At 41.4% G+C, this 72,089-nt stretch overlaps 2 protein-coding genes across 2 annotated transcripts; one reads left to right on the forward strand and one right to left on the reverse strand.

The window, feature by feature from the left end:
• Window positions 1–16,939: 16,939 nt before the first annotated feature.
• Window positions 16,940–17,344, reverse strand: TMEM100 (transmembrane protein 100; the record flags this gene model as incomplete). Its single annotated transcript, XM_080629341.1, has 1 exon — window positions 16,940–17,344. One exon carries the CDS (start codon window positions 17,342–17,344, stop codon window positions 16,940–16,942), a length of 405 nt encoding a protein of 134 aa, XP_080485467.1.
• Window positions 17,345–32,274: 14,930 nt separating this feature from the next.
• On the forward strand, window positions 32,275–40,676 carry PCTP (phosphatidylcholine transfer protein; the record flags this gene model as incomplete). The annotated part of the gene is made up of 6 exons (XM_080629385.1): window positions 32,275–32,421; window positions 34,903–35,020; window positions 38,804–38,883; window positions 39,202–39,373; window positions 40,055–40,122; window positions 40,611–40,676. The coding sequence occupies 6 exons, from the start codon at window positions 32,275–32,277 to the stop codon at window positions 40,674–40,676; spliced, it is 651 nt and encodes a 216-aa protein (XP_080485511.1).
• Between the last annotated feature and the right edge of the window lie 31,413 nt (window positions 40,677–72,089).

The following is a 72,089-nucleotide window of genomic DNA, read 5'->3' on the forward strand; positions in this document are numbered from 1 at the left end:
CAGACTTGTCAGCAGTTTTAGAAACCATTCTCAATCTGGCTGACTACATCTCTGCAAGAACACAGTGGTCATTCTTTTCCCTTCAAACACTTCAGGACCCAACACATTACTGAAACCAGAGAGCGCACTCCAGTCCTCCTCCCCCAGCTGCTCCAGTGTACATTACATTCAAAGAGGTTCACCACCTCCATTCCCAAGGCTGTCACTTTCTCTCAGTAGGTCACTCATTTTTGGTGTATTTATTTGCCCAGTGCTGGAATATCCCGTGCCTGCTGACATAAGTGATTGCACGGCAGCCGAGGCTCCTCTCCCCCACGCAGAGTGTGCTTAGGCTCTTTTGGGGTTTGCAGAGCCCAGACCTCACAGGCAGCTGGGCTCAGTTCTCTCAGTCGTCGATCAATCTTTCAGAGCAGTGGCTGACAAATTTGTTTTAACACAAGTGTCTGAAAAATTCTATTGCTCTTTAACAGCAAGAGTGAAGGGGTAAAAACCCCACCTTTTTCCTACAATGAGACCTAAATACCAGGTCTGTTTCAAATGACAGAAAACGTAAATGTTATGGTTACAGAATTGAGCATGCAAGTGCAAGAGGATACTGCCTTCTGCCTCGGAGAGAGGTTCCACTGTGCAGCTACAAAAACACACTGGGGAAGGTGAAGTCAATGCCAAGTCCTAATGACTTTCAGTAGCACTGAAGTACTCAGAATTCTACTCCTACAGCAATGGCCTCTTGGGAGAGTATCACACCCCTTCATCTTGGGCCCTTTGCGCTGAGCAAAACATCATTCCCAGGACTGCATCCAGTAATTTCTTTAATTTGCCAACAGCCTAAGCTGGAATACACCTTTAAAGAGAAATCAAATCTATAAAAGTTGTAGAGCAATAGAACAGCCTGCTTAATCCCATGTCTTCGGGGCAGAACATTCATTAAACAAGCTTGTAACGCGCTAATTCCGGGGAATATCTTTTTTCCAGAAGATCAGCATTACAATAGTGTCACTGAGTACTACCAGAAAAACAACCCAGTCATCTCTAAGTTCAGCAGTGTTCATGACGACATTCCTGTCCTGAGACTGCCACCAAGATGTTCTCATCCAAGCCAGTCATATGGAAATCATAGCTGCCAGAGCAGCTGTGTTTTTTGGAAGTGACTTCATATTTTTGGATGTTGTCTACCACATGGAATCTAACATCTTCAACAGCAAATAAAGCTCTTCCTTTCATCCCATGCCATATTTCCTCCATGTAATAAAGGTGGTAAATTATTTTTAACTCTACAATTACTTCTTTTGCTGCCTCTTTACAACACTATCTCTGTAAATGCCTTTGCAAGCTTGTGTTATTTCTAATACAAGTTTTGCTGAGACTTTACAGAAGACTGAAAGGATTCTTCCTCCCACTTGCCTCACATCTGTGCTGATGTGGATCTACTGACTCACTCCAAAATAGTCACTCTTGCAAGTAAGTTCCTTTCCCAAAACTACATGTTTCATAATGACAGTTCCACCACATGTCTGTCTGTCAAACCACAAGGACTGTTGGCTACCATCTTCAGGAGAGGTCCAGCCTGTATGGGACATGCCAGAACACACCCTTGGACCCTGGGCCATGGGAACCATCAGCTCAGAGAGCTCAGGGGTTGCCAACAGCCAACAGCTCTGCAGCCTCCTGTTAAAGTGATGGTTGACAACTCTTGCAAGGGGTAAGCAGAGGACTTGTTAGGCTGCATTGACATGGTAAAATGAAGGGCTGGGGTTCATCTTGTTCACCAGGAAGCAACTTTCCTTTTCATTAGGGCATCTTCATCCCCAGCCATTCCCCACAGGTGCAGCCCATTCAGAGGAAGCAACGTTGCTCCCCACACATTCAGGCAGACGAACTCAGCTAACGCCAGCCTGCTGAGTCACAGCACAGTTTCCACAAACATCAGCCAAGGCAAAAGCTAACTTCAGCTCCTCCTGCCCTGCTTTGCATGATAACCAAGTCCTTTCTCAGCCTTCCCTTCTTCAGTAAACAGTGCTCAAGCCCCACTACAAACAAGGCAGAGCTGTCCTTTTATCTGCTTGGGAACATACTTAACAAATAAAAACCAAACATTTCCATTTGAAATAACAACCATCTGCACATACTGCTGGAGTGTATCTGCTATTCTGTCGCACCAGTCAGCTGCTCACCGCTGGAAAACAGCTGGATCTCCCTAAGCGCCAAATGGACATGCCCCAAATGTAGCTAATGAAACACAGGGGATGCTGCTCTGAGACCCTGCAGTTAGGATCTGCCCCAGCTTTTCTTATTTGAGAAGTTGTGCAAGCAACTCCCAGATCCATTGGCGCATGGTTTCTATCAGTTCGGTTCCTGCAGGTCCAGGTGACTGTACTTACTCCCTACTGTTCCAGAAATTGATAAAAGAGCATTTTACTTCAGCATTTTGGAGCCAACTCCAGACACACACCAGGATGTTCAGCTCTTCCAGACTCGACCCATTTTTTGCCTTGTCCAGATCACTCAGGCTGATGGCAAATTGCAGATTTCAGAGAAGTGCCTGAGGATCCAGATGCTCAAAATGGTACCAGGTTCCTGAGGGGCTTTAGAAAAAGCTTCTTTGCTTTTTTAAATCCCTAAAGGCCTTATATGTATTTTAAAGTACCCTTGAAAGTGGGAGGAATCTGGGTCTAAATAATAAGGCATCAACACCTTCTCTCCAAACAGACCTAGAACATCAGTGTTTTCCCTCAAGATCTCCACTAAGCGCATTTGCTTTCCAGTTTCCTTACACAAAGAAGACCAATGTAAACCAGTCTTATTAAAAAAGATAAAGCTCTGCATGTAAGGATAGAAAGATGCAAAAGTGATTATACATACATTTAAAAACAATCCTACATTAAACACATTTTCTACCTAACTTAAAATGAAAGGCAGCAAGAGACTAAGTTCCTTACCAAAAGATAAACAACTCAGCAAGGTAAACAAAAGCATCTAAGAGAGCGTGGGTGATGAGCCTCAGACACGTTTTCTCCATAACTGCTTAAAGGTTGAGTGCCTGACCTCAGAAGCCTTGCTGGAGCCTCCCATTGCAACACTAGGTAATGATCTGATCACAACAGTGCTGGCCCACGCTAACTTCCAGGTTTCTTCTTACTTGAGAGGGTGCCCTACACAGTTGGCCAGAAGCTCCCTTGTGTGGGCTTATACGTCCCTCATCATTCTGTTCCACCCCATCAACCACGAAGTATTTTATGTAAAGCGGAACATTTCTCTTTAGCCTACACAGTAAGGGACTAAATTCAAGGTAACTGGACTAGCACAACAGCTGAGGAAAACCAGAACCACTGCAGCCAGGTCAGCCCAGAGCATTGAGACTGCTAATGCCCTTGGGGGCTGTAAAGAAGGACACCTACCTGATGGGTGCTGGAGCACTCAGCTTTCCAGAGGGAAGCAGCATCTGAGTCAGCTGGGATGCCCCAAATACAGACCCTCTAGCAAGCACCCACCTTAGACAGCAGCTCAGGGAACATTATGGGGTTGCCATAAGATGGTTCAGCCCTCCCACAGGCCTAACCCTGCAGTGCTTGTAGGAGAGTTATCCAGGTTGTTTTGTTTCCTTGGGTAAGACCTGTCTGGAATTGAAAATTTGCATATATATATATATAAATATATATGCAAGCTGTAGCTAGCTGGGAGGGAAGTAAGCAAGGAAGTAGTCAGGACTTGGGAATAGCAGGGTGTCTTTTAGTTATTTAAGGTATTAGCTGGGCCAATGGGTATGCTCTTCCTGTTTTAAATAGACACAATAAGATAAAGGTCAGCAGGGGAATTGGTTATATTTCTCTTTCCCACGTATAGGTATACTGCTATGGAGGATGTAATCCTGACAGAACACTTTAAAGATACACAATAATTTGGAGATCGTAGAAGTATCATATTGGCTCCATCAGCCAAAAGCATGCTGCATTATAGGCACTAATTCCAGTAGAAGCCAGAATTTGGGCATTCTGATACTCATACAGCAAAACTAAATCCTGCTATGCAGCTAAGGGATCCCACAGGAAAACTTACTTAGCATCAAAACTAACTACCCTGTATGCTTACCTTTATAAAGCATCACATTATGGGGAATACACATTTTCTAATCATCTTTCTTCTGCTTCAGTAGATAACAGAACTAACAATACCTCTCAAACTGCACCAAGAGGCTCAATAAATACCACCAAAAAAGGTGATTTCTTAATTTGTAATTAAACCCTTATTTTTTCAGTATACCAAACAATTACAGAAGCAACTCACAGGTATCACAGCCTTACAAACCTGCATATCCTATTGCGACCAGTAAGAGCCTTCAGCTTAGTGGGAATTCAGGCTGACTTGCAACCACATTTATAATGCCTTCTGGTGCATTAGAAACCAATTGAGATCACTGCCAGCTGTAAATAATTCAGTTAATCAGTTGCTAAAGCACAAAGAAAGTGATGCTGCTGGTTACAAAAGTACTTTTAAATATGATATCATTTTCTGAAGGGACAACATTAAAGGCTGGGTTTTATATAAACATATATATACACACACATACACTTTCGCACACAGGCATGTATATAAAATGCCCAAGAGATTTTGTTTCATGGAGAAAGGTAGAAGGACCTTTACACTGGGCAAAGTGGGTGTCGTGAGTGTTGTTTCCTTAGTTTTAAACATGAACTCTAAGACTGTCAATGCAAAATAGAGAGCCTGAGGTATTGAGCATGTTGTATCTTGTATCCAGGTTCCGCTTTACAGTTCCCTTATTGCCTCCAGAATCATTACACTGGAGAACATGCTGTTAACTCAGAAGAAGTCAGAACCCTGCTCTCAAGAGCTAAAGGAAAAACTATTACAAAAGTGAAAGCGTAAGGTGTGATGCTACTGCAATGTTCCTGAATACGAAACTTAAAGCAATTTGTTTGCTCTACTTTTGTTTTGGAAAGAGAGCAATGAAATATTACTCTTAGGATCCAAAATGCACAAGAGATCCATTCCCTCCCTTTATTGTAAACTATCCATCTTGCAAAATCTGTTTTGGTGGCCTATTTCTGGTCCAGAGATTTCGACATGTGTATGGCTGTCCTCCAAACCTTCCTTGAAAGACACAAAAAAAGACTGTATATTGTTTTAACTTAGAAAAAACATTCCCACTGTATGTAAATTCCTTCTCTGGTCTAGATCATAGTGACCATGAGTTGTGAAACCTTCATTGTACAAACCACTGTACATACCATGATGATGTGTGGTTTGAAAAACACCTTCTTTCACCCTTCTACTTGGCCAGTTGAACTAGCACTGAAGGGCAGAGGTACAAGAAGTCAAACAGTGCTTGCTTCAGGAGTTACATGCGTTAGATTAGGCTTGGTTCAACAGAACAGCAGCACCCTTGTTCAACCTTGAGCATCTCTGTATTCTTTGCTGAATTTGCAACAATAGCAGAAAATCATCCCAAAGTGCAGTCGTCACAGTGACTTTCATCTGAACAAAGTATTCAATGGCCTCCAAATAAAATACATAAACCAGGGAATAAGGGGATTTGATATTGAGTGTATCTGCTGTCGTTTGGATGCCTTCAAATAACACTAGTCTTTGGGCAGGCTGCTTTCTCAGCTCATTGTGATCCTACCAAGAACCTCGGGCATCTGAACATACAAAATGAGCGTCGAAGAGTGAGCTGGCTTTGTGATATAGCAATTTAAAGAATAATGGATCTCTAGTGACAAAGTCTCCACATTGTGCTATTATGTTAGCAATTATGGCAGAGGAAGTTTGTTTAGGATTTAGGCCCAGTGTTCCTTAAGCAAGGCTTGTAAACAGTGTGGAAGTTGACTTTCCTGTTGGTGATAGAGAGACTGACAGCTAACAGCAACCTTTTGTGTAGCAATGACAACTGAGATTATTTTGCAGTTTCACTGCAATGTGATTGGATTCTAATTGCACTGTGGCTCTGCTGGGGTTTTGCATTGCTTAACTGATGGCCCCAAACCAAATGACTGTCACTATGAGAGAAAAACCCTGAAACTGAATTCCCTGATGTTGGTTTAATATATTCTAGTGCAGTTTCATGCTTGTAGGAAATGGATCTTCTTTCTTTATCCACTTTGGATAAAACCCACAGAAAGAGTGGAAAGATCCGCTGGCAGGTTCTGTGGTGCAGGTATCTGACAGAGGCATCTACACTAAAAGATCCTCAAATTTGGCTGAAAGAAATTGTTTTCTGTTTTGATTTAGCGAATGGCACAAATTTCTTCCTTCAGTGCCATAAAACTGTCATGAAGATGAAACTCCTTTTATAATGAAAAAGTAGTTGTCAACAGAGAGACATCTGTGGGTACAACCTTGGTTTTATGGAGATCTGAAAGTTGTGTTATTATCACCAGTGAGACAAAGAAATCATCTGGTGGATTCAGAATAAAAGAAGTGCTGGAGTTTCTTTATATTGTATATTTTAATAGGTGTGTTGCTCAGGGCACATTTCTAAACTTGAGAATATTTTTAGATAATCTAATTAAGAGAAAAATAAAGCATAACAGGATGATTGCTTATATACACAAAGATAATATGCTGTTTAACTGACGAGATGTTAAACCCAATGAAATCACAAGCAAATAATGTCTGAGAAGATCAAATCAGAACTAATTTCATCCATTAGGAACAAGTGTCTAATGGGAAGTGTAGCTAATGAGCTCATCTAGGTAATGTTTCAATGTATCCAGAAACTTGAGCCACAAGCTTTGTATTTGGCAAACACTGTCAAAATGTTCCAATGTCATATGATAAGACTGAGTTACATAAACACAGCGTATGCATGAGAAAGTCCCCTATTTATGCTTCATGTATCAAATAAGAGGAGGGGAAACCTGACAGTATTTAAAAAGATCCTATTAAAAAGTAAAGACTTTTCTTTCTTTTCTCTGCAAGAAAGAGTGAATTTCGAGAAGATGGAGACAGGAGCTGAGCTCTCTTTTAGGACCTGCTATCAAGGTCTCCACTCAAAAACCAACCCAGCTTTTTATTTTCTCCCTTTCAAGCACCTAGGTATGCTCACTGACCTCATAAGAGGCTACTTTGTGGATGCACACGTTCATTTACGAACAGACTCAAAAATCCTCTAAAATGACCTAATGTTGTAGAATCCATTCTTCCTCCATTAGGACCCTTTCTCTGCAGTTGAAGGCCATTCATTAGCAGCTGCTAGCCATGCTACAAGCCCCTCTCTAATGAGTCATTCCATCATCACTTTAGGACACTTGTAATGCTCGACAGGATTTTAATATAAAACTTCCCAAGGCAGTTGTCAGCCAGCCATGAGTTCTGACCATGATACAATTCACATGTTCAGGAATGTAATTTCATGCTATGTGTGTTGCTGAACTGCAAGCTTTTAGCTCTGACTTCACGGTACTTAATCTCTTCCATGCCAAAAATTGCTTCAATAGCATCTTTTATGTTCAGCTGAATTGCTGCACGAGCCCAAGGGAAAACTTTGGTTCAAGGTGGATTTAAATTTTGCTGGAAACAAAAAAATCTAATCAGACCATTTAATACAATTTACACTGTTGGCCCTTCTGCCTGCGATGCGCAGGAGACGCCGAACAGCTCTGCCCACCTCACCCCATCAATGCCTGGCACACAGCATCTCTCTCTGCTGGAAATGTGGATTTCTTCTCCTCTCCTGCCTGTAATACTTGTCCTCCAGGGGGTTTTGAGTGATTTGCTTCCTGAACACCTTGCTGGTCTGCTGGAGCTGCTGGACCACTGGAGATACCTGCTCACTGCTGCGCCGTGCCCTACGCACCTACACGGACACTGTCCTACCCACAGAATAACCCTCCTACTACCAGTTTTAAGCTGGAAAGAAAGTGAAGAGTGAATTTGCAGGTTATCCTTCACATGGCTCATTCTCAGACTTGTCTGTGATTAAATGATCCCTCTGCACAGCTAGCCTGTCCCAAAGGAGCTAAAATGAGTGGCTTAATGAGATGGAAATAGAAGCTGTCCCCCACAGACGGTGTGTCAACATCAGGAGCTAACAGTGCCCAAGCCTGAACAGCCCTCCAACTCCTGGTAAAAACTGACAACTACTGTTTCTCTCCTTTGCTCCAAACCATTTTTCAATACAACTTCATGTCTGCTGTCTGGTGTTCAGGCTACAGCTTTCTGCAGCAGGAGCTGCCTTCCCAAATACCTAATATTCAGGGTATGATGCTAGGGAGACCTGAGATTTTCCTTCTTTCAAATGCCGAATCTGTGCAGATGATAACTCTCTCATAGCATTCTGCAGAGCGATGCCAGTCACATTTGCAGAGTTCCAGTGTTTAACAAAGCCTTCACTCTGGGGACAAGAGCATTGTCCAGCAAAGGAGGCGACGCAGACGTCAAATCTATATGCCAGATGTCGGTGTCGTAACTTGTACTGAGGCTCCTTTCTCTTTGTACACTTGGCCTCACTGCCTGCAACGTGCATTTCCCTGCTGGAAAGACCTCGCACACTTCTAACACTGGGAAAACGAAAATTGCCCAAAGGGAAAAAGTACAAAAGGTTTGCCTGTGGTACAGGAAACTGGAACTGCCAACAGTCTGCTTTGCTGGACTGAGGACATCGGCAGGACTAGGGTTTAGCAAGGTATCAGCAGTGTGTGCATGGAGAGAAACACAGAGAAAGAATTGTTGAAGTCAGGCTCTTTTCCCTCAAATCAACATGGAATACAGAAATAAAAATTTAGGGATGGGAGCTCTGTACAGTCTGGAAATTCAATCCACGAAAAATTCCAGGACTGTTCTCATTTTACTACCTTCCCAAATCAGGATGCAAATCTCAGTTTCTGGATTTTATCTATGCATGCATTAAGGTATACAGCTTTCACGTATGTGTATTATATTTCATTTCAGCAGATGAAGATGTTCTGTGCCATCTCTCCCTTTTTGATGTTTTTTAAAACAATGCAGTTGAAAATGAAACATGTTTAATGATTACAATTTCCTGGAAGAATAAATAAGCAACAAAATTCTTACATTTCTGTGAAAATTTGGAGTTAACCAGATCATCATATTCCAGTGGAAGACTATTCCCTTGGGAGTTTCAGACCAGCTGTAACTCCAGCATTTGGAAATCTTTCACCCTAGGAATATCAGAACCATGAAAACATGGGAGCTTGCTGTGACACTGTAGGGATGCCCATCAGTCGTGGGAACACAGCGGTGCTTAAGTCTTACTTTCTCATTCTCCTCCTCAATTTGAAATCCTCCAAACCTCTTAACTGACAGAATTACATACCTACGAATACACAGCAGCACAGTTTGTGTGCAGTGATAAAACAGACCAAACCCCAGTAGATGGCGCTCAAAAATATCCAAAATTGGTGTCCCCGCAGGAGGCCAACGGGACCTTGATGCTGTGCAAAGGGTGCCGTGCGGGCAGCCTTGCGGCGCTGGGGATCCGGAACAAGGTGCTGGGCTGGCGCTGCCATGCTCCAGCTGCTGTGATGCAGGTACTGAAATACCTTTGCCAAAGGAAGAAAAGTTTGCTTTATTGGCTGTTGGGTTTTTTTCTAATTTTAAAAAGGCAAATGAAGGTATTGATCTGATTATATGTAATCACTCATCTTGTAAGAGCTGAAACATTAGCAATAACTTGACCATCTTCAAACCTCATTTGCTTCAAGCCTGGATTTCATTAAGTCTAAGCTGTACCAGTTTTGTTCCAGATCAGGCAACGACTGCCCCAGTCATTGGATTTTCTTATGAAAAATACTTCCAGGAAAATGGCTAAGAGATCAGAATGTTTCTTTACAAATTTGTTTTACAAGCCAGAGTGATGACTGAAAAGCTGTTTGCTTGGGTGACAGCAAAGGTCGTTCTTTCAAGCACCATCAGCTGGTAGGCAAAGAATGACATTGTCTCTGTCTAGCTAAAACCAAAACAGAAGTGGCAACTCAGATGGTCATGCATGACATACCCCATTGATTCCAGGAGACTAAGCCAATTCCCATGAACAGTGTATCTGCCTCCAGCACTCTTAACTAAGTGGCTCTTGAGTTACATGATGTGAAGTACAGTGGGATTTCAGCTCTTCCATTACATGGAAGATGAGGAAAAATGATCATAGTTTGATTCAGAGGCACAGACATCTCACCACATGAAGCCAAAGCGAGCTTGTGGGATCAGAGATTTCTTACCCATAAAGCTGCAAAGGGAGCAGGGAGGTGGTGAGCACTGGCTTACAAACAAACTTTCATTCCAGCTCCAGCCCCAACATGCCTGGCCCTTCCAGCAATTATTCTGGCTCTCAGCCATCAGCCCTGGGAAGAAGCTTCCTTTGGGGGAGTGCATTTTTATGCTGCAGGCATTAAAAGTGTACTTATCTCAGGCTATCTGTCCCTACATCTAGTCAAAGTAGCATATGTGTGTGTGTCTACATGATCTTTTCTCTTTTTTTACCAATCCAGAACAGCTCAAGATATTAAAACAAATGGGCTAGTGACTTTGGGTTTCAAAATAGGATGTCCTTCAGGAGAGCACAGCTACCTCTGCAGCTTTGAGATGAGAAGCAAGAGGACTAATATTCCAGATTAATACTCTGAGTACCTCAGAGAAGAATTGCCATATGAGAACCTAAACAGATTTTGCCACATGTGGTCTGGCAGAGGGGTGAGTGGGAATAAGAAGTCTTTCTATCCTCCTCCTTGCACTCTGCCAGTGCCTATGAAGGATTTTGGAACACCAGCTACCCAGATTGACAGGGGGCTACTGAGGTGATCTTGGAGAATGCACACTTCGGTTTGCACCATGTCATAAACTGAACCCAAGTCTCATTTAAGGGATGATTTGGGCTCCCCTAACTCACCATTTAATCTCCCAAGAGTTTGTCCTGCTAAATACTGAAGAGAACTACCTTTCCCAGAGACAACAGTGCAGAATCAGGAGAAAGCTAGCTGCCAACCACTCAAACTCCTGTTCCCACCCAGTGCATTTCCCCCCTGAAGTGGTGAAAGTTGTTCAATGAAGCTTTTGTGTTCTTTTGGGGAATCTCAGCTAATTCACGTGCAGGCCTACTTTTGTACTTTTGTTTCTTTGTTAAGCAGCCATTGTACCATCCTCAACACAGACAGAATGCAGGGGAGAGAACAAAGAGCAGCCGCCAACAAGAATGTGACACCATCTCTTCCCATGCAGCTCTGTTGCTGCAGCTCAGGGCGGCTGGATGTTATTTTAGTGGCTCTGCATCCCACCCATGCGTTTCTGTGGGCCCTGTGGCTGTGACGCCTTGAGAGCGCGAAGCTTATTCATGTTCAGGAATGGGAGGGTCAGGGCCATCGACACACACCAGCATCCTGCTGCCTATTATTTCCTGCCAGTGCTGGCGTCGCACCAAGCCCTAACATGACAGGTGGATGGAGTTCACAAGGAAATAATGTCATGGGCCAGTTTTCCAGGAAAGCTGTTAACTCTATTCACAAACTCAGGCCTTCAGATTGAAAGGGAACGTGGCTGAGAAGAGGTGGTGAAGGGCTGCTCTGGTGTTACTGATTTTCTTTAACAGATGATTCACTGACATCTCTTGCTGCAGTACAGAAATCTTTACCTCTATGTAATGCCTACCTCTTCTAGAGTAGACTGTGGCTGAACGCTTTCTAACTTCCAAAAGCATGGGGGCACTGCCTCTGCAAATCCCAAACGGCCACTTGATTTCAGTCAGATTGCAAAGGATGTAAGAAATTAAACTCCTGCCTTTCACTGAGCTAACTGGTTCCTGGGAAAGAAAAAAGAAGAAGAAATATGAGGTGAGATCTAACACTGATCTTAACCTGGAGACTTCAGATATTTTATAGGAAGAAAACTGAGGATACAGGCAAGGATGTATCAGAAACAAGACTTACATATTTATATAACTGTCTTTCAACAAGGTACTTGTGTAAAGCTCTGCTATCCCTCCATGACTTTATGCAGTGTCCATTTGCTGTTCTGTCCTTTGTGTTCTCTTTCCTCTTTTCCTCTGTTTTTAAAGTTTAATACATTTTTCTCTTAGTCTGCAAAGCACAGAAAGTGAAGAAGTGAAGCAATCAACACAAAAATAAGTGTTTTTCAAAAATACCATATTTGCCACAAATGCAAATTTTTGGGTGCAGGAGTTAGGACAATAGGACTCTGTCTGCTCTCCTCTGTCATGTTAATAGTGACATCAACAACCTGAATAAAAGCCAAATATTCAAGTTGATTCTGCAGTTTAAGACCACTGTTCTCCCGTATGGTTTAGTCTGTAAGATTTAGTCTACACATAGAACTTTTCCAGGATTTATATAATGTTTCACATCATACAGTGCAATTCTTGGTATGTAATGTATTTTACATATCAAAGCCCTTTGTAATTGACAAAGATTTATACTGATATAGCTAAAAATTCCTATACCTTAAAGGCATCAGAGGTATTGGAAATACATATACAAAAAGATGGCTGCCAATATTGTTCTGTTCTTCTTATTTCAGAGCCCATTATAAAAACAAATCAGGTGAAACCTGCTAATAATATGCAACAACTTCCACATCAGATTAAAGGAGCATTAGCCCTGGACTTTGGCTCCAGATAAGCAAAGCTGAGGCAAGAATACGGGATATTCCAGAGGGCTTGTTCCTGGCCTGACCCTTCCGGATCCTGGTGAAACTCTCAAGCCTTTCTTCATTCCGTATTCTGAGCCCAGTTCCTGTTCTGTTGAGCTGCAGTTATGTACATTCGTTGTTTGGTAACAGGAGCTCTCCCGAGTGTCCAAGGCAGAGGAACATTAACTCTTGACACAAGTCCATGAATCTACCCTTTCTTTCTCTCTATGTTCTTGGCAAATTCTGGTATTAGACCCTTGGTCACATACAAATCACAACACGTTAGTGACTGCGGAATCGTAAATTGGGCGTTTTGACTTGAACAAATACTGACCATTGTCATCCTATAAACGGGTTATTATTTTAAATACTGCCCCGGGCTATAACAGGCTTTGTGTACAATAGCAATACAGGGTGTAGTTACAGACACAATTTCCTGTGCTTAGGGTTTGAAATTATTATTTAAGATCACCGTAATGTTTGCCCAGTGCACCAGCGCAATTCCCCTATTAGATAATTTTCTATCCTTGTGAGGGCAATTTTGCTTGTGCAATGCTGCCAGAGCTTTCAGGAAGGGAGAGACAAGCGATTGTGACAATAAAATTTGCATCAGCTCCCACCCAACCTCTCCCAGAACTGAAATACCATTTGTCGCATTCAAAGTGTTTTCGCATCAGAAGGGAAGGTGTTTCTGAGCTGGAAAGTCATTGTGATCTCCCCAGGGTTGCATCCTCCAGGCTGACTTCTGCCGCTCAGGTTCCCATGAGAAACACCAAACAGCGGTTGTGGAGTTCCATATGGCTTTGTAGCAAAGACTTGGTGGGTTGCCTGGCCCGGCACGCAGGCATGAAACCCCAAATCAATCCAGTCATGGGGTTCAGAAGCTGAAGCTGAAATTTTGCTGTTTTGCAGTTTGAGGGGGCTGACCCTTGTAAAAAGCATTGCAGATGTGGCCTTCTAAAAAACATTTCAGATCTAACAAAATTACCAGTTTCTGGAAAAATGAAGGTGCCAAACCTGCCACCCTGTACTCATGTAACACCTCCCTCAGAACAATTTGGGGTTTAAGGGCTAAGAAGAAGGTATTGTTCCTATGTTGAAACCAGCACCAGGGGCACAGGGAGAGAGGATAGTAATGAAAAAGTCTGTAATATGTAGATGTGCTGGAATGAAAAACATAGACTATAAGACTTGTGTTGGATGTCATCATTGGTCATTCAGAAAAGATGCCACTGCTACTTAAGATTGTCCCAAAATCAATGCACACAAATCATGGTGGTGAAGTCCGTGGCCTGTTTCTAAGGCCTTGTGGCAATTCAGTGATGAAACGTGAAAGCATCTTCAACAGCATAAGGTCTCTGACTAAACTGTTCACAACTTCTGCCTTGCTCCTGCAGGACGCCAAGACCAAGTCCTGGGATTTTTCCCCATAAAGTTACTATTTTGCTTCTCTGAGTAAAGGACAAACAAGAGTGGATTCCTGCACAGACTTCACTCACTGACTGATACGGAGAGGCTTGTGCATGTATGTTGTACCACTGGGATAGAGCTGATGCTGCTGAGCTCAGCAGTTTGTGCTGTGGCAGCCCTGTATTACCTACAGGCCTCTCAACCTGTCTGCTAGCTGGTATTCTGGGACCATGCAGTAGCTGAAACTTTGCTTGCTAGGGCATCACACCTAGAGTCAGCACAATGCTGGCTGTCACTGCTTACATGCTGCTTAATGCCTAGATGCCCACACTTAGCAAGGCAGAGGGTGGTGCAGGCACTCTGCTGTGTCCTTGTATGTTCAGGGCAAATACAAAACAGAGTAAAGGGAAATCTCTAGCAGTATCAGAGCAACTCTGACTCATATATACTTTTCCTGAAAAAAAATGTACCACAAAACCCATTGCCTCTGTTCCACTGTGTTTGGCCTTTTGACTTGGAGCACAGCCTCACCTTGCACCTCTGCTTCCCTTCCTCACGCCGCATGCAAGCTCGCCTCTATCGCAGCAATGGCGAAGGGAGGACCCGCGTATGGGAAAGACTTCTGCAGAGGACAACAGACTGTGAATGATGAGGCTGAGCTGCTTCACGTGTGTAGTGGAAATCACTGCATCTCTACAGTCCCTGCAATTCTCTCCTTGGCAGCCTGCAAAATTCCACTGATAGAAAACAGAAACGGGGAGGGGGAAGAAAGAGTCAGAAAAACTATTGTGTTCCTAGGGGGGAGAGAAATAAATAGCCCTATTTAGCTTATCCAGCTTTGCTGATGTCAATCACTTTTCTCATTTTAAACAGGAAAGACACCACTTTAGTTCCACCTGTTCCATTATTTATCATGCTATGCATTTCCCATGAATTGTCACTCATGCAAAACCTGTACATCGTAAGAGGACACCCTAACATTTTTAATGACCTTAAGCAAAGTGATTGACATTAGACACCGGTGTCAGATGTTCTGGTGACGCAACATGTTCTCCTAGCAGCAGGAAAGCTTCCTGCCATGATTAAGTTAGGGCCATGGAAGTGCTAAAATGTGTTGTCAGCTTTCCTCTGATGCAAGTGATTTTATTATAGCGTCTGGTAACCACGGAGTGTGGCAACGCAAATACTGACTCCAAACATCCCCTCTCATACATATAGCTTGCTCTATTTAAAACATGAAGTGCACTGCACAAATCCAGGGATAGATTATGGATGTAACAAGCTTAGATCATGGAGGGGAAAGCAAAAGTTGGCACCTTAGCCAGGATGCCGAATGATTTCAGGAGGTGAAGCATACAGCTCTGGGATGACCTGCGGAAGGCATCCCCCTGGTTGGCAGAGATGCTCTGCAGTGGCATCACCACTGCTGTTGTGAATGCCAGAGGCACCAGAGGGCAAAGAGGGGGTACATTAATATCAGCCTCACTCACTGCAGCAGTGGAAACTAAAAAATCACATCCAGCCCTTTTGAGTGGGGAGAAATTAAGGACAAAAAAACAGAGAGGGGAAAAATAAAGAGGGCTCCATGCAGCCCCTCTGCCTTCTGATCCCCTCACACATGCTGGGGTGGAAGTCTGTGACTTGGCTCCGCACCACTTGTCCTTCAAGGTACAGATGAAGAAATAACATTCTGGTTTGCTTCAATTTGGGACCAGCCCCTCAATTACTCATTATCTGAAAAAAAGCTGGAAGACCTCTGGAACACAAGAGTTACAGAATCAAACATCTCAGACACACACAGGCGACGCCTGGCACCTGCTTTTCTAAAGATCCATAATCCCAAAGCTCATTCAGCAAACAGTTACTACACAGATGACTTTGCTTCCACAAGTACTTATTCATAGTTGTGTCTAAAAGTGACCATGCCAGTATGTGTCTGCAGAACTGACCATTATGGTTTTCCAGTAACAGAGTTGTTAATCAACCTGCAAGAGGAATGGGCCATCAAACTACAATCCACACTCTACAGAGATTTTGGGAGGAGATCAGCAGTACGTATGTTCACAGTTACTGTTCTACAAAAATAGAATCATAAAGCAGTCAAAGCTGAAGATATCTTGATAGCAAGAACAGATTTTCTAAAGGTCTAGCAGCACTGAATATTATTTTAATGAATTTACTTTTTACTTTAATAGCAAAATAATCCAAAGTGCTAAACCTGACCATTTTAATTTATAAAACCAAAAAAGTCTCATGTTTTAAGCTATAATCATACCCCGTTATTTAGGTTAGACAATATCATTATATATTTCTACCTATTTCTATTCAATAGTAGAACAAAATTAATATTAGTTGGTTTAAAAAAGGGGGAAAAGTACCACGGATATTGGGAGGGGAAAGTTACATAAAATATAAGAATCAGCTTATTGAGCAATCTGCAGTGTTTGGTTGTTATTGCTTTTTCTTTTTTGAGCTACAATTTAAGTCACAATCTGGCCATAAGCTTGTAGTCACCTCAAATGCTACGACTTCTCCCTTGGTCAAATGTCACAGTGTGTATTTTAAGGAGATTCTGGCATTTCAAGTCAGTTCAAATTATTCTTAGTTTTCACAAGTCCCTTTCCAACATGATCAGCATGTTGGAGAATGCAGTTGTGATCACGGAAGTCAGGATGATGCCGCTTTCTGTACAGGCAAAGTGGGTTTTCCTCCGTCTTCAAAAGAATCACTTCCAAATCTGCAGTAAGAAAAATATTAAGAGCACTTGCAGAGTTTCAAAGAGTATGTCTTAATCCATTCCATTTCCACTTCAGTTCATTTCCAAAGTTAAATTAAAACTTGCAATCTCTCCTATTGATAAATAGCCAAGTTGACTTACAAAGGTTCTGCCTTCTGTCCAGCCTTCTCCTGGTTGTCTTTAACCAAACAAGGTTCTCTGATTTGCCACTAGCGCTGTCTGGCTCTCCCGCCTCTTTGCTTTCTTGTTCTGCTGCCTGATTTTCCAGCACACTGCACTAGAAGCCAGCAAAAGGAGTCCTGATGACAAAAGGACTAATCCAAACACCGAGATGATCGATCCATGAGAATTAAAGCTGTATGCCACAGCAGTAACCACGATGCCAGCTATGAGGATAACCACCCCAAAGGGAATGGTACAGCGGTAACAGGAGAGTTCTGCTCCCCCTGTTGCTGCGGTCAGCTGGCACTCACTGACAAGAGGGATGGTGGTTATCACACAGTCATTGTTATTACACTTCTCCATGGTTACAGTACCAGGATGCTTTGGAGCACTCAGAATCTCTTTAATAGGTTCGTTTGTCATCTTGATTGCCCTGACTCCGTCAGTTCTTAGGCTAGAGCAGGCACTGCTGAGCACACGGTGCACTGTGGAGAGAAAAGCATGAGTTCAAGCAAGTGTTACTGTTGCATGACAAATGGGTGACAAGGGGTTATGGCCAAGCTTCCTTGTAACACTACTGATTGTGGAGGATCTGAATAAATTCTTATAGTAGTCATCAGCATGTGCTAGAAAGAACACAGACCAAGACAGACACCAACCTTAAGGTGCTGTGGGCTAAATCTTGCTTCAAGTCACATCCTAAAGTTAGTATTTCTGGATGCAGTTTAGATTTCAATGGCATTACATCTTCTGATGAGGAGGTGAAGTTAAAAGGCTGTTTTGGTTAAAAATTCTGCTCTTGCTCACACACTTTTTCATAGTGTTTCTTTAGAGCTACACCTCTACACACACATTATGCAGATTTGCTTCAATACACATCACAATAACATGGGCAAGAACTGGTCCAGTAAAACCCAAGACTTAATAGCGAACCACTTCTCAATGCAAGTGCTATTCAGTGAAAAATTCAAATGGTCATGACTAGTTATGGATGTGGGGGGAATGGAGATTAAAACAGTTCCCTGCACTCAGCAAACACCAGCAGAAAGCAAAAGTAATGGGTCCCTTTTAAGACACAGAATCACAGAATACAAGGTTGGAAGGGGCAACAAGGATCACCTGGTTCAACTTTTCTTGGCAAAGCATGACCTAGACTAGACTTCCCAGCACCCTGTCCAGCTGAATCTTAAAAGTGTCCAACATTGAGGTATTCATCACTTCCATGGGGAAATTACTCAAGTCCATGAAACCACATCCATGTTACTCCATGGGAGGGAAATTTAGTGTCATACTCACTCATTTTAGTGACAGTAGGTCACTTTCCTCCTGTTTCCACATTGTACACACACTTTCAGTCCTACAGAGAGCATGCACAATTAGATTCCATCTGCATTATGAGGCAAAACAGCTTTTGGCTCCCTGTGCCCAGTGCCTAACTGGAGTCCATCTGATCAAGGAAAGATGAGCCCATGACTCTCTGCTGCTATAGGCAGCCATGAACAGACCTCATAATTCCTGCTGGGAATGTGGTGGTATGGGGGTTAGTGAGCCTCTGACCATGCCAAGGCTACCATGGCTGTGTGCTCAGTGCACCCCACCACATACAACAGACTGGGACACCAGGGAAGCACTAGGTTTTCCTTCTGCATGTAGTGCACAGGACTCTCCCACCACTCTCTGGTAGAGGCTGTGTAGTTTTTGCTCTTATGAGCAGCATGATATGCAGCTCAGAGAAGAAGGAAGAGTGCTGGCAATGCAGTAATGCTTTTATCACTTTTATCACCTTCACATCTGTGACTAGGAAGTTAATTGCCAGATACTTGTATTCTCCTTTTCCTTTCCCACCACTCCACCCTTGTTGCTAAGATATATTCATCCATTGTGGAGAGCCCTTGGTTTTATATCTCAGTACCTCCTACAACTCTGTGTTTTCTGAGAAAGAGGATTTCTCTATTTTTAAACACACACACAAACAGGCTATACTGTAGTCAGAGAGTTTGTATTGGAGTTTCCTTGAACCCTACTGACAGAAAGAAAGTTCAGATCTGGTTTGACAAAGCTTTTGTTCTGCTGCCCTAAAGAAGAGTGCTCAGCTCAGTAGTGTTCCTTGCTGTACACAGCTGTCCTCAGGGCTCAATCCCACAATGGGTTCAGCAGCTACAAAACAGAGTAGGCTCCTAATGACAACACTGAGCACAGTGCAACCGAGCACACACACTGACAACACAGGAGACAATGGGCACTAACTGAAAACACAAGAAGGTTCTGTCTGAACATCAGGAAGCACTTTTTTACTGTGAGTGTGACTGAGCACTGGAACAGGTTGACCAGGGAGCTTTTGGGGTCTCCATCCTCAGAGATATTCAAAAGCCAGCTGAACAGATTTCTTTAGGTGACCTTGCTTGAGCAGGACACTGATGGACCAGATGATCTTCAGAGGACCCTTCCAGCCACAACCATTCCATGATTCTGTGTCTTGCTGTGAAGGTATCTGGTATCTCCAAGGGCAGGAACAGGATCTGATCAGTGCTTACTGGACAAAGCAAATAGATCTGTTCTCTGAGGTTCTGTTGCTTTGTTTTTCAAATTCTAATGCACAATTAAGCGCCTTTTAGATCAGAAAGAAAGAGTCCGGGAAAGCCATGGGGTTGCTCTAGAGCACCATTGATCTGTCCCTACATGGGCCTGAGCCTAAGTTCTGCATTCTCAATAATGTCTTACATGGCAGTGAGACTCACTGGTCCCACTATGTTGCTGTATCACTTACCCATTAAATGTCACAGAAGTTCAGCACAATGGGAGAATGTGCTCCCTAAATGTCACCTTCTTTTGATCTTACTAATTGAATAGGGCTAATCTTTGATATTTGATAGCCATATTCAGTTCGTTCAACATTTTATTATTAAATTTGAGAGAGGAAAAAAAATAACCATTTTCCATATAAAAGGTATTTCACATCCAAATACATTTTAATGACTATGCCAAAGTCTAAACACTAACAATCACAGAAATATGAAAAGTTCCCAATAACTTGAAAAGACTTTGGACTGGGGTCAGAGTGAACATGATTATCCTGAAAAAACTTTAACATTCAGTCAAAGTATATTTACTCCTTCCCCTAGAGTCCTTGTCCCTCTGCTTTAGATACATCTCCAACGAACTTTAATCTCTTAGATGTCTTGTACAGAGGTTTATGAAGAAAGAAGATGCATTTATACAGTCAAAACTAGCATTAATTTTGTAAAAAATCTTCTGAACTACCAAAATTAAATTAATGGCAAAATACCTTTTGGCTTCCGAGAAGCACATTTCTTGCCTGTAATAGGATGTAAGCAGACAGGCATTCATATAAAACAAATAAACAAACCCCTATTGAAAGACTCTAACTAAAATAAACAACAGAACCTATTTGAAGTGGGAGTAAAGGTATTCAGCCCTAGAAAATAGGGTACTAGATCCTCATTGCCAGCCAAATCACTTCTGACTTATGCCAACAGGTGACTTGGTTCAAGTTTCAGGGTAAGAAATTTAGGCAAAGATACCCGGCAGCACCAGCATCCTCTCACTAATCATACCACGAGTACTGCCTTACGGAGCTCTGGTGACTTGGAGGAAGAATGTGTTTCTCTGGCAATCTGTGGCTAACACCAGACAAAGGAGAGAGGAATGTTTTACCCACTAATAGATGCAAGTTGAAAAGCCATGAAATCCAGCAGCACACACACCTACCAGGCCCAGAAGAAATCCATCGGAACAAATCCCTTGGCTCAGTAAGCAGAGGAAGATGGCTTGAGATGTCTCGTATGTCAATTCAAGGGAGAGTCATGCAGCAGTTAAGTGTTGCTCCAGGCTTTGAAGTGTTCAGATGTTGCTGAACTGGAGGTGACAATATTCTAGCATGGAAGTTTCCTACAAGAAAAGTTGTTGGATATTTATCAGCTTCTTAAGAACAAAGCTCCTGCTGTATGCTGGCTCCTGCTGCTAACCGAATGGAAGCAGGGGATGTTCTCCCTCTGGCTCTCCTAGGGGTTTCTGCCTCTCTTCTGGCAGCAGCCGCACATTTCTGGCCCTATATAATTTTTCTTTGACGATGTGACATCTCAGTGATGAATGTCACAACCCAGGCAAGACCTCAGAAAGAGCTAGGTAGGACAAGATAATGCATGGGAATTTCTGTAGTCATAAATCTCATTTAACTTTTATTATTTTTATTTTTATTATTTTATCTATTGCTCACTTATGTGAATCACAACTTGGAGTACTTGGGGTTTTGCCTATTCTGTCTCCAGTTTCTCTGAGCAAATTACTTCATCTCCCTGTGCCTTGGTTTTCCCAGCTGTAAACTGGCAATAACAATAACAACATGCTTCCCACTAAAACCCCCTCTACTGTAACAAAACCTAATATAAACCCAAAAACTCATCTCAGAAGAACAGGCAAACTAATTGAGTCCAAGAACTCGCCGTAAAAAACATAAGTCCATTATATTTGCTATTGTTAATTTCTGTTATTTGGATTTTTAAGAACAAGGTTCATAACTCAAATAGGGACAAGGCAGACTCTGCGGCACAACAGTGATGGAAATTGTAATCAAGTGCAGAAACAGCTGGGAAGTCACCGAGCAGCTGGGTAAAACTCACGAAGCAGCAGAGATTTATGTTGCTAATCTTACTCAACATTCCCCTTCTGTATAGGCATGATTATGGAAGCTCATTTCCACACTGAATTTGGAGTCCTAGGTGGGGATGGGAATATATTCATGAGGATAAGTTTGTATAATGATAAACTTTAAGGGCTTCTTCTCCTTTTAAATTGCTTAGACCATGCTAACAGCTCACAAACATTTACAGGCACAAACTGCTGCTGCTCTTCAGCTGATCCTTGGGAAAAGCCTGTGACACAGCTGAAGTATAATTAGCCAGTTAATGAAGGCAGCTAGTAATAAAGGTCTCCTTGCTTATCTCCTTGACTACATTCTTGTCTCCATCAGCAACTAGTTTCATTTTTTGAAAAGTTTGGAGGGAAATGCAGGAAAAAAACCCACCTCAGATAAATAATCCAGGTTACAGCAGACCTCTGGAATAATCTTGCAACTTGCACACCTATTATAAGAATGGTTATGGTTGTTCAAAAGGCTCTTCCCAGCACATTTGCACCCCTCAGCCAGCATCATTCTTTGCAAAGATTAATCTCTCTGTCAGTCATTTCTCTGGATTTGATTTGACCACAGACACTTCAGGTCAGTTTTTAAATCAATGTCTCTACCAAACCCCTGACTGACAGACCGAATTTCTTCCCTCCTCCTTCCCTCCCTCACCATAAAGCCAAGAAGCAGGAATATAAGGAATCTCTACATTCAGCTTCCAAGATTTTAACTGGGAATCATTTCAATGTGGTGCTCTCAGGAGGCTTTCCACACGCTGACGTTCTCTGTGCGAGTGCAACGAGCCGGTATTTCTCACCTACCACAACTCTCTCCCCTTTCTTGCATTTACCCAGAAGCAGCGTGACACATTAAGTTTTCTCCTTTATCACAGACCTGAGGCTGTGCCTTGCATAATATCTCAGACACCCCTTTTTTTCTTATATAAATTCCAATAATTCATAATGCTTATGCTTCACACTTGGGTTTGTGTTAAAGTGACTATGGAAACCAGTATAAGGAGTCAGTCCTCCTACACTGAGCGGAGAGCCAGAGTTCATTCGGAATCCAGCAGCCTGTGGTAACCCTGAACACAATCCTGCAACTCTTCCCCATGTGAACGCTCCTGGAATCCCAGAACTAGGATTTGTACTTACAAGGCTCCAGGATCAGGCCCTGAACTACAGGGAGAAGAACACGTTACACTCGCGCGTGCCAGCTCTGAGCCTCGGGATGCCCTAAGTTCCCATCACCAAGATTTTGGATAAAATCACTACCAGGTCTGAGCTCTCACACCTTTTTGGGTTTCCAGACATACCTTGGGCAGGACGAAAACCAGATAGACCCCTGCACAAATAAACTCTTCCGTAACACACCACAGACACCGAGGCAAAGCATCCGCGTGTCGCGCCCGTCCGCGCACACCTATGCAAGCGAGAGGAGCGGGAAACGGGCAGGAAAGCTCAAAGCACGGCTCCGGCTGCCCGCACGGTGAGGCTTCCATTGTACCACCAGCCCCTGGGGCAAACCCTGCGCAGCGCAAGAGGGAACGGTGTGGGAACCGCCTCAGGATCGCGGGCGAGCGCACGCGTCCCTGCAGGGCCCAAGCAACCCCAGCGCGCCCCGCCGGCTCCGGGAACCAGGAGCTGCCGGGCAGCTGCGGGGCCGAAGCCCCGCGGGCACTCAGTGTGTGCGGGTCCTGCGCCTGCGAGCCCAGCCGAGCCCTGCTATGCTACGCCGAGCCGAGCTAAGCCGTGCTAGACCATGCTATGGTACAGTATGCCGAGCGGAGCCGTGCTAAACTGAGCTGTGCTAAATTCAACTGAGCTGAGCCATGCCAGACCATACTATAGTATACTGAGCTAAGCTAGACCATGCTGTAGTATAGTGAGCTGAGCCGTGCCTTACCTCCCGAGTGCCGGGCAGGACTGCGGCGAACACCAGCCCGGAGCAAGTATAAGAGGGGGATGCCGCCCGCTGCACAAGGGACTGTAAACAAAGTTCTTGTGAGAGCGAAACAATTGAGGGACCGGAGCAAACTCAGCGGCGGGAGCTGCGGCGGGCGGGGCTGCACTCACCGGGGAAGGTCCCGCTCCAGCCCTGAGGAAGGCTGGCCGGGGGCGGGCAGGCGGGGCTGGGCAGTCGCCCGCCTTGTCTTGCCTCGCCCTGCCCTCTCCGGCTCGGCGTTGCGCCGCCGTTCACATGCCCCGTTCGGATGCGCTCGGTGTCTGCTGCTTTGTTCAGTTCCGCACCGTGCGGGGCTCTTCTGCACCCTGCCAGGTGAAACACACGGCCGGGGGGTATCGTCCAGGCCTCTTTGCCCCCCTGCGCAGCACCATGGGGGGGAAGGGGGATGTGTGTGTGTGTCTGTCTGTCTGTTCCCCAAGTAGCAAGAAACCCTGGTCCGAGCAGACGACGGTTCGCTGTGGGTCCTGAGCATTTCGGGGCTGGATGACACCGCGGGGCACAGCCATCCCTACTGGAATCCGGATGAACTCCCAGCTTGTGCTTCACTTCTCAGGCATTACATGAGCGGGAGCATGGTTTTGGATTACATCCTTAGAGGATAAAGCTTTATGTATCATCTAGAAATATTTTAACTGGCTTTTCTATGCTTTATTCACTCATTTCAGTGGAACATTAAACTCTTCAGGGGGTTGGAGTGGAAGAGAATGGGTGTTATTTTTTACCATGGTTTCTGATCTTTCCCAACAGATTTTGCTTTTGAGGCTTGTAAAAGAACATGTTTGTATTGTGTGGTTAAGCTTACCCAAAGTTTATATTTAAAAGGCACTATTTTATCAATGATTGATAAAAGAGCAGTGCTCCAGATGTATTTAATCAGTCACTCTGTCTCTGAAAGCATGCATGTACTTTTGACTCCCTTTCCAGGGTGAAATCCTGGCCTCAAAGAAATGAATAGCAAAACTTCCATCAACCTCACAGGAGCCAGGATCTCACCCTGTGTATCATTAAGAACTCCCCAGTGATGGAGATCCTGCCAAGGATTCATCTCCTCCAGCTGAATCAGTCAGGAGGTTCTGGAAGAGCTCCACAGCTTTATACAATAAACTGGCATTCTCTTCCCCATTTGCAAGTGTTTCCTCCAGGCACATCGGCCTTTCAGTAGCAGTGACAAGCAACTGCATCTGAGGGCAGCTGTCCCCGGCAAGGAGCTCCTGGGCGATTAAGTCCAGGCCTTTTTCATACAGGTAGCAGTGCCAGGTAATCTCTTTATTAAACTTGCCAAGTTCCACCTCAAACCAACTGGTTTTCCTGCTCCTGCTAGAAAGCTATGAGCTTTATTCTGCTGATATCTAGGAACCTTAATCTTGTTTCTAGCTGCATAGATTCATACACAATGATACATTCAGCATTGGGCTGAAATAGATGATCTTTCTTTTGGCAATTAACCCTCTATTTTCCTAAGAGGTAGAAATCAGACTCTCTCAGGCTTACTTTTGATCATCATTTTTTCAGATGTGGCCTTGCCAGTATCCTGCATGGATGTAAAATATTTTCCTGTCCTACCAGAAATACTAACACTTCATATTTATCCTCTGATTGTTCAATATATCTGGATTTTTCTCCCGTATCAGTTCCATTTATCACTTTATATTAGAAATTCTTGCTGCTAGCACATATGTGCATGACCTGACTTTCACCCCATTCCCATTACATCAATTCCTCTCTAGTCTTTCCAGTGTAGTATTTGGTCCTGTGTTGACAGAGAATCTCCCTCCTATGCTTACACCATCAACAGTTCCCCTAGTACATTCTTACTTTTCCAGGCCAACTTTATTACTGAAAGTATTACATAAAATACTGAAAGTATTACATAAAATGACTCCCAATGCTGATTTTTGAGGAAGTAATCTGAAGTACACATAAACAAGCATCAAACTGGGCTTAGAATTCACGTGTTTCTGAACAAATAAATGCCCTAACAATAGGCTAGAAAGTCACACTCTCTTCTAGACCCCGTACAATTGTAACTCCTTGTGAAGCAGAAAAGCTGCTATTAGAAGCGGTGGGAATGATGCCTCCTTTCAGTGCTGTGAGAGCAGTGGGCTGTCCCTTACAAGGGGAGGTTTGTAGCTCTGAGACATAAAGAGGTCAAATACAACCACCCCTCTGGCCTTTTAAAACGGGGATAACAGACTACCTCTGCCTTTTAAGGCCTGCTGTGCTCGGAGCATGACTCTCCAAGGATATAAGGAAAGAAGTACCAAACATACCCGAAGCAGCATGTTTGGCACCTGTAGAAATGCAGTGCAAACAGCTGAGGAAACTTCAGGACTGAGCAACAGCTGCAGCGAGGGGTTACAGGTTCACAGTTTTGGACTGCCATGCTTAAATGCCTCATGGTTCCCCTTTAGGACCTGCCCTAAATGACAAAATCTGCTCCCTGTGGCTTTAACACAGCTGCTCTGAGGAGGTGCAGCCCCAGAGGGGACAATAAACAGAAGCCTGTGTCATTCTGGAACTCCTGCAGCCTATTGAGAGAGCTCAGTTTTACTCCTGAATCCAGCAGTGCTGTTGCTCTGCCTGCTAAGACACACTTGCAATACTTCATGGCTTCCTTTGAGTTCCTGACAGTCTCCTGGGCTGTTAGAGCACAGCAAACAGTGACTCATTAATCTGGCAAAGCACAACCTTTGTGGGCTCCCTATTCAATTAGCTTTTCTTGCCTTGTCCCTAACTCTCCACTGAATTTTCCTTTATTTCATTCCTAAGCCCACACACGGACACAACATGTCCATTGATTGCATTTACTGAAACTTTTAGAAAGCACTCTTTCAGCATGTTTAATATGTTGGAAATGGTCCTTACCATGTCCTGCTGTGCATGTGTTTCATGATGGGGAATGGAGTTCTTAGCAAAGCCAGTTAAACCAGAGAACATAAAACGTTGTAGCTCCCCTCTCATTAAACCAGTTTCCAGCACCAGGGAGTTCAGCCCTGTTGGCTGACAGCTGTGCAAACCACCCACCCAGTAATCAGGGTCATGAAATGGATGTGCTTATAATGATAGTGAGAAACCTCTTTGGTGACTAGGAATATGGAAAGGAATTTTCTTTGAACTCCATTAGATCCTACCCATACTTTGGTCAATTTCAACTATCCTGCTGTGCATTTGAACTTCATTATTGCCCTACTCGACTTTCACTTGATCTTCCTGCAGTGCTGAAGAAGACAGGACATCTGGAGCTGAAAACAATTATTCGTATCTCCTACTGCTTTCATAATTACATGAAGTTCACATTTGAAAAGCTGCATTCCTTATGCGGATGTGTGCTTTTCATTAACAGAGGGATGCGCCACACCACCAGAAGCCAAAGCCTGAAGCTAGCACAAGTCCATTACAGAACCTCTGAATCTTTAGCCAACTGGAATCTCTGAATCTCAGCTTTCTGGCTGAGCTAGGAGGAAGCCTGGTAACAAGGACAAGAAATGTAATTTCATGATAACAGTGGTTTTTCTTACAGGTTATTGCAGTAGAATCCATTGGATTCAGCTGAGATGGGTAGGAATGAGCTCTTCCCATGGCTCTGCAGAGGGCTTTTATTGGTTTCCCACCTGCACTGAGTACCCCAGGGAATTCACAGGGCACAAAGATGTGGAGTGAAATGAAGACAAAGAGTTGCAAAAGTGACTTGCTCAAGCTCACATAGTGGGTGACGTCAAGATGCTTTGTATGTTGCTTCTCTGCTCTGCCTGTGGGTATGGCACCCACTGTTCCCTCTTCTAAGGCTCACTCCAACGAATATGGATCATTTCAACCACTGTAATTGACTCTGGCAGTAGACAGAAAATGATGAGCTGTCAGCTACCCTACACAGGCCATCGGTTGGATAACTTCCTTTAAAACAAGGCTCTAGACAGCTTGGGAACACTGGTGAGAAGGGAAAGAATTATGGGGAAATCACCACTTGCCAGCGGTGTTCAGTGGCTGCTGATACACTGATATACAGGTCAGAAGAAGCCTTCACATTCTCTTAGCTGACATCTTGCATATCACAAAGCATTCCATTTTACATTCAGCCCAAGATCTGGACTCTGAAACCAAACTTCTCTGCTCCTCTGAAGTATATTTTGAAGAAAATTATCTAGTCAAGAGATGGAGATGTCATCTTACCAATACATTGAAATGTTACTGTTTAAAACCTATGGTTTATTTCTGGGGTTTTTTTGGTTTGGGGTTTTTTTTCCTAATTCCTTTATGTTAATTTTAACTCTTTGGCCTTTACCATGTCAAATGAGTCTTTTTTTGTCCTACTCCACTACAATGCTTGGAACTAAATTTGTATCTAACATACTGCATGTAGCTACATACACAGTCTTTCTCCTGCAGAACAGATGATTTCTCATGGAATTAGCAGTAAATTACGTGTCTGATCTACAGAGGAATTAAGAAAAAGAAGAAAGCATTACTGCAGTAAGCCCAGTTCTCAGTGTTCCCACAAAAGACAGCTTTCCATCCATATCATCTGCATTAGCATCACATGCTAAGGGAAATGCTTAGAAATAGTTGTACATCCACGTAAACAAGTTAGGAAAGGAGAGGGTGTGGTAGTGACAACCATTTGCCAAATCAAGTCAAAATATAAACAGCCTTGCTTATCTTCTGAATGACTCATTTTAGGTCATGCAGATGATTTGATAGTGCAACCCTTCTTTCCTACAGGGAAGTTGTAAAGTTGCCCCTTTCCTCAAGGCCAGGTAGATGGGTTGCACCTCACAATCTCCAGTTTATTTGCACTGTGAGGGAATGTCTAAAAGGTGTAAATCAAAAGTAAATATGGCCAAATGAAGAGATGGGTCCTAACACCAGGAGTCCAGCGTATTAAAGATACATAATATTGAGTAGTAGCAGACAGGAAAACAGCAGAACTCCAGTTATTCTCTGAATCCTCTTCTGTTTGAGTGGAGCTCTGTTGAAACTAGATAATACAGATAGAGTCATAGTTTGGGGTTAAATTCAACTCTGTGAAGAAGGCCATTGCAAGCTAGTGTTTAATGGCCACTTAAAACCTCTTCTGACAGCTCAAACAGTGCATGTCTTGTGCTACTTTGCACTCTGAGTGCCCCTTCCTGCCTATATACTTAGGCAGGAATAGAAAATATATAGAATATATTTTTATATAAAATATATTCAATACATGTCTCAGTGTGTCAGATAGGCTAGATTTTCTACATGTTCTTTATGTGTTGGAAAAACAGATTTCCCTTTGACTCCCACAGCAGAGGAGAATATAGACTGCCTTGCACAAGCATGGCTATACTGCGAGATGCTATTGTTACTTTTCAGCTTCCTGGATGAAGAATTTGCTTCTTGCAAGCTGCAAAAGTCATGAAACAATTTATAAGAAAGGCTTTTACATAATGCAATCAAGCAAACAACAGTAGCATAAGATTATAATTGGTTTGGCTGTGTATAATAGAAATATGAAAGTGCATACTGCATAAATGTCAGGACTATTCAGCACTTTTGCAAAATTTTTGGAATACACTGAGTGAAATGGAATGACAATAGTATATAAATATCTGCATAGCAGTAGAATCCATCAAAATCCCACATCTTGAGTTCATCTTCAAGAATTTCTCAAAGTGCACCAGTGCCACACAGAGACAGACGCAGGAAAACACAATATAGCTGGTAGCACTTTCACATATGGATACCCATATCCAAAGCAAACACCGAAAGTCATCTGAGGCCTGGAAACTTTAACATAGTATGTTGCTGGTTTCATTTCTGGCCACATACGATTTTCAGATGGCAGAGTTGTCCTATTCACTGCTTTGATGCCACAGCATAGAATTCAGTGGATTACTCAGAGCTGATTTCAGAAAGGGTAGAAGTAATACAGATTATTTCCATTCTAAAAAACAGGTGGGCAATTTAGGTGCACTAATCCCATGGACAGCCCAGATCAGCAAGTTTCCTTGAGGTATCATTTCCCACTGAAAGCAGCAGCAGATGAATACCTAAGAAATATTAAGTATGCAGGTCAAGTCCTGGGCACTTTTGAAACTCCCCCGCATTGCCCTAGAATAGTAACCCTCTGTTTTCATTCAGCTAGTATTTAGGTCCTGATCCATGTGTGGGACTGGATCGTGCTGTAGCTAGGCTGCCTTTGGTAGCTGTGCTCAAGCTTGGGTTCGTGTTCCCAGAACCAGCTGCCTTGAAGCAGTTGCTATCCCCCTGTCTGTTGGGGCAGAGCTCTAGGACATTGGTCTCTGCTGTGTCTGAACTCCCCCCAGACTACAGCCCACTAGCCAATAGTGCAGATATTAAAGGGTTTGGGTTCAAAGTTTAGCTTCCGTCCCTAAGCTAAGGTCTTATGACATACAAGTGATAAATAATAACACTTACGTAAACATACATGAAAATAGAAAATAAAGTCTCCTTTCAGAACTGTTTGTGCTTTCTTAGTATTCACCACTCCTTCTTTACCAAGAAAAAAGGCACATAGTAATGTCCTTTTTGAAAGCTTTGGTCCCTAGAGTAGCCTTGAGAGATAAATCTCTTTTTCCATGAGAGTGTTAGGGGAAGGAGGGAGTGGCCAGGCAGCTGTAGCCAATGTACAACTCTGATGCCATGTGGACAACAATATAATTCCAAAGAGCTACTGTAAAACAAAAAACAATGTTGAGCTATGATCACTTCAGTCCTTTTGCACAAGTAAAGCTCCTTAAGAGGTCATGTAATCTCACAGGCACACGTCCTCGCTGCATGTGAAACACTAGCTTTTGACCCGCAACTCCTCCTTTTTCATACAGGGTGAAAAGTCATCTCTGTACAAACAAGAGCCACAAGCTCTTTGTGTCTCATTTGAGTGCTAGTTCAGAGCATGAATGGGATTTAAAAGCAAGATAGAAATCTGATAAAATCACTGCAAAAGTAAACCTACCATTTAAACAGATATTTCTGCAAGATAAACTACATCAGTCCCACCATTGTCTCATATTCCATTTTAAAGAGCAGATCCTCAGCTGGGTGAGCAGCACAGCTCCACTGAAGTCACTTTAGCTCCACCAAGAATTTACTTGTAAGGCTTCAGCCATAAGAGGCGTCATGTTTTGGAGAACCAGCTGGGCTGAGTGATAGCACACCATTGTAATTCACAAAGAACACAAACAAGCCAAAATATTTTACATATATTGTATAAATATTAACAATAAAAGGTCATAGTACATGTAAGCATATTACAGAAGTCAAACACAAGAACTGGAATGTTTGCTTAGGAGTTTCATTGGGAGGTGAGAGCGGTACTGTGAGAGCAAAGACTTGGCAACCATTAGGGACATTATTTTAGGAGGATGCTACAGGGCAAATTCTGCCATCAAATGTACATGCTGGGGGGAGGTTGTTGGGTACCATCTTGCCTTCTGCCAAAACTCTCTCTCCAAAAGTTCTCTGGACTGTGCACGAATGCTCAGCCTGTGTGTCCAAACCAGAGTCAGCCAGAAATGCTCAGCTCTGCTTGCAAACCAATTGTCTGGAACTGGAGAGCACAGCTGACACAAGTGAACTCTTTGTCAAAGAACTCAGCTACTCAGCAGGGAGCTAGAAAAAGCTAACTTTTGCCAGCCTTGCACAGAGGTTACCACCCATGCATTACACTAGTGAACCTGCTCTTTGTCAGTCAGTAGGTTTGATGATGTCCCATAGCTCAGAGCTGCTTGTGTTTTATTCTGAAGACAGTGTTCAACAGGAAAGTCTCACAGGAATTAGAAGAAAAAAGCTGGAATGAAAACAGGCTTACAACCCCAGGGAGAAAACCTGCTTTAGCCTCTTACATTTTGATGACCTGAACGCACTGGCTGCCTGTGCCAGCCTCACACATCAGCATATTGTTATAGATGGTGTCATTAGCAGTAGCCTAAGTAGGATGTGAGGAGTGTCCCCATCAGTGGGCTGCTCCTGCCCAGCAGCTCAGACCAGTGGCAGTTTTGTCCCCTTCCATCCTGTCCATCCCAGTCCACCGTGGGCCAGGGCTTGCTCCTATCTCTCTCTGCAAGCTGGCTGGGGTGTACCTGTGTCCAACACACTTACCAGCTGCTGCACAATGTTTATGGGTGAATATAGATAGAATGATAGAATGGTTTGGGTTGGAAAGGATCTTAAGATCATCCAGTTCCAACCCCTCTGCCACGGGCAGGGACACCTTGCACTAGATCAGGTTGCTCCAAGCCCTGTCCAACCTGGCCTTGAACACTGCCAGGGATGGGGCAGCCACAGCTTCTCTGGGCAATCTGTGCCAGCGCCTCAGCACCCTCACAGTAAAGAATTTCTTCCTTAAATCTAACCAAAATCTCCCATTTAAGTTCCTCATATGAACCACCCATAAGGAAAACTGCTTTTTAAAATGTGAAGAAACATATACAAAAATACACGTGCCCATAGAGACTCTTCAATCTCAGTCTTGGGGGACACCCAAAAAGCGAAGCTCTAACTCACACACCAGCAGAACCTGACCCTCCTCTGGCACAGGACATAAGACATTTAAACACCGCCTTCACAGGTGCCGCTGACAAACCGAGACCTTACCATGAAACACGGAGCGAACGTTCACCCCGGCACACCCTACATCCTCCGCCCCCCGCACCGCCCCGGCTCCGTAGCCCTTTCCCGGCTGCACAGCGGCTCCGGGGCGCGGCGGGGGCGGTGCCGGCCATTGGCCCCGAGCTCGCCGCCGCCGCGGAGAATGGAGGCGCCGGCGCTGCGGGGCTTCCCCGAGGAGCAGTTTTGGGCCGCCTGCCGGGAGCTGGACCAGCCGGCGCCGGCGGCGGGGGGGCCGTGGCAGCTCCTGGTGGAGAGCATGGGCGTGAGGATCTACCGGCTGTACGACGAGGTGGGCGGGCCGGGGGAGCTCCCCCCGCGCCGGGGAAGGCCGTGCATGGACCCTGCCCGGCGCTGAACCCCTCGGGGCGCGCAGCGGGGCGAGGGACTCGGAGAGTCGGGGCAGCGGAGCGGGTAGAGCTGCCGGGCCTCGCACAGGGCGGGTTGGGGCCCATTGGCCGCCCAGGTGCTCGCGGCCTCGGCTCGGTTTCTCCGGGCTCCCGGAAAGCAGCTTTCAGGGTAATGCTATTAAATGCTGATGAGGAAGCGGCTCCGCTGCGGTTAACGCCGCCCTGAGAGGCGGTGCGGTGGGAAACCCACACCCGGTGAGGCCCTGAAAGCTCTTTAACAACCGGTGCTGGGGGAGGGTTGGTTCCTGCTGGAAGGTGCTCCCGACCTAACGGGGTGTTCTCTCTGCGAGTCCACTGTAGCGCTGGTAGTCTGGGAAACTGAAGGCAGCAATTATATTTCTTATTGGCTTTCTAGCTCCGTGCTGTATTCCAGCCGACTGATTGAAAACCTGAAATGTTCCGCTCTTGCTTTAACTTTCTTATTGTAAATTGCTGGTTTTATTGAATGTCTGTTTTACCTCCTGTAAGGTGTGCTGTTCACTTCTCAAATGAAATCTGTTATTTCATACTGTTATTAAAATCCTCCCTTTTTTAGTAGAACATATTTAATGATGTATGCCATGATTTGTCTAGCAGTGGCACAAATAGATTGGGAGAGAACACCATAATTTCCTGATATGTCTTGAGCAACAGTATAAGCACTTGAAGGCTACAGGTATAAGAATGACTGAACTGACATGAGAAACCTACCTTTGAATGTAAGGTAGAGTCCCATATGTTAAGTCTGCACAATATATAGTGCAACACTTGCACTCTCTAGTGACTTCTGAATAATGTGACAGTAAGTGACATTGCTACAGCTCTATTTTAACTTCTGGTGGAGGGTTTACCTACAACAAAAGTGCTGTAAAGAGCTATATTGTTTGTGTATCTTTTGATAATCCTCCAAGCACTTCCAGCTGCTGTAGGGTGGAATGTGAAAGCTTTAGAAACAAGCAATACAGTGTAATAGTTTGTTGCCCTAAAAGTGTGGAACAGTAGCCTGCCCTCACTAAGGTACAAAGCAGACACTTCTGTGTCTTTGAGGCAGGCTCTGATAGCTTAAATGAGAAAATGGCTGCATGGCTTTCTTCTATCAAACAGATTGAGAGGAAGCCAAAGGATGCAGAGGATGGGTGAGTGTGCTGATGAACAGCAAGCTTTGCATGTCGAGTGCAGAATGAAAGGTTTCCGTGAGCTTGGTTTGTTGCATCTCAAGATGCAGCCGTAATCAAAGTCCAGGAAAAGAATAGAAAGAATATTTTTGAAGCCCCAGATTTTGTGCTCTGGCATATGCTGTTGGGTCTTGGCTTAATTTCAGCTATCATACTTTAAAAATTAGTTTTTCCTCATGAAAATAAACGTGGATACCTTTAACAAAGATTGTGAGAGCATGTCGGGCTCCACAGGTGCTGACCAGTTCAGGCTGGAAGCTTGTGACTGATGCTTCAGTGAAGCCACAGTAAAGATGAATAGCTGAAGAATTACTATCTTTTGGTGTATCAGTTCTTCATCTTCTGATGTTGATTTGTGAAGGGGAGGGGAAGAAGAAAAATCAACCATTCACTGACAGAATGTTGTATAATCCCTTCCTTCCCTTGAGAATGCTTGAATTTGACTCCTATGCTGTAAATTCAAAATACTCTCTTTGTTTGAATTTAGTCCTGAGCTGGTACTAACAATAGTACAAGCATTCTATAGGCACAGATGGAGTTTCCATATGTTGAAAGTAACGTTAAAATTGTTAACATAGGAGATATCCTGCACCCCACCCCTTCAGTGCAGACGGCTTTCAGAAGGAAAATAGCTGATAAATATTGAAGGCAGCTATAATAGTGCATTGTATATAAGCATGAACATTGTAAAGCATTCTTATATCACAGTTTGAAGGATAAGCACACCTACTTTGCTGAAAAGCTTATTCCAGATGGTGCAGTACTTGGTAACCTCCTGGGAGGTTACCTGAGATTCTTAAGCGTGTTATAGAGGGTCTGGAGGTTTTGCCACAGGAATTTAATGCTTCTGTTAAGCTTTGGTGTGGGCAGGATTTATTCTACACTGACCACTGGAGATGAAAAGTGGGAATGTGTGTGAAGAAACAGGCTCTCTTTGGACCTGCTTACGAAGTAAAAGGGTACTGGTGTAAGGGAAGGAACAACCATTGTGCAGGGCAGGTCAGCCTGTCTGGATTTACACTTTCATGCGTAGATCAAAAAGTCGAGAGGTTAAAGACTGAATCTCACATTGTTTTTTGAGCACTTCTTTCACAGCTCTTGGGCAGATTTGTAGTATGTGCCCCACCTAACTTCCTTCAGCTGTTCTCCCTGCTGCAGAGTGCTTCCCTTTCCTGTGTGACTTTTCCTCTCCCCATTCTGTTTCCACAGCAATCAGGACTTTATGAGTATAAAATCTTTGGTGGTCTTGCTGACTGCTCCCCAAAGCTGTGTGTGGATGTCTATATGGACCTAGATTTCAGAAAGCAGTGGGATCAGTATGTTAAAGGTAAGCTCCTCTAGGCCATTTAAATCCAAGCTTTATGTCCACATTGACTCTTCCCACTAGAAGTTTCTTCAGAGTTATTTGAAGTCACTGCATCCAAAGACTGAGCCAGACTTAAGTATCTTTTGGGATAAAGTTGCACTCTGCAAATACACAGGTAAACACTGACATTCGTCACCATACACCTTTTTTTCTGGAATGGATTCTTTCCATGTTGATTAAAGCATACGATTGGCATCACTTTTTATGCTGGAGCACCTTGTCTGTTCTAGTTGTAATTCCTAAGTTAAGTTTTAGTAGATGTAGTGGGGAGCAATGGAGATGGTACCTCTTGTGCATCTTTGGGTATTGCAGTGGAGCAGTGCAATCACAGAATCATAGAACACCAGATTGGATCAAGGATCATCTGGTCCAAGCTTTCTTGGCAAAAGCAGAGACTAGGCAAGATAGCCCAGCACTCTGTCCACCTGAATCTTAAAAGATGTTGGGGAATCCACAACTTCCCAGGGGAATTATCTCAATGGCTGATTGTTCTCATTGTGAAAAATATTCCTCTGGCTTGTACCAGTTTGGTACATGATGGAATGTCTTTTCCTGAAAGCATTGGTTGTTCTTGGCACCTGTTACAATTAGAAATGGATGTATTGAGAGAACAGTTGGTGACTTTGGGCTTTTACAGAGTAAGGAATAACTAATGTAGTTGTGTTTATTTAATGTTGTCTGTGAAAAAGGGAGTGGAACCTGGGTATCCATATGATGTTAAAACATCTCAAGTCAGCAGTGACAGGGCAAGGATTCAGCTGATTTAGGCGTTCAATAATCCATTTATTTTAAAGATGGGAAGCCTTTCCCTGTTAAGCCTGTGCTTAAAAGTCAGTTCAGGCCAATAAAAATGAAACATAGTCAGAATGTTTTGCCGAACAAAGAAAAACCAAAGAACTGTTAAATATTGTGCTTGTTAAGTCTAGGACAGCTCTGTGGGGAATGACTGCTGGTGATGCCTTTGGCTGTATGGGTACAGAACCACATATTTGACTCATGTCAATACTTGGTCAAGCTTAAGAAGCTGTGTCTTTATTAGTAAGTGTTATTTGTCAAAAATGGCAATGGATTTCTTATCGCAAAGGTCACTTTGCCATTAATGAAACAACAACAGCCGGGGTGGATTTACAATTATCATACTGATGTAAAAATACTGTTATCTTGAGTTACTTCAGTAGTCGTTAAGTGCATTTAGGAGAACTGAATCCTTCTTAAACAAATACTGCTTTTTTTTTTTCTTAATGCCTTCTTAAAGAAAGGAAAGGAAGCAGTTCGGGGAAGCTACACCCTGGAACTGAAAACTAGATAATGTTGCATAGCTGGCGTTTACATCCTTGCTGACCATCGTATGTTCATCTGTGAATTTGTACTTGTGCTGGTACTTCAAGTCCAGTGTCTCACAGAAGTTAACTCTTGGAAGGTTACAAACATAATGTTAATGCTTTCCTTTTAGCTTAACAATTGACACAAAATCACCCATTCTTCAGAACTGTATACAGGATGAAACAGTGCCAGCAACTGTTTTCAGTGTTAATGATGTAAGCTCAGGTTTTCTCCTTTCATATTTAGGGAGAAAAACAGACCACTTTGATTCAGAGCCTTCTTGCTCTTTGTTTTACTGTTTGTGTTCCTTTTGCTCTTAGAGCTATGAATAATGGCAGTGCAAAGAAGAGTTCTCTGCTGAACTGCTGGCTGGCATTGAAATAAAAATGTGACCAGAGTAGATGGAGCTGCCTTTTTTAGCTGAAAAGGTAACTTCCGCACAAGGCATAAGAGGAAGTAGTCTCTGTCCTCTACTTCTGTTCAGCAAAACTCCTGAAGGCCTGACTAGAAGCAGATATAGAAAGGGTTCCTACAAGTACTTCAGATTGTTGTGCTTTGATCTGTTCTTCCAGGGGTTTGCCTGCAGCCTCAGAAACTTTGGTACCAGACTGTTACTGTTGTTGCATTGCTGTTAGTAGCCTGGCTATTTCCAAAGCAGGCTCCTGGCTATCCCAAAGATGTGGACATTCTGAGGCCACGTTCTGAGTGCGGAAACGGCCAGTTCAGCAGGAAAGCTGTGACTAAACCGTGGAATAGTGATTGAGGTATCATACGCTTCTGTGGCATGATCCAGAATGGCTGGGCCAGAGCTATATTGAAGTTTGCTCCTCCTGATTGCAAGAGTCCTGATTGAGCTCATGGTAAAACAGTTTAATGGTCATAACTGACTGCTAAAGTAGCAAATGCAGCTGTGCCTATTATGAATAGAAGAGGCTTGTGATTGATTGTGGTAATGCTAAGTGAAGTCTGGTTATTGATGAAAATATGCTGTATTCTGCTTTGGCCAGAAGCTGCCTACTGGTATTGACAAACTAAAGTGATACAGATGGGACATGACTTACCTATTGTGTGTTTTTAATGTAATTGCAAAGATACAAAGGTAGGTGTGTTAGTGGCTAACAGTTGCACTGAGGTCTTTAAAATAGTGTCTTTATCTCCCGAAGGAAGGAAAGCTCTGCAGTTAGGAATGAAAGTAAAGCTAATATACCAATGCTCCACTGACCTCTGGTGGATAGGATAATGCTCCAAGCTGGAGCAGAAGAGCTGTTTTTGTGGGTGACAGCTGATTTGCAGGGCATGTTAGCAGAAACCTGGTTTGGAACATACTATATGGGGGAAGAATCTCCCATCAGTGACATTCTTCCTTCCTTAGCAATGACAATATCAGTCTGTTCAGCCTTATTTTCAAAAGAACCCCACTGAAAGTGATGTGCAGGTGCATTACATCTGCAGGATACAAAGTACCTTAGGCAGAAGTCTGCTCTGAAGGAGGAAAGCTCACTCTGTTTATGTGAACCACCTCTCTGGATCACACCCATGATAATGCATCCATGTAATGACCAGTCCCTAACAGACAGGAATTCACCACACTCAGCCTCATGGCTTATCAGGTCCATTTTCCTGATAATGGCAGTTACTGCCTCAAGGGAATAAGCCATACAGTAAACAGCTTTTCAAACTCCATTATGTAGTTTGGTTTTAGCTGTTTTCTTCTCCTTTTTGCCACACTACTGTCTGGCTGAGTCACTGCCATGATTTAGGGACTATTCTTAGATTTTCTTTCTCTTTTCCTATGCAGTTGCCTTCTGACTGAGTTTCCAGGCAGACTGAAGGTGTGATGAAGGCTTGTAAACTGCTCAAGCTTCTTGTTCACTGTTGCCTGTATATACTGCTGTGAAATTCCTGATAGCTTTTCCAAACTTCATTAATCCCTCATGTAGGACCTCTTCTTACATGACAAGCAGTGCTTGTCCTAGTTCTGTGTTAACTCAGAATCATTTACAAGGATAGTGACATGCTTGTGAAAAAGCATACTGTACTTGTGGCTCAGATTTATACAGAATATGGACATATGAGGGAAAAGCTTTGAGAGGGAAAGGCTGTGGATGAGCTGACTGTCTGAAAGGAATTTGACTTTGCCTCCCCCCAGAATCGTTCTGGTTTTGTGGTTTGTTTGGGTCTTTTAATCAACTAACTCAATAGCAGCAGAAAATCAGGCCACTTATTTTTGTGTATTTGGTTCCTGCACAACCCTGGTACAGAACTCTCTTTAATGCCTCCTACTGCTACAACTTTGCATACATACCAATTTTGATATAAGGATGCCATGTAAAATGTGTTCATGTCAGAAGTGTGAGCAGCTCTTGGTCCTGTTGCAGTAGAAATTAAAAATATCTAACCATCTTGCTTTTGCAACTGCAGAACTGCATGAGAAAACATATGATGGTGAAAATGTCATCTACTGGGAAGTGAAGTACCCTTTCCCCCTCTCAAACAGAGATGTATCCTTTCAAGCTTTTTGTTCTCTTGCACTCTTTGTCACTTGGTCATCCAGGGATCCCAACAGCGTACTGATTCTACTGCTCTGCTGCACATCATCTAAGGTCTTGCAGTCATCGTGTGACATGAATATGTATAACATGAAGGAGAGTGGGGGGTGCCTCTTCCCACACAAAACTAAAGCTCACATAACTGGATTGAATCCTGTAGAAGCATAAGAAATAACTTGAAGGGGCTGATATTTGTGATGGAATTCACTTGTCAATTCATCATTTGTCAAATTGACACTGTTTTGACATGCCTCCTCAACGTGAACACAGTATGTCTATATCCGTGAATGCCAAGAGATGGATGTTGCTGGGCGGAAGGTCTGGGTTGTGTTAGCTCGAAGCGTGTCTGTTCCTCAGTGCCCTGAGAAGCCCGGTGTTATCAGAGTTAAAAACTACAAACAAAGCCTGGCAATTGAAAGTGATGGCAAGACTGGATCAAAAGGTAAGAGGTCAAGAAAGCGTGATCACAAGTTACATAGCCAAAGAATGTCTGTATTAGCAAGATGCACAAAGAGGAAGACTGGAAATTTTAACCTAAACCCAGGTACTGTAAAGTGGATGTACGGAGCACTGGGAGTACTTTAAAATAAATGAAGCTTTTAGAAATGCCCAGTGCAGTGTGCTGCTGTTAAGAATCTTTTATTTAATGGGCTGGATAGTGAAGAATGAACTACTGACCACTTCATTCTGGTCCCCCATTTCTCTTCCTGCCAGGCAGTTCAGTTGGGTAGAGACTGATGCCAGCTGCAGTCTCGTGAACTCAGCAGTGATTTAAGTGTCAGGTTTGACAGATGTATAGATTAAAGGGTTTGCCTAGAGCTTGACTCCTGTCTGAGATCAATCCTTTAAACACAACCTTATTTTGAAAGACATGCTGCCTAAAATAGTTTGCAGTAGTGTAAGTTAATATTATGGGACTCTCAAGCTTCCCAGAGATTACCTGGGAATGGCTGTGCTTATTTCACATTTCATTTCAGCATAAGTTGACTATTTTGTGAAGAAATGAGAACAGAACTGTTGTACTTGGTGCTTCAATCATGCACACCAACAGCTTCTGTCATGTGGTGGTAGAGAAATGGGCTATGGCTGGATAATTTTCTGATAACTTCTCTCTCCTCTCTAGTGTATATGTACTATTTTGATAATCCTGGTGGCATGATTCCATCGTGGCTGGTCAATTGGGCTGCCAAGGTAAGTAAAGGCTGACAGCACAATTGTCTTTGGCTAATCTGTTTCAACAAGTGCATTCACTGCATCATACCTTCTGCATGGTGGGTAGAATTATTTTTTTTATGAAATGGATATATTGACCTATGTAACAGAGTCCCATTTTTAGAGAACCGCTATTGTCTGCTCTCACTGCAGGCGTCTTCATTTTTGGTTTTGGTTTTTAAAGTCCTATCAAATTCCCTTGATTGGTCAACCAGGCAGTTACATTTCTGCAACAAAACCAAGAAACCCATCTTCTAGAGCATATGCGAGTAGCCTTAACCTAAGGAAACTTCAATAATGCAGTCTGTTCATGAAGTATGAAAGGAATGGTCTGCTACCTTGTACCATCTTAGAATTGTTCTGTGTTAGTTAAAGGCTTTGTTCTATACAGGGGGAATTCTTATTCTGCTTATAGTTTTTCTTGACTCCATTATGAAAGAATGACTTTTCCACTTTTCTCTTTACAGAGTGGTGTGCCTGCTTTCTTGAAGGATATGCAGAAAGCTTGCCATAATTATTCTAAGAGGACGTAGGTCAAAGTTGATCTCAATTGCTTAATTCTAGAGCTCTGCACTTTCAGGAGTGGCTATGATATATTACACTGGATAAAATCTACCTCTAATATTGGAAACAATTCTATTATAGTTGGTTTATGCCTTGAATTTTATTAGATCTTTGTTTCTATCTCCAACTGAAGAGCTAGCCACTAACAAGGTAACAGCAGCATTAGCTGCATCCTTTGGAAAGAACATAAGTTGAGCCTTGTCCCTCATGCTTTGCTTCTGCTGATTGTCACGTGCCAGCCAGAAGAGTTCTGTTGTCTCAAATATTGCATCCTTGGACAAGAGACAACGATCTTGCAAGGAGAAACATCTAAACTTGGACTGAAAATTCTCTGCATGTGTTATGCCTGGATCTGCCTTTGTGGCCTTGCAGGGTGGTTGCCTACTGAAAAGGGATAATGGAACTTGGCATTGCTTAGGAGGAAACACTTTTGCTACTCAAGTTTTTAATTCTTAAACTGTCTGTGTGCTATAAACCTATAAAATGCTGAGGACATGCAGATAAGTTACTAGAAGTCTGCATCAGGAACTGGAACTCTGTGTTACAATGCCTCTTTATGGTGGCTTTAAGTCCAGAGCTAAACCAACTTGTGACTAAAGCCTTGCATTCACATCTCAATACCCCTGCATGCAAAGTAAAAACCATTAGCTGTGTCCATCTAGAAGAAAGGAGGAGTTGGCTTCCATGTCTAATTTAATGGGAACAAGTTATCTCTTCAGAGTCAGTACCTTACCTAGAAAGCATCTCAGGTACCAATTTGAGACTGGAAGTAATTTTAAACTGGATGCCTGCAACTGATTGTGACTGAACCTGATGTGAAATTTGGGCTTGCTTGCATTTTGAAACTTCATGCTGTTGTGAAGAATGGAACTTTAATTTTGAATGATGATCCACTGAAAGCACAACAGAGCAGGAAATTACATTTCCAGCACCTTTGCAGGGGGCAGAGAGGTGGTGGAGTGCATAAAGGATGAGAGGGCCTCAATCTCAGGGATTTAACCTGTTTTGCATTGTTACTGAATCTAATCCTGCTACTGAACAATTCTTGTACTGGGGTAGCTCTGTCCTGTTAAAAAAGAAATGGTTGGAGTGATTGCCTTTATACTTTGTGTACATATTCATTTCCAATAAATTATTATTCCATCCATGCAGTGTTCTTGTTCCTTCTCTCATGTTCAACAATGGCCATGCTGGGCAGGTCACAAATGAAAGCCTGATATTGTGGGCTGCTTTTTAAAGGCTTTTGAAAGAATAACTATGTAGGATTCCATGTATTCTGAAGAGCTTGCTGCCAGCAGTTTAGGCATTTTTCAAGTGTTTTTGACTCAGAGACTATTACAGAATTCAATATTACAGTGTTAGACAATTTTCAATCCATTTTAAATTTAGCTGTCACATTTTTTTTTTCCAGCAGATAAAGAACAGACATGGAGAGAGAATAGTTCTGAAGCATAATTCTTTTCCCATAGTTTTTGCGCATGTGTGCTTGCTATAGGTGGAGCCGAATTTTTATGTATGTGTACTGAAAATGATTTATCTCCATCATACTAGGAATATGATGGTGTTTCACCTGAGTGCATAAATTCTCCAATTTTTATTTGCAGTGTTGGAACAAAAAATATCTTCAGAAAGCATTTTAGCAGTATGGTAAGTCTGTAAAAATTCAAATGTCATATGCAATCAAAAGAATACCATTGTTGCTTTTGAACAATGTGCACACAAGTTAATGTTCTGAAGCCCAAGAGCAATGGTGGGACTGGGGAGATTGTTCAGAAAGACGATAGAAAAGCAAAACAAACTGTTCTAGACTTGATGTAACAGCACTTAAGAAGGGGGCTAGCTGAGGATGGATCTTCCTGGAGCAATGATGCAAGCTAAGTGATTTCCAGTTCCTTCTGGACAAAACTGGCCTCTCTGCTGCAGTACAAACCCTGTCTGTGAACCTACCTTAAAACACCGAGTGTCAAGGTTTACAAGAACTCTGTACCTAGCAAGCTGAGTATGTGCACAGAGGTGAATCATGTACGGATGGGGTTTTTCGTCTTTTTTCTCCAACCAATCCATAATTTTGTTCATAAATAAAATGCAAGCAGGAGAGAAAGCATTTTATATTCATAAATTCACAATCACATCTTTGTCATTACAGTTGTTTATCATCAAGACAGACTGTACAGTTTTCTCCAGCAGGCTGAAAGAATAAAACTGAGCATTCAAGTGGGTGAATGGCTCCATTGTCAGTCTTGCTGAAAACCTGATTTCCTACAGACCCCACACAGAGCGTATAGAATACACAACCTCTGCTCATGTATTCTTGTTAAACTATTGCACAGGCAGTTTTTTGTGCTGTACACAACTTTCCAAATCAGAACACATTTCATTAAACAGTACCTCCATAAGGAGTGATGTTATAACAAAGTGATTATAAACCATTCTTCCACATTGTGTTCTAGTCACTCAAATCTGTTCTTTCCATGTGATCTTGCTGTAAAGCTATTGTATTTGAGTTGGAAGGTAAAGCAAAGGAAAGATTCTGAGTAACCCAAAGTCAACATAGTGAATGATGTCAGATATGCAATTACTGCAGTGCTGCCTCTCAGAAGATGATGTGTAAAGGGAAACACGATTTGTCTTTGCTCAGGAAACATCTGGTTAGTACTTCATTTCTCAAGCAGGTTGTTGGCTGTTTTTATTATTTAGTGGAACAGAAAAGTGGGAAGATAGAGGGATAGCTTCTGGTATGAATGCACACTAGTAGATGTATCTTCTCACCAACACTTGTTTCCATTCTGTTAATTTTCTATGTAAAAAGAACATTTTCAAATGGGGTCTAATGGTATTTAGATTTCACTTAGCTAACCTCTCCCAGAGCATGGATTTGCCTTCCCTAAACAGGAAGATATTTCACAGCCAAATTTGGTGCCCCACTGCAGTCTTCTGATCAGAGGAAACTACTAGACTTTCAGACAGAACACTGGTTTTCATTCATTTCTTAAAGATTAAAAGTCACTGAAAACTTTCATGCAAAACCAGAAAGGAAGGCTTCCGATAAGTTGTTAGAGGTTGTTCCAAGGTAAGTTGTTAGAAGTCTGGATGGACTGTATGGAAGATAAATGCTTTTTGAGAAGCAGTAACAAGAATAAATCTCTATTGCATGATGAGTATTGCTGGAATACTCACACCACTCTGGCTTACAACTGCAGATTTAGGAGGAATCCTGACCAACAAGGTGAATAGAGCTGGTGTTTAAGCATCCAACTAATTCTTCTCTGCAGCTGCCAATCAACATGAATTAGCATTACATATGAACAAACATGCACACATAAAGAGAATGTTACCTTTCTCAGTTGAGCATTCCCTATTCTTTGGGAACTTGACCATAAACAAGTAATTCTCATCTGGAATCTGGATTACAGAAGTAGCCTGAGGTCCTGCTGTGAGACAGGAACATTTTAAATGGGAACAACTCTCCACTGGAAACCTTCATTTCCAAAGTAAGAACAACTGCATCCTGTGAATAAGTGTTTCAGTGGAACATGCCGTCGTAAGCAATTACATTGAAGGGCCTTGAATATAAATATTAATTTTAGCCTTGTGAAAAATTTCCTGCACCCCAGCTGTGTAAGCAGTTAAACTGAAAGCTGTGCCTGCAGTTGAAGCACAAGTACCTGTAACATTAAGATTTGAGCTTGCCTTTGTCCTCACTGGATTTCATGCAGATTTTTAGATTTTTCTGTGCCTGTTCCATTACTGCAAGCAGAAAAGGTTCTATTATGGTCTTTGTGACACTTGAAGTGTCAGCTTTTGCCCCAAGCTTAATTCTGTTATTATTCCTCACCTATGAAAGAAGTTCCTGAGAATGAATCGGTTTAATAGACAGTGTTGTTCCTGAAATTATCAGTTTGGGATTGTAGCACTTCTTCCATAACACATAAGGCCAAGGATTATGTCTGTGCTGTACATACTTTCAGTAGATGCCTGCTGTTCAGTTACAAGGATCACTGCATTTCTGCCTAAGCATATCTTGAAAGGTTTTCAGTCTTCCCATATTTCACCTAGAGTTGTGAGGGGTTTGGCTTTCAATATTCCTAGTGCATATATGTATCTTTCAAAGCATAATAGAAATTGTAACTGGCTGTAAGTGGGTGTTCCATATTCAGCTGAAACTTGGAGACAGGGTTTAAGAATGGGTTTGAAACAGTTTTTATTAAGACCAGGCTGCTGCTGTGCATTTTAAAAGTTAATGTGTTTTCTCAGCATGGAAATCATATAATTGATTTGTACATTTGAGTTGAGAGCATGATCCCACAAGAAGCCAGAATTGCCTGGCCAGCCGTTTTGCCCTGTGCAAGGCTCATATGATGCTGTTCACCTATTCAAATAAAAACAAACAGTAGGAACATTTCTTCAGCAGGAAATTACTTTGACACTAAAAGGGTCTATTGTCTGAGCGTGAGGTGGGTATGTGAAAGGGTACATTGCTTTCCACTCATTTTTTGTCTTAACATGGGAATAAACTGACCCTTGATAACATTTGAGGTGTGGTTGTAGGAGCCATGAAGTTGAGAACATTATCACTAAATAATGAGCTTGATTAATTCACTACAGGGACAGGCAGTGTGTCAATAGTTTAGAGAAAGGACCTTAAAATCCATTTGAAACAAGTTAAAGGGTAAGAATAAACAAGTAATCTGAGGACTCTTTAAGGTCTTTCAGCAAAGACAGGCCTAGAAATACCTGCCAGATCACCAAATGCAATTACAGGCATCACATAATATGAATCATTCCCTTTCATGAAGTACATTTCATAAGCATGTGTTTAACCAATCTTCTCTTTCGGACTAGTAATCCCGTATGCTGAATATCTTCGCGTAAGTTTATTGTGAACATATGACTTGAGTAGAGAACCAGTCTCGCTCTTCATCATTTTTATGATCAGCAGATAGCTGAATATTTTATGATAGTATAAAGGAAGTGTTTTTTCACAGTAGTGCTAATTAGCAATGAAAGAAGCTGGTGTGAGACACTTGAAATCTATGGTTTTGGAAATGCTCAAAGCTCAGCTGAACAAGGGCCTGTGCAATTTATCTGACCTTGAAAGTAAAGCCAACTTCAAATCTGGTGCTGCGTTGGGCTGCAGGTTGAACCAGATGATGAGATGATCCCTTATGTCCCTTCCAAGTTGAATTATTGTATGACTTTCAATAATAATAAATCCAGGACATTACAGTGTGAATCCTTCTGAGAAGGCAGCAATGTTTTCTTTCTAAATGCTGTTATTTAACAGACCACCTTGAATGAGCTAAATTCCTATGATACACACTGAGATACACAAGTATATGAAAATCCTATAATCAAGATCTGTATTAGAAACAGGTACACACGCACTTTTGGCAGAATGCTTCTGTAGGCTTGCATTATTGCTTTAGTTTAGTATTTTAACTATAAATATTAGTAGGAGTTGGTGAGAAATCTGGGAAATTTAAACTAAATTAAAGTAGACTGTCTTAATCTTTGCTAGTGAGGCTTCATATAATAAATACAATATCTAGTGTGAACATGGTAACTGCTTTTGGAAAGCGAAAGGAGTAGCAAACAAACTGAGGCTGTGCTGCACACTCAGAGGAAAGTCACTGAGACTCTCTTTTTGTCAGATATGTACTCAGTCATATTTAATTAAAATCAAATTAATATTAAAGGATATTTAGTGTTAGTAAGTAGAGTCTTCACCAGACCTGGTGCTCCTTACCAGCTGAATTCAATACTTAGCAGGAGAGATTAAGAAATCTCTGTGTTGATTCTATAGTGTACTTCCCTCCAAATGGTCCAGTGAGGGATATTTACTGGTGAATACAGTGTCCTTTACTGTCACATGCCTTTCCCTTTCCCTTCCCCCTTCAATATTGTGTCAACATTTGGGATGAGCCCAAATCCTAATGTGTGATCTGACCTTCTGACATCTTAGCCCAGTGAGCTACCAACTTAGCCATGCTTCCTGCTCTGGAGAGTAAAGCACAAACATCACTCTGAAGGATCTTCTTCTACCTGATGTAAAGGGTTAACCGATGTACAGGGGGGTTAGGGTAAGCCACTTGCTTAACAATGTTACTGCTTACTCATGCCTACTCAACAAATGTGTGCTCAACACTTACCATGCTTGCCATGCTTGCCGGAACAGGGTGGGAGGACCAAGGCTATTGATAAGAGGAAGGAACAGTAACTTGGTTCCTGCTCTCTGGACCCCTAAACTGGCTGAAATCAGCTTTGCGGTTTGGAGAGTGACTAAATCACCAGGGAACATGCGCAATGACTAGAGGTGAAAAGTTCAAGGAAGACTCTACTTCATCTTGAGATCCTCACCCACGACCACCAGGAGACACTACGCAAGCAAGGACCTTTTACCTCATCGTAACACGAGAGGGGATAAGTCATGAATACGTATAAGTGTGTTGTGTAACCTCATGAACATGTATAAATATGAAGGAGAACAACACTGAGGTATGCATGCTTTTGGAGGAGCGATCCCCCATGCGTCCCAGTGCTGAATAAAGCATACCTACTTTACAACTTTAACGAGTTGTGGAGTCTACCCGCACATCATACCCACCTATTATTTTTATGCCTCTCAATGCTTGTGCATTTTGCTGTATTATAAAAATCTTGAATGCATTTTCACTCCCCAAATATGTATGTGAATCTGTGCATCTGGATTTATGTGGGAATAAGAGTTATGCCTTTTGGAAGTGGTAAATGTTGAACTAAGAAAAATGAAACGGAAAAATACAAACTGGACTGAAATCAGTATTGAATATGAAATCATGTTGGTCATCATTAATCAGCATTCTGAAAATATAATAGTTTTGTGTTTAAAATGACATGATAAAGTATATGCACTATATTTTATGATAAACCAGGACATTTTTTCAGGTACATTTGTCTCTTTTTTCATTAAGCGGAGACATCTTTTGAAATCATGACATTTTCGGCTTGTGCCAACTCATCAAAGAGCAAAACTATTTGCTAGAGTCCCAGTAAATACTGTCTTCTGGCTTTTAAAATGTATTAGTTTAGCACTGTTGCACTAATGGAAATGCCATACTGTTAGAACATTCTCCCCTAGATAAGTTTCCTGTTTTCTCCTAATATTTCTTTTACAGGTTAAAAGAAATAATCTGTGTTGCTCCACCCTTGCCTTGAACAGAGGCTCCAATTTAAACACCATTTTGTTTTGGAGTAAGAAGTTCATTGCCTACAGTAGCAAACAAGGAGGAAAACAAGAAAGGTTCCCTTTGAGTGGCAGTATCAGTAATATGCCTTCTGCAGCTTCCACAGCAGAGATCAAATGAATGAAGCACCAGCACGCTGGGATAGTGCAGGCTATTTTTGGTAGTGAAGCTCATCTGCATCACTGGGGATATTAGAGGAAATGCAGATACTGTGGAAGGCTGTTCTGATGTCACATGCTTTTAGGTGGGTTAAAAGGGCAGTACTGAGTGTTTCACTTTGGATTTCTCTCTGGCATTTGCTGTTTCTCAAGCATGATGGTGGGTTTGTCTGCATCACCAAGACTGCCTCATAAACAGCAATTTGTTTCAAGTAATAATGAAGTCTATAATGTGGCAAAAGTACATAAATGAGAAGTGGAATAAGTACAGATTTTTCACTCAGCTTTAAAAGATACTGGAAATCCATTGGATTAATTTCAAATGCAAATAGAGAATAGTGAAGCTTTCCCCCATCATTTTCATCCCACTTCTCGAATTTTAATTATTAAAATAAAATGGAGCTAGAGAAAGATGTAAAAAGAGGGATAGCAGCAAGGGAAATAAATCTCATGTTGGGGGGAAAACTGGGGCAATGCTCCAATTGTCATGGAAGAATAAGGAAAACAGTATTTTACTTTTCTTTTGTGAAAGAAATTGAACATTTTTTCAGCTGCAAACAGTCTGTTCCACTGCTGCAAAGCAGCTAATACTCTGCACAAAACAGAGACAAGGTATTAAAACTGCAGAAACAAAAAAACCCCTCCCTTTCTCCCAGCTGTATGGCACAAGCACAAGCAGCAGTGGAAAGTCACCCTCCTGACACTGTTTTAGAATTGAAGATAGGCTTCGATCCAGAGCATTACTTCCTTCTCAGCAAAGCCCTGAGAAGAATCCTGCCTCTTTTCCCCATTGACTTGGATCATTCTGCCTATGTTGAATATTTGCTTTACAGAACAGCACAGTCCAGGTACAAAAACGTTTATCTCTCCAAGCCAGCTATGATAATGCCTAGTAAAGAGACTGAAGTTCCATTTTGAAGCCAGCAATCTCTAAGTAAAGGAACCCTGGCTGCCATATTACTTCAAATACTATTTTATTTGTATTGGAAGGCCACAATTTGGGAAACCAAAAGCATAGAAATAAATATTTATTATCATCCTAACTTTGGCTTCAGTAGAGCTATCTAGAGAGCTAACAGCATCTGCACAGGAAATAAGATCTTTAGTTATTGGACTTAAGACAGCAGATACTGATTATTTGAGGAAGCTGACAAACCCGATGTGTCCTGAACCAGTGGATGCTATCTCTCAACTGGCAGCCTCATTGTCTTACAGAGTGACCTTGTACATGCAGCCTGGTGAGCCAACTGGCAGAGGTTGCAAGCTCAGGGTTACTGACTCTGAAATGTGGCAGAGGGGAAGGAAACCAGCAATACCTACACACAGAAAGGCATGCCTGTGAAGTAAAAGAGGGCAAAGCAGCACCTGGAAAAGGGCAGTAAATAGAGCTTCATAGTGAGGAAAGACTACAGGAAACTGGGTACCCAAACACAGTAGAATCAGGAAGGCATATCAAAGCACTTAGGAAAGGGCCACAGGTACAGCCTAAAAAACAAGGGCACCATCGGGCACACGCTGCTCACTGCTCTGGGCAGGCTCCAGCACCAGGGATTTGGGACATAGAAGCAATATGGACACTCTATCTTTATTTTTGTTTATCTGAGAAGTCACATCAGCATTTGGTTTCCTTTTTCCTGATACTTTCCTGATTTTTCCCACAGGGTTGGAAAAAGACCAGAAAAATGAAAAGAAAAGGAATTTGGTTTAAAAGAACCAGAAGTATTTTGCTAATTCATGTTATCCAGAGGCTAAAGTAGAGCTGTGAAGTGAAAGAAGTAGGATGTGGCCATTACTGGAAGAGGACACTGAGCAAATTCTGAGTTGGGAGTCTAGGTTCCTAGAAAGGACTCTCACTCAGGTCTGTGAGAGAGCCCACTCACACAGACAGAGGTACATTCTTGTGTATTACACAGAAGTGTCACCCTGCGGTTTCACTGTGCAATAAATCAGAAAGCTCAACATTGTATTTTCAAAATTGTCAATACCCTCCTTACACAAACTCACATGCACAAAACATGGATTTCTGTCAGCTGGTAGCAAGCGTCTTAGAAAATCTGTTCTGTAACTTCATAACCACAAAGACCACAAAAACTTTGCTCTTAGAGATATTAAACACTCTGCAACTGCCCACTATAAACACAGGCTGAAGTCCTACATAAAGCAGTGGGAGTTTTGCTTTGCCTTCCATGCATCCAGTCTCTTTTCAGTTCCTGTTCATTTCCAGTGTGACAAAGGAAATGAATTCTTTTTATCCTCTGAAGTTTTGCTGGTCACCATGTGAACAAGGAAGCACTCAGCTTCATAGTTTCATAAACTGCTAATAAAAAACCAATGGATGAAATGTCATTTAGTCTTTCAAACTTCTAGCTGATAATATCTTTTGTATTATTAGACAAAAGTGCCTAGATTATCATGAAATATTCCTTCTCCCCTCTCCAAATTCATCAAATAATTTGTATTTCTTTAAGCAAATGAAAAATTTGACAGAGTTCTTTATTGCAGTAGCTGTTCTCTCCTTGTTAGGTCTGATTTAACGCCTGAATCTTTGCAGATCCCAAAATCTGGAGCAGTACCTGCTTGTCTGTGGCTTCATCTCTCGATGTCTCCACTCAGCCATACATTCTGATGTCTTCTCACTCCCTCACTCTTCCTTTATTCGAAAAGTGACAGAGCAGCCACCTATCAGTCTCTTTGCTATGCTCACAAGTGAGATGTGCATTTTCTAGTATACAGCCTACTTTTTCTCTGTTTCAAGGCTTTTGTTTACTAAATCTTTACAGTGCTTTAACATTAGGCACTCTTCTAAGCCAAACCCACAGGGAAATGAACAGCCCTTAGAAACTTGTCACATTTGTCAAATCACTTTCCGATATGAGCAGCAGATTACAAAGAAAGTGTCAATTGTGTCCTCCTGAAGAGAATCTCTGAGAGTGAAGAAGGGGAGGAATCTACAGATAAACTCTCCTCAGGAGATATGTGTCTAATCAACCTGTTAGGGCTGTAAATTATTCTCCAAACGTGAGCAAAGCGTATTTTTAAACACACCGTGATTTTCTCAGTTTAAACAGCTACTGTGAGGAGTTACCGGGTTTTTTTTTTTTGGTGACACCTGGTGGTGATGATTGTATAAAACAGAGTCCTTGCAAAACACAATTATCACAGCCTGTGGCATCACCAAGCTCTGAATTTAGCGTTTGCTTCTTGCTTTGTAAAATTATGGCTGTGAAACCTGCCACAAATTGTGCACAGTGACAGGAAACCTTCCTGAAAAGTTCTGGGTGACAAATGAGCTGTTAGTTCGACTTTGCCCTGCAGCGCTGCAGAAGGAAACATCCTAAAATGTTTTCTCTCCCTGCTGAGCGCTCTGGTTTGCAGCCTTATCATGTATGAGCTGAACTTCAGGCAGGTTCAAAGAGACCCATTCTAAATCAAATGAAGAAAATGCACAATCTCCAACACTGTATCTGCAAGTGGCAGGTACTGCTTTCATTTACAAAGGCAGATCATAATGTACATTTACTTTGCATCTAATTCATTGTAAGCTAAGAATTTGTAAAAGATAATTATTTATTTTAACTATTTGATTAAAATTAAGGCCCAAAGCAAATCTGTTCAGGTTGTGGACATCTAATGACAGAAATCTTTCCAAGTGTCTGGACTTTAGAGACAAATCTGTAAAGGTCCCTTAATATTTATGCTCTTCTCTTTACACCATCTTTTACATGGGTCTAATTACTGTGCGGAAGATTGATGGTTTCAAGGAACACTGAAATTCCCATTGGAACACGTTACTGATGTAAGTCAAATTAGGATATAAAAGATATTGGGAAGAGACATTTATTCCTCTTTAAGGATGTTATTCATAGTAATACATCTACTTCTACAAGATAAGAAAGATAATGAAAGAAAAAGAGGGACAAGAAGTAAATGCAGCAGTAGATTTGGGCTGCATAACAGCTGTTTCTATTTGAAATCAACAGAAACAGTGAACTGGAACTGGGCTGTGCTTTTTCTCCCCACTGGCTTGTAAACATAGAATCATAGAATGGTTTGGGTTGGAAGGGACCTTAAAGATCACCTAGTTCCAACCCCTTGCCATGATTCATTTAACATGATTCATTTAACTCAAATTTCCACCAGTAAATGCAGCAACACTCAATCAGAAGTCAAGATACTGTCTCTCTGGCTTCACAGTATGTAAATACATGAATAGGATCTTCCTCACATCCAGGGAAACGGGTTCAAATACTGTTTCCTACCTCCTGGGAACTGACAGATACTAATTGCAGGCAGACATATCTCACAGCTCTGGAGACAGGATAAACATTTTAGCAACATCACTAGATCACCTATGCTGGTCACAGCTGACAATGAACTAACCAGAGGAAAAAATGCCACTGTGCTATTTTATATTCTTAGAAAAGAGGTTGATGAGTTTTGTCTTACCAGGGGGAAAGACCATTTCATGATATTCTTTGAACACAGAAATTGCACAAACCTGAGCTTTGTCTGATCAATGTTCTGTGTGAAAGGGCATGGAATATGTTTCATTAGATTTATAAAAAACAATTTGCAGATTGGAAGGAGAAATAATGAAGATTCATTCAAAATTGTAGCTGTTATAACCAAACAATACACTGACATTCAATCATTCTAATGTAGTTTATTTAGCTAACTGTTTAACAAAAACACCTAAAGCTTTAAAACCCAATGAAAAGTTTTTCTGAGCCTTAAACTTTACAGCACAAATCCCCAAGTTTTTTTTCTAACTAAGAAATAGAAAGACATTATAAAAATCTGCAATGTAGAGCAATGGCTGCTTTAGGCTAAGACTGCCCTATTGCATCTTGTCATAACTTGGCACAGAAAAATGCCCTCTTATTACTCTCCAAGTCTTCCAAACTCTTCTTTCAGCGAACCTGTTTTTAAACTGAGGTGCTGGCCTGAACTAACCTCTCCTTTAGTGAGATCACTCCAAAGAAACCCAAAACCTTAGATCATTGGGAAAAATCTGACTTTGCTTCATTCCATATGCTGTTTGAGGTACACCATTATGGTGAAGGTGTTTTCAAATCATAGAAAGTAATAAATACATTTCACACTAAGTAATCTTAATGTCACAACATTTCTCATGGAGTAAAATACCAACCAACCTGAGCAAGAAGATCAGAGTACAGATACTTCACTTAGCTTTTACAATATAAAAACACAGCATCTTATAAATAAACCCAGAAGGATTTCAAGCATTGTCCAAAATATCATTCACAGAAGTTTGTTACAGTTTGCAGTTTCTCACTGACACTTACTGAGGTTTAATATTACCAATATCTCAGACTGAAACCTTTTCTCATGCATGAATAAATGTTGGCTCAAGAGATGGATTCTGCCACTGACAATTTAACTTGAGGAGAATAGGGTCTGGAAAGATCGGGATTATTCTCTCTCAAAAAGATCGAGATTATTTACTTTCACTCTTACAAATTATATATAAAAAGAACATTCTACGTCACCATGTAGATAATGGTAAAAATTTATAAGGGTTTGCCTCTAAGGAGATACGCTGTAAGGACCCTGTTTGTGAATAGTCAGAGGGAGAAAAGGAACTTGTGTGTAATTAAATCAACTTACTGGTTCTGTTCATAAAATATTGATTCTGCCTGAAGGAGCATGAAGTCATGAAGTGCAGAGAAAGGGAAAGAGTCCTCATTATGGCTGAAATGAAATGAGAGAATATGACTTAATAGTCAGTAATAATTGCTACTAAAATCTGCTTTCATTAACTTATCTTGATGTGCTTTCATAAACAGTTCTATATCATTATTTCCATTTTAAAGACAGAACACAAGAAAAAAGTGATCCAGTCCGTCAACAGCAGAACAAGAAATGTAACCCAAGTTTCCTGGATCAGTCATTACAAAACCCTGCAAGAAACTGTCCTTATCATGAAATGAACAGCATTTGGTCAACTCTACAACCCTCCTTTGGGTGACGCTTCACTCAAGTTTCTTCATCCAAGTTCACTCACACAAACATTTATTAGTCAAAACTTTGCCTCAGCAAAGAAGTCTGTTTGGTCTACAATCAAGAGGTGTTTGGATGCAAGCAAGAGACAAAGATCCATCTTTCTTTGATATTCTTAAATGATAGCCCTGCATCTTTAAGATGAACACGTCTATCATCCCAATATCAGTGCATTAATAACAGAAGCTTCTGCAGTGAACACATGCAAGTGGTTAACAGTTCACAGACTGTTTCACATCTGGTTTGGACAATAAGAACAGAGGCTCTTTTACAGTTACGTCAATTTACACCTGGTGAGAAAAATCTTCAGCAAGACTAACTGAAACTACTTTTTCGTACACTCTGCCATTGACATTCATCACATTTATCTCATCTTCAATGCAATTTCATGATGGCAGATTTGGCTAAATGTAATAATACATAAAGCTTTTTGATTTTGCTGGTGTCTGAACTGACAATTCTCTTGGCAGATACATAAAGAGTTTAATTAGTTGGCCCTTGCAGGGGAGTGTGCTGTGTGCTCATGAGAAATGGCCTTTGTGGTCAGCTTAGATCAACTTCAGATTCTAGACCAAAACAAACTCAGCAAAGAAATGTGTTTCTATTTTGCACTTGGTTTATATTTCCTAATCCAGATGACTAACGACACAGGGAGCAGATGATTTCACTGGGAAGTGATGTTACTGCCATCTAGTGCTATGCAGTAACCTCAGCCTCTGGCATACAACTGAAATCTAATATTTTAACATGACACGTGGGAGCATTAGATAAAAAGATTACATTTCCCATCAGTTGATCTGGAAAGCTTAGGATACAGTTGAGTGACATGGTGACTTTTGGTCTGGCCCCATGATCTGTCCTCTATTAAGACCATAACGATGAACAAGCTCCAAAAGCAGACAAGAGGCAAGGCAGAAACTGTCCTGAAAAGGTGAAGACTGTTATCTTCAAGCCTTAGCCAGGATAGGGCTGTCTTTCCCTCTATTAAATGAAACCCCAGAGCTCTCAGGTGGCCTACACATGGTTTCCCATCATGTTTTTTCTGAGATCATATGGTAAAAATTTGTCAACATTTGAGACTAAGGCAATTTCTTGGTCAAAATTTAGACCCTTGACTCATAATGAAAAGAATAGAATTAAAGTTCTGCTGGTTTGGTTTATGAGACCAACTTCTGGATGCTGATAAGACACTTGGGGGGAAATGATGCTGAACCACAAAAAAAGGCTGCCAAAGGAAAAACACATTTTAACTATTCAAGCTCTAAGCACTGTTAGATAGTATGTGACTAAAATAACTTCAGCTGTCAGCACTGAGTATCTCATGTTTATTGACAACTATAGTTAGTACTAGTGCAGTAGGAGAGAAGCTGAAACATAAAAAAACCCATTTGCGCAGAACCAGTTCAAAACTTATCAGAGTCCATGAGACTCTTGATTTGAAATTTAGGCCAGCACTTCAAAATATGTGAAGAGAACTTCAAGTATGGCTTACAACTGGTGCGAACAGTGCAGAGTTCAAATACTTGTGGGAGAAGACTCATGCAAAATCTGTTCTGCATTTCTCTCATTTAAAACTCATTATTATTTCTCCAAATAAAGATGCTGCTCAGGAACTGGAAAGGTTAGAATAATTATTCACTCAGTTTGGGCAGTATTGGAAAAAGTCCCTCAGCTATATTCTTTTTTATAGCATATTCCACAGCACGCTGAATAAACTGACTGTAAGCAGTAAGTGTGAGCTTCGTTCAATACCCACTAACATCTTTAACAGTCTTCTATTTCTTTTAGAAGGCATCTGATTAAGCCCTAAAGGTAAAATTACAGCTTAAATTGAAATATAAAGGTTTCAAAGGATTCAAAGGTGTATTTTTCAAACGTGGCTCAAAATAAAAATGAAGTCAATGACATTCTCAACTCCTTATTTTAGATCAAACCTGTAAGTTCTTATTTATACTTTCCTTTTACTGAAGGACCTGAACAGTCTTTTCCTGGTTTGTGCCACTGAGATTATGTAGATTAATAAGTTCTATAACATATCAAAACATGCTATTGTAAAATTGCTTTCTTCTACTGACAAAGGCTGGAATGTCACTGCAGCTGCTGCCAAGTGCAGCCATTCATGTTTTCAAAAGAAGTTTGTGACAGCCTCTTTGTATAATCAATTTTACATAATTTAGGCAGCTGTCTTCATTTCTCCATTTGCTGAAAGTAGATTATAAGAAGTCATTCTTTTCCAGTTAATAGAATTACACAGCTTGCAACTAGAGCAGGAGTAATATTTCAGAGTGATTTCTAGGAAAACATGTAGAAAAGAAGCCCACTTTGATTCCTTTGTGATAGTTCAAAAAGAATCCTTTTCTATTTCCAGCCACTTCCACCCTGCAATGTACAAGAACCCTACAATAACATCTAGTGAAACACACTTCAGTCCAAGTTTGTCCTATAGTCAATGGAATGCTAAACCAGTAAGATCCAAGTCAAATTTGTAACATTCGTTCCTTGAATTTAATAAAAACCCCAAATAAGAGTGCTGGTGACATCTGCAACAGCCCTCTGGTGTTATAAGAAGCAGATTACAGATCAGATCTTCATTTCCTTTTGCACTGCATTGGACTAACATTTTATAACCTTTATAAAACTTCAGAAACAGTGGAATGTTGTCGTTTTGCACTGCTGAGTGCAAGAACAACCCAGAATCAATTCCAAAGTGGTATGCTTTGTAAAAATGGGAATGTGCCTACTCTTTGGGGCATCCTTTAGTCTTTTGTCTACCCAAAAGCCAAATTTATGGCTTAACCATTCAGCCTGCAAATCATTCTCACTGCTACAGCGATTCTCAGGGCTAGTCACTCCCTCTCTGTTTTTTCATCATAGGCTATAGATGTATCTATGAAGACCTTCCTGACCAAAGGCCTGCAAGCTTGGTTGCTTCTTCCTTTTTCTGGTCCCTCTCCCATCTTCATGCACATTCAAGTCATCATTCAGGCTCTTCTGAGACGATGCTTCCCACTTTCTAGGATCAGTATCAGTTCCATCTTCTAGCATCTGCCCAAGATGGTTGACCAACAACACAGGCTGGGAATGAGCTTTTTATTACTGGAATTCCTTGTGCAGTGCAAACCCACGCAGTCAATAACTCAAACCAGGCATGCATACAAATCTCCTGGCTCAGCAAATTATACATCTCCCCTCAGGCTACCAAAGAGTGAAAAAAGCATCTAGAAACCTGCCCATTAGCTACTTATTCTCTTTGCAATGTACATAGCCCAAAACCAATGCAAATGTAGTTATTTCCCACTGAAGAGAAACTATTTGCTTTTCCTACGTTATGATCAAATCAGGCTTGATATGCATTAACAGAAGAGTATTGCTTTCAAGTCAACAATTTCCTTTTGTTGCAACCACAGCAACAGAGTAAGAAACCAAGTAACAGAAGTAGCAATCCTGGGAGCTGTTAATGACAGATCTGGAATTGCTTTTGTTCTGTGACCTTAATGATAGGTATGATAAAAAAAGAGAAGCATGTAAGAAACAGCCTTCTTCCAATCAGACTTAGTCAAAATCAGCTTTCAGAGGAGACTGAGGCAGACTACTTTGCAAGATTAAAGAAAAGGCCATTCCACCAGGGAAACAGAAAAACAAATCTTCAATTTCTGAATAAACAGCACTGCTATACTGATCTATGGGACCTTTTCCTGCATCCTCTTTGCAAAGACCAACATCTTTCTCCTTCAATGAGAATGATATCATATAAACTAGGCAATGCAACAACAACTGGAAAAGTTGATCCAAAAGGACTTCAGCAAAAATGGATTAAGCTTGAGAAGACAATTAAGCAGGTACTTGGCTACAAAAAAATGAAATTGCTCATCTAAAGTACAATAAACATCCAGAAACATCATAATTGATGGTTCTAAGCTCAGTAAGTCCTGCCAACTAACTCTGCAAATATACCTCTATCTGAGCCTGAAAAAAATGGGACACATTACAATGACAGGATGCCTTTCTTTCAGATTATATCAAAATAATAGATGAGAATGATTTGTGGCATGGGAAAGTTTGCTCTTGTCACAAGGGAAAGAGCTACTAAAAAGGCAGCCTTGGATTGTCTCAGGGGTAAAGATTTTCCTGATTGAGATTATTTATAGAGAATTAGCTTTTATGGTGGGCGTTTTATTATTTTCTTTTTCTCTTGAAAATTCCATCCGTTCCTTGTTATTCATTTCAGATGTTCTCCATGAAGGAAGCATATCAAGGTGTCCTTTGTAGAAAAAATCCAGGAGCAACTCAGTAAACTCACCATCACTGTAAGTAAATTCAACAATCACAAAATTGCTAACATTTGTCAGAAATGGTTTGTCTTCTGCCTGCTAACCAGCTAAATGCATTGGAATCAATGGCGTACTTTAAAGTTAACCATCCACACTGAAGAATATATATATGTGTTATCTATGGGGTAATGAATTTCTCTCTAAGCAGATCACAACACTCGAGAGCAGTCTGCATATTTAAAATATTTCCTGAGCTGTATCTGCCAGGATGGTGTTTTGCATGGGAAATTGTTTTCTACTTAGTTTTTACTGTACTCGCAGCACTGGCTTTCTCACAATGGCTGACTCCCATTGTTAGACATTACCAGGGTTAGTATATGCACTGCCTTCTTTACGATTAGCAGTTCTATTATATTCAGCACGATTATAATATGAATTTCCATTCTTTGGAGTTTTTTATTCTTCTGGATTTCTCAGTGATTAAAATCTGATTTCCTTAAAATCACTGATTTTAAGGAAAATAACACCTTGTTTATTTGATTAAAGTATCCTACGCTTATGCTGTCATTGGTAGAAAAGGATGTTTTCAATCAACCTTTAAAACTGCTTCAATCTAAAAATGTCTGTATTTATGAAATCCTAAGCCACTCCAGGATGATGATTAAATGACTTAAAATGTAGATACAAAAAGATACAACCACACACCACTAGAATTTCAGGGCATGTACTTAGAGGGCTACGCTGATAGATTATGTTCTTGCCCATCTTGCAACTGCTTTTCAGATCAGCCTGACTCTCCTCTGGACCTCTGATATTCTCCTCCCCAGACAGAGTGCAGCAGGTAAACCAGTACAGCATATCCCCAACATGCTTTATATCCCCATGTTACATTGTCACACGTTCATCTTATTAATACAGAGGCTTCTAAAGGTAACATATATCCAGGCAGGCAGGAGGCATGACAGCTATGGGCACAATGTTTTCTGTACAGAGATTACATGGATGCACCTTCTGTTACAGTGGTAGTGTGGGAGTATTCATTTTCATGTTTCTCAGCCAACTCTACAAAAGAAGGATGAAATGATGACATACTCAGTGGTCACAGAAAAGCTATTTAGTTGTCCTAGGATCTGTGCTGAGTTTGAGAGTAGAGCTTTGTTTGGGTTTTTTATGCCTAGGAATGTTGCTTCTACAGAAAAAAACTGCACTTTTACGACTGACCTGGTCTTTACATTATATTATTTCTCTATGGCATACAGGACCAGATAAAAACTGGCACAGATTAAAAATTAATTCTCCCTCTCCATCCCTTGACATTGTAAATAATTTCTATGGACCCCTGGCCTCCGTACAATAACAGGCATAGAGAACCATAAAACTGTGGGCTGTTCAGCACTGGATACCATCCTTCTGAGCACTGAGGCAGCTAGAGAGGTTAAAACCCCACAGAACAAAAGAATAAAACCAAAGAAACCAAAAGAACAATGTTATAGTCTTTGAGTCAATCCTACAGCTGGTGTAAATCAGCACTACCTCCTCCAGCTCCCACATAATTCCAACAATATCAGCTACCTGAGACTGGTCCTTTTCATGCAATATTGTGGGGAGTATCATGTTTAAACTGGCAATTCTCATGTTGATTGCCCTCCATTTTTCACAAGACAATAAGAAAGGAGTAGGTGGTTTCCTTGCTTTTAAATAAGGTATTTTCCTTCAATTCCCACTGTCGGAAAAAGATAAAAAAAGAGGAATTGTAAAAGTACACTTTATTTCCATATTTTTTTTAATTAAAAGGTATTTTGTATTTCAATGAAAATTGGAAAAGATAATTGAAGATGGATCTTGAGAGAGAAAGAGAATATAACTGGAAAGCAGTTTCTTCAAAAAGGAGTGATTCAATGAATGACATCCATCCATTTGAAGGTATAGGATCTTTTAGTACCATTTGAATGGCTGCATTTCACAGCTTGAGTACCTTGTGTCTCTGCCCTCCCACCTTTGGGTATTGCTCTACAGCAGGTGAAGTTTGAGACATTGCATGTATCAGTCTTTCTCTTTTGAAGCATTTTCAGTTCTGCACCATTGGAAAGAAAGTCCTTTAGATAAGCAAAACTGATTTATGAATCCAATGGGCCAGTTCTTGCTTATGTAATTTACCTTTTTCTCACTTCACACTCCCTTCAGATTTGAATGGTTGAATAGTTTCTTGCTTCACATTCTAAATAGTCAACTATATAGTTTGTTGTAGAGAAATGCTTTTATGTTTTCTTCTAGAAATAACTAGAAGTATGAGTTTGGTCTTTGTATATTGCATGGAAAGTGTTCCTTTGATATCTTTCAGATTGCACAGTCCCATACAAGTGCAAACTCTTGTATAATTGCAGTAATTGTCAGGAGCTGCAGACTCTACAATAAACTTGGAGGTGGAAGAAATCTGTTCTTGCAGGGAAGAGTTATTCTGAATTCTCCCAAGAGAAAATGGAAGGATCTGCATGCTTAGCATTAAAGAAATTATTACAGTGATTATGAATTTTGTAGTTATAGAATTCACTGAACAAAAGTGCCTTTAAGAAGGATATAATATCTCACTGTGTATTTATTCCTGTATTTGCCTGTTTGATTTACTGTATTTAAGACCTTTTCAAATGATAATGTGTGTGTAATGCAAGAGATGGGGAAGAGTGAACTAGTACAGATCAGAACACTTCTATTAATTGAAACAGATCAAGAAACTTTTATTTCAGCTGAAGTTCTGATTAATGAATTCAAACCTGTTCCAGATGTGGATATTCCATCCAATTCTTTTTAATAATTTGCCAGTCTAAAGAGCTTTTCAAAACAAAGTGATCATCAGTCAAAACAATGTAAGCATCAAAATTAGAAGTAGCTTCTCTGATGCAGTTTGGCTTGGTAAGAGTCTGATGTTTCCACATGTAAAACATACATAATAAAAGAATTATTGGTGACATTGTCTCTATCTCAGAGAATAACAGTATTAGATTTGATTGAGGCTCAGAATGTATTCAGTGCTGCATAAATGAGTGAAAAATTAGCAAGTCAAATTCCAACTTCATGGAAACAGAGAAAGTAAAGGATTGTAATAAAGCAGTACTTCTCCTACAACAGAAACTCAGCACCAGTGTAGGTCCCACTGATGCTGTAGGCAGTATCCCTCCATATTCCTTTCCTTACTTTTCTTCTGTTAGCTGTGTATGAAATAGTACACATAACTTTCATGGCAGCAGTTTCATTTTATGATGTCCTTGTAAGACAGGGAATTTCTTGTCACAGTATTTGACAAGGACATCATTCGTAGTATTGACGAGGGTTTATGTGTTCTATATTTTGAAAGAATTTTTTTTCCCTTTCCCTACTCACCTACTGACTTCCTCCCTGCCTGCAACAGTTGGACCCTCTTAGTTCAGTCGATCTGATTTTTCATTACATCTTTATTGTTTTCTGTCCATGGAGCTGAATAGAAATGGCTGCCAGCGGATTTTAATCTGTTCTGGTGAAGATTACACTTTTCAACTAGCATACAGCTATATAAGCAGGAGTTCAAAGAATACACTTGTCCCATAAGGATTGCTATGCTTTGTTTTCCATTTTAAAACCAGAACTCAAGGTTACTCAGTGTCAAGAAGTCTTCTACACTCAAAAATTAGAGCTCCAAGACTTCACCAAGCCTACAAACAGCTACTGTAGTACTAGCTGGTAAGGGGTTTACCAACTAACATAGGAGGGCACTACAACTAAGGATATCAGACTTTTAGTTCCTTTCTTCCAATGTGACTTCAGACAAAAACTTAAAGATCTTGATTGCTCATCTGTGAAACAAAAATAATCTCTTGTTCCTTCAGATGGGAGTCACTGTATGAGTCATGAAGCCTATTCCCTATTTGAGCAATATGAAGCACTAAATAATTAATAGCTATCCCACAAGATGATGGGTTTGTCTGTGTCATAAGTAGCCTGGAAGCTACTCAGCTCTTCTCTGATAATAACAACAATGGTTCACTGTTTTAGAAATTTGAAATGTATTCAGATCTGGTCCCTGCCCGTTGAAACTTGAAGGCTAGGTCTGGCACAACAAAAGGTTGCTGATAGAATGCACTAAGAGATTGCAGGAGCCCCACATGGTGGGCATTTATCAGAGCTCACCAGTGAAAGGCTTTTTTTGTATCCAGTACATTTGAGCAAGTAGGAAAAACTAATAGCTTTGCCTTCAGGAGGCCAGACAGCCTGTAGACAAGCACTGTGCAGATCTCCAAACCGCCCTGCGAAGGCTCCTCAGTTCTTGCCCTCAACAGTCCTATTATTCCTTTGCAATTGCTGCCAGTTGGCTTGGTAACCATGGGCATATTTGAACAGCTGAATTCTTCCCTCAGTTACATTTGGCACCAATACGGACTTCAGGGGAGCTACAGGGTGTAACCGAGGGCAGAACTTGGCTCCCAGCATCCACTACAAACCAGGTCAAGGCCACCAAATTTTATCCTTAATGTTTTAATCCATATTGTTAGCAAAAGGAACCTAAACCAACTGTATCACCTTGCCTGAGAAAGCCTGGCTCCTTCATTTGGGCATAAGATTCTGCTGTGCAGGAAGCTTTGTCAGTGTGCCAACGAGTGTGGAAAGAAACATGTTTCTTACACCTGAAGTACAGACTCGGTGTCACTCACGTGGCAGTCCACCCACCTATCACACCAACTGAAGCTTCTGGAGCTCGACTTGAAACAGGGCTTTGTTTTAACCACAGATTTTTATTTCATGAAACAGAGCTAAGTATCCTGAAACTAGAGGAGTATTTCTTCATGCTGCTATAATTTGTGAAATAATGAGACATTTTGGTCTGTTAACTCCTCTTAAGTCTCACCACAATGTTATGCTTTGACTTCATTTGTGGTTGCAAAATATTTACTTTTCTCTTTAGCAGATTATACGAAACTCTTCGGAGATATATACATATGTTTATATATATATTTAATCTTAGTAGGAGCTCTTAGTAAAGCTACCTTTGTGCTCTGATCTGTTTTGGGGTCCTCTTTAAGAATATCTACCAGGATATTGTGGATTTATTTGCTGATGCTATCTTTTGTCAAAAAAAAGTTAGGACATCATAATAATGTTTTTCCACTATGCAGGTAATAGACATACAAAGAACTCTTCAGTTGAATGGGGAATATATTCCCCAAACAATTATTTAGTAATATTAAACTTCCCTCATTAGAGATTATTAATACAAGGTGGTATTTCTAAAATTGCCAGAAGGAGTTAGAATCTTCAGTCTTCTAAAAAGTCAGAGTGAGCTTTTACAAGTACAAGCTCCACAGTAAAGGAGGCAGTACTGCAATATTAGGATTTAAACATCAGGGCACCTCGCCTTTCTTTCTTTCCTTTTCTACCAACATACACTGGGTTCAGCCACCAAAACCCTGATAATCACTCGTTTATCAACTGAGCTGCTATCAAAGCAAAATTCAGACAGGAAGATCCAATCTAAACCGAAACAGCTGCAGTGTTCAGGAGACTTCTGATTCTACATTTCAGCCACCTGTAGTTACAGCGTTGCTTATACAATGTGACTGTGAAGTAATCAACAGTTAAATTTAATTGGTATTATATTCTTTGAAACAAACAAATGTGTATCTAGTCATTCTTCTCTCCCCCCACCCCTTCAGCGAGAATTCAAATGTGGCTTCCTCATTGTCTGGGAATGCCCGGACAATGTTGTTTCTTGATAATTAGAGTCTATCTCAGGTGGTACCTTTGTCTCTTCATTCCCTATCAGTTTAATGCCCTGGTGTCCCCACTGCTGTCATTATCTTGGAGATGTCTCTGCCTGCAGAGACCCTAGTAGCTACTGAGTTTGGCATCAAGGGATGAAGGAACCTGCAAAGGAATTCACGGCACACAAAGACACTAACACTGCATCATTCTCACAAGTTAAAGGGGCTTTTAGTAATCTTCATCATTCCTGTGGCTCTTACTTAAGCTTGCCCAGACTCTCAGCAATTTTAGAGATGTATAGCACCTGAATCTGGCAGAGATTCCAAGACTTATATGACCAGTGCCAAAAGCAAATACAACATAATCCCTCCACTTTTATTCAGCATCTCCTTTTCCTAAACAAAGTATTTGCATTTGCTCTGTTGGCCAAGGCATTCTAAGGTGGAAAGTCATGTTCTGTTGAGCCTTCCACAGAATTCTCAGATCTTTTTTATGGGTAGCTTTTCCTGTGTAAATGGTATTTTACTTGGTTATACTGAAATGCAATTTAATGTTCTCACCATACTGAGTGAGTGTTGCAGACTCCTGTCAGCGATCTTAATTTTTCATGGCTTGTCAGTGTGTGTGTGATCTGCAGTTCCTGTCAATTCTGTTTTCTTTACATCTGACCTGAAACACTAAACTTGACAGAAGTAGATTTTCAGAAGACTTTAGGCACCTAAAGAAAGGCACTTTGTTACATTAAAAAGGGACTTAAAGAAATAAGGTACCTAATTCCTGTTAACTGCCAACAGAGAAGTGCTTAAAATATTTAATGACTTCTCACAGTTTAATCAGCTGCTTGCACGTGGTATTAAGTCCCTAAAAATACTTCTGAAGATACCAACCTTTGCTTTTCATTTGTACATTGTTTCCTATTGTAGAAGCAGAGAAAGGACCCAGAAATGAACGGAAATTGTATTCACTTAAAAGTCCCTTTGTGCTGGAAGAATAAGATAAAAGTGTAGTTTGTTGTACTTTGTACTTGTGGACCTGTGCTGTCTTTTAAGCACACTTCCAACTACAGACAAACTGCAGCTGGGAATCCTTATGCTAAATACCTATATTAAGTATAAAATTCCTAAAAAGATATAAAAGTAACTCAAACTGGGCCAAAATTCCTTTTTTTTTTTTTACTTTGCAGAACTTAGATATAACATAGATTCCTGACCTTTTTTTTCATTCTTATATAGAATTAAAGCAACCTGGGGGAAGGGAGAGAAAGGAGGGAGGAGTGAAGGGGATTTTCTGATTTTTCTACAAGGCAAATCTTGGAAAAACATGAATTAATTTAGGAAACATCAGATGCATATGTCTTCCAAATGTCTCATGTTTTTTGAACTTATGAGGAAAAATTGTGTATTTTGTTCTTGTCTTCGATACCTACTGATCAACTACTTGCTTCTAGTGAAGTCCCAGGATTTCTGAGGCCTAGGTTAGAGGAGCCACAAAAGCTTGATTCAGTGAGACAGTCTGACACTGGTCTTGCACCTCTGCATGGGAAAGTTCATTTTTGCTGAGAAATGTTCCACTGATAATTTTCCTGGATGCAAAGAGGACCAGCAAATGCCTCCAATTGTCACACACATGCTTTGTCACTGAACTCCAGAGGGCAGTAGGGTAAAACATACGAGGTATGTCCATCAAGTCATGCAAGCTATTTTTCTCTCAATATAACAGTTTGGCTGCATAAATATCTTGAATTTCTGAAGCTCTGATTTAGCTTTTTGACTAGGAGTAGGGATGGATATTATAACTATCCACCTATATTGAACGAACTCTGGAAGTAACAAGTCTTTCCAGGTCTCCAAAATGAAAGCAGAAATCAAATTTGCTTAGGTACATCTCTGTCTTTCAAGGTGATGTGTACTCCTGAGAGATCAGTTGCAATGACCAAGAGTATAGCTCATTCTTATTAATATGAAAACTGGAGAAATGTGCATGTAATTTCCTGCTCATATTTAGTGGCTACTGGTTGCTCCAAGTCATTGTATGGACTATCCTAATTTGCAAGTCCTGCTTCAAAAGCCCAGTAGAGTAGTTAAAGTAGTGCAATAATTCACTTATCCTCCCCTTTTACCAAACTCTTTTTTGGTTTCCCATAACTCTTTTAATTGTACCTTTACCAGTCATCATTTTCCCCCTCTTCCTCCAGCTCTACTATAGACACAGAATGAGTAATGACAACTGTCTGGACAGAGAGCTTTGTTCCATTCCATCCCCACACCAGCAGCTTTATTATATCACTTCCCTGAGCAATATTAGACAGAACTTTCTGCGTAGGTTTCACAATTGCCTAAAGGTGCCATGAGCTGTGGCTTAAAGCATCTCTCAAAGGTCTGAGGTCAAAGAGTTGATTACAATATTTGACTAACTACATTATTAGAGTACAATTTATCCCCTCTATCATGGTCCTTAGTATGTTACTGTGGAAAGTAGCCAGACCCCTATTAAAAGTGCATATGTATACCAATGAGTATGTATGTGCCAGAATTCAACCGAGAATCAAATGCCACCATCACAGTAACAGTAGAAAACTATTCCTCAAGAATATTATTATATAAAATTACAATAGGATCATATTCCAATTGTTTTAATAAAATTACTACAACATGAGGCATTTTTAGTCAGCATTGGCCATAAAATTCTGAAATTAAGCCTAACCTGTATGTAGCAGGAGGTTTCATATAAATAATGACAGCAAGACAAATGGGAATCTCTATATAGCACAACCATAAAAAAAGCTTATGGAGTGTTGCCTTGCTTATTATGGATTTTATCAGGAGTTTGTGAAGTAGCAATTAAACTAAATATACTGTCCTAGAAACCATTTAAGACTCTTCTGTCTATATAGAGCAGACTATACTGAAAGAGACCACGATTTGCATTTCAAAACATGTGTTAGGCTTTCTTTTCAATGGTTGTAAAGAACCTAGTCTGAATCTGATCTGATGAAGCCAAAACCCTACTTTTAGAATTTTGGGTCCTATGACACTTGCCTAACACAGTAGGAGCCTTTCTCAAACAATTCTTAGGTAATTTATGACTTCAGTAATCCAATATAGTGTTCTTAAAGTCAAAGGACATTTTTTGGGTTTGATGAGCTGTGGAAAAAGTCTTGTAGCCCACAGATACTTTTTATTCTGTAAGTTTTTTTTTCTTCCTTAGTTTAGACACAAGGAACCTTCCCAAGGAATTCTGGGGAGTTATCTTTTCCTGTGAAACTTTTAACATCTTTTGAAAGAAAACTGTGCAGAATCATTTTTATACTGGGACCTTCCCAGTCCTAAGCAATGTCAGGGCACCTGAATGTGCAGCAACACTTTTGCGCAATCTCCTCCAAAGAGAAGTACGTATTTAAGGAAGGATCAGTACGGGAAAATCAGTAATTATTATCTGTAAATAATTGTGCTTAGAAGGAGTTTGGCTACAGGCAGTATCTTGAAAGAGAAAATACATTTCTCCAGTCTGAAAAGACATGGATACTGCCACAGTATGTTTTTGACAGTTCGTTAACTTTATCTGCTAACCCTGCCCATAGAAATAGGGATTTTTTGGCTGAGTTCTGCTTCACCATTTATCTGTGTCTTGCAGGTCTAGCAAAGCTGCTTTCATTTCCCTTTGTCCACTTGCTTGTTTTGAAAATAGATTTTAATAGTTCAGCCAGGAATTTTACTATATGAAACTCAGACTGCATGCAGTATTTGCTGTCTGTGTTTGAAAGTGCACCAACTTAGGCAGCAACAGCATCGTTTAGCCCTGTAGTAATCAAGTCTCATACTTCCATGGACATCTACAGTGATTACAGTGGACACATAGAGAAATATACCACAAGTATATGATAAATATATATTTAACTGACCTCTGTAGTTAAACTGCAATAAAAATATTTCCATTACACTACAGAAGTAACAATGTGGATTGGAACAAGACTGACAAGAAAGAATGTTCTTGTAGGTGTAGTGTTCCTTTCAGACTCAGGATCTGTATCCATCTCCTCATTTTTTTTTTTTTGTTTCACAGAGGAAAAAACCACCTTTTCTGCCCTATATTTCTCCATGTGTGACACGCTCTGTCTGTTACACTAAAAAAGCAAGATGTTTGGGACAGAGGCTGTGCAATGACACTCCTTGTAGAACCTTGTAGCAGTACTGGCTGATCTCAGCTGGGTCTGCTAAGTGCTGTATGCAAAACAAACATTCTTGGATTTGGCTTGTTTTCACTGCCAACACTTCAGGTCAGCCCCCAAGTTGTGTTAGTTTTTAATTAAAATACATCAATAACACCCTTTGAAAGTGGTATCTCTGTTGTTTCCAGCTACACACTGATTTTGTTGTCCTCATTTACACAACATCTAATTTTCTGGTTGTTATCTGGAGAAATTCTATATTTTTCAGAGCTTTTTTTTTTTGCTGCTGTGGATATGCTGGCTCCTCCAAAAGACGCCTGCCCTGAAGTCAAATCAGACTCTTTGCCATCTTCTTACTCACTCCCCCCATGATTTTCACAGAATAAGAGCATCAGTCATTGGCCTGTAATTACCTTTAATTCACTGGTACGTTTATTGGACCAGTTGCATGAGAGACTGCATGAGAAGTCAGAAATTTCTGGGTTCAATGAGAAGACAGAAGCAGATATATAAGGCAATAATCAGAAGAGGGAAGCTATACACACACGTAACTGCAAGTGCATCACTTAGTCATGGTACAATTATGACTCTTGCCCCAAAGAAATTATGATCGAAGGCATTGATTCTGCAAGCTTAAAGCAAGTGCCTCAGTGACTCAACGCTATGCTGCCTATGTTGCCAACTCTCTCAGTTCCTACCAAGAACTTTATTAATGTATGACATCTGCCTAAAATCTCATTTCTGAAAGTCATAAGTCTGCATGAGAACCTCCAGATTCATTTGGGGAAAAAGCAGAGTTTCTGTCATGGCACAGAAAAAGACTGGAAAACATGATGCCATTTCCTTAAGGCTCAGTAAACAGAAAGCAAATTTTAAAATACCCTTTATAAAAACGTTCTTCAGTTTAAAGCTCACATCTTTTAAATTTAAAGGCCAGCCTGATGATGTTTTAGTACTTCAGGTTGACAGAACGATCAGTGGGACTATTCACAGAGTATAAAGATAAAAATGTGCGAAAGATCTTTGTCAGATCTGGGCTTCCAGCCAGCCTCTCACTCCCCAAGAGCATGTCATATGGCACTACTTCTAAATTTGGCTTAAATTTGTTTTGGTGAGTGCAAAATTTGCCTAGATCCAAAGCTGGTTCTGTATCTACCATTTAAGACTTTTCCATCACATGTAGAAACCTCCAAATAAATAAAAAAGTACAGAGAAGGTTTTATCTGGATGTAGATGTGTTTATAAAAAAGTAAGAGCAGTGAAAGCAAATCAACATTGGGCAGGGAACCAGAGGCTGATACCTCAGCTATAAACTACCACTGATTACAGTATTTAGTATATCCACTAAAAACCTCTTCCTCAGTTTCACTGCTTGCAGTCACACAGCTTCCCAGCTCTTCTTGTCTGGACTAGAATTTGCCCCCATAAAGCCCCAGGGAATCAAGATAAAAGCAATGGCAGAAAATGAACAGGATAATTTCCTTCCTCCCCAACATTTTCTATGTAATTCTGGCAGCTAAATCAGCAAAGTAACAGTTCAGCAAAGGAAACCTTTGACAATGACAGCATGTCTCACATTGCAGCCCCTTCCTCCCACTTTTTAGCTGTTTATGCTAAATCACTTTTTATTTGCCATATGGAAAACTAGCTATGTCCACAATGAGGATACACTGTGCATGCAGCTTCTTCCTTAACCCCTTCCGAGCTACAGAAAACTCAAAGAAAAGGGTAAAGTTTGCTCATCTCCCAGTTAGAAAACAGCAAAAGAAAACACCTGCCAAAGCAGTAAACGGTCCCTTCCCTCAGTTTGCTAATTCATATAGAATACCACAGGAATAACCTTCCTCCTCTGTCCCTTCCTGGTTGATTCTGCTCTCTGCGATCACTAGCTTTGCTCTAAATAGGAGACGGTGAGAAATTACAGCAAAATCAACAGTAATATGGCAGTAAAATATCACCTAAAAGACCTGTGACCTGTGCCTAGACCAGCACTTTAACGTGAAAGCCCTCTGGAATTTTCTAAGCGAGGACCACCAGATGGGTGAGGTGGGAAGCAAAATGGTGCTGCCATTGAGCACAAAGGCTAAGGTGGGCAGTTTATAATCAAACCTTTCAGTATGAACAGTAGGTTTTTTCCTCCCAGCTTGCCCTCAGCGCAACCAAGGTGCTGCCTATCCTCTGGCACTCAGACCTTTCCCCTAAAGAAGGCTCCTCTCCTGCTCCTGAGGAAAAGCTCCTGTTACCTGGGGATAAACCCTTGCCACCTGAGGGAAAACTCTCATCACCTGAGGGAAAGATTCTCTCTTATTACCTGAAGGAAAACTCCTGTCAGTAACAGAAAGCTCCTCTTCGGTCACTTGAGTGAAGGCAACTCTCTTGTCCCCTGAGGGAAAGCTTGTCTTGTGTCTCCTGAGGAATGGCTTCTCTCCTGCCCAGCCCTGTCCTGGAGCTGCGTTCCCTCTGAGGCACCCCACTCGGTTACCTGCGGCCTGCCCTCCTCTCACCTGCCTTCCAGAAGCTTCTCAGCGCAGCCCGCCCAAGACCCTCAGGGCAGCACAGCTCCTTCCTGGGAGGCTGGAGCAGAGCCTGGTCCTCGCAGGCAGGACCAGGGAAACAGCCAGCCCTCATCCCAGCTTCTTCTCAGCCATCTAACAGAGCGTATGCTGGACAGCAGCAGGCGAAACGCTTTGGGAAGACCACAGTCCTAGGAAGTTTCTGGAAAGACAGGTACAAATGAGCTTCTGCTCTGGCTGACGGGGTAGAGCTGAGGTAAACTCAGGCCTGTTTCCCGGGCAGTTTGGTGTATCAGGTAGCTTCAGAAATAAAGTAGCTTTCTGAAGGTGAAACCTCACAGAAACCAGGAATTAAATTGTAAGCCCTTGAAGTGCAGCAAAGTGTGCTCTCCTGGGTATTAACAAAGCTTCAGAAGTCTCAGAAGCCCAAGAGATTAGTTTGGGACAGTGGCATATCCCTTGAAGTGTTAATGGCAGTAGAGCCGGATTCAGACATCTTTCCTCTTCACTATTCTCTTTTCCAACAGCACCATGGTCCCTGGGGCTGGACAGCAGCAGTCTGATGCAATCCAGTGCAGAGCTGGACTTTCAGGTTGTGGGTGCTGGTGGAAAGTTGCTGTGTGGGAAGGTGAGATGACAGACCGCAGCGGCAATCATGGTTTACATCTTAAGATGCAGTTTTGAACTTCAGCCGCTTGATGGCCACGTTTAAAAGTCTTGTTTCAGATAATGCCTGTGATGTGGTCACAGAGATGATGAGCTTAAAATGTGTGTGGTCAGAAAACCACCTAGACAGCCTCTCATACAGGAGAATGTTTGTGCATGTGTCTGTTTTAATTGTGTAAATGCTTATTTCAATATCTTTCTGAAACAACTGTATAATATGGCATGGAGGAGAGGAAAAGGTTTTATACTACAAGGGGCAATTCAAATTTAACTCTCTGGTCCTGTAGCCTGGGGTGTGGTGGTTCTTTGGTGTCCGTGGCCTTAGATTCCATAGCCTATTTTCATGCTGTGGCTAGGGTGTGACTGCTGAGAGGTTTGGAATAAATGTAGCATTGTCTTTATATACTTGTATAGAGCATAATAATACAAAACTAGAAATATTAAGATAACAATAGAGATACTATTTCACACAGTTTGCGAAAGAACTAGCTGTGGCATGAAAGAGTGGTTAGCCAATCCAGCTCCCAATTTCAGTGTTGAAGGAAAACATATTAGTATACGATTTGAGATCTGTTAAGTTTTTGATTTATGAAGAAATAGGGTAATCTAATGGTAGTTCCAAATAGAAAAGG

The sequence above is a fragment of the Psittacula echo genome, assembly GCF_963264785.1.
Source record: "Psittacula echo genome assembly, chromosome: 14".
NCBI classification, from domain to species: Eukaryota; Metazoa; Chordata; class Aves; order Psittaciformes; family Psittacidae; genus Psittacula; species Psittacula echo.